Source organism: Lampris incognitus, chromosome 14, assembly GCF_029633865.1.
Source record: "Lampris incognitus isolate fLamInc1 chromosome 14, fLamInc1.hap2, whole genome shotgun sequence".
Classification (NCBI taxonomy): Eukaryota; Metazoa; Chordata; class Actinopteri; order Lampriformes; family Lampridae; genus Lampris; species Lampris incognitus.
The window spans coordinates 39,053,867-39,125,955 of NC_079224.1; the positions used below are offsets into that span (position 1 = coordinate 39,053,867).

Below are 72,089 nucleotides of genomic sequence, written 5' to 3' on the forward strand. Positions count from 1 at the left end.
GGGCCAACATTTGACTTGGAGGATTGCAAAGCGCCATCTTATTATCCCCCCCCCCCAGAAAGACCGAGTATGCATTTGTATGAAAAGTCGTGTAAATTAGAATCACACCATGCAGTGTGTCATTTTCCCGCGTAAAAAGCACGATTAGTATTGTGTGTCAGGGTTTATGCCACTGCTGTTGTTAGTTTTTGTGTCTCTGTGGCTGCCGTTATGAAGAGACAGCCAATACAGTCAACGGAGGACCGCTAATAGGCCGGTAGAGAGCCGCGAGCTTATGCTGAGGCAGCGTGGAGGTATTCCGTGTGGTTCGCGAGGGGGCCGACCGCGTCTCTCCCGTTTCCTGAATGGTTGCAGGGCTGCAGCCCAGATGGGTCCTGTTGGCATGGAAACACTTGGACACAGCATGGTGGCTAAACATCAGCTTGGTTGACTGCTCCATCCACGCAAGGACTGGCTCCAGAGCAGGCCGGTAATTACGCGCCAGCACACACACGCGCGCACACGCACACACGCGCGCGCACATATGCATACATGCACGCATGCACGCACACACACATAGTCATCCATGTCATGTCCATGCAAACACACACACACATATGCACGCACACGCAAACTTGCGTGCACAAACGCGCGCGCGCGCACACATTACCCCATCTGCTCCTAAAAAAAACCGTTTAAGCTTCTTTCTTTCTTTTTTTTTTCCTCCGGAAGATTCCAGCACATGAGGTCTCGCTCTTCATCCTCTCCCCCTTTTTCATGTGGCTTTGTTCCCCGCCTGTCTGGTGTCCTCACAGTAACAGCGCCTTCATCAGGACGGGTCCCCGCGGCAGATAATAAGCGCGCTCAGTAGGCCGGCCAGACCGCACGTTCCGAACAGCACGAAGACATTATGGCGCGAGACAAATCTCCCGGTTCCCGCCGAGCGCGCGGCGCTTCTCCAGCGACTTTGTTTTTGTTACCCATTAGGATGGCGTTATAGCTTCCTAGAAGTCAGCGCTGTGTAATTATTGTCCTGACCCTGTCTCCCGGGCATAATCGGTGTTCTCCATTGTTTGTGGGTGACTGCTCTGTTGCTGGAGAGTGATTGACATCATTTGTCTGTTTGGCGCGGCGCCTGACATTTCGAAAAGTCACTAAAAGTCGAGGCTGAGCCGAACCTTTGTGCGTCTGCAAGCTTGAGTGTGAGTGTATGCATAAATCTGAGTGTGAATTTATACTATATAATGTATATATATATATATATATATAGATAGATAGATAGATAGATAGATAGATAGATAGATAGATAGATAGATAGATAGATAGATAGATAGATAGATAGATAGATATAGTATAAATATGTGTGTGTTTCTTTTCGTTAACTGTGGGCTTTAATGTGAGTCCCTGTAGTGCCATTTTCACCTGCTGTGGCGGAATAATGTTCATAATTTGGGATATTTTGTCAGTATGCAGCATTGGCTTTGTTGCATTTGAGTGTGCAATGAATAGCAAACGTTTCTCAGTTTTTGCCCCCCCCCCCCCAAATTGTATCCAGCCAAATTACCCACCTCTTCCGAGCCGTCCCGGTCGCTGCTGCAGACTACCACCTACCTCCTCCTGGAGTCGCTTCTTTTCACCTGACAGTGAGGAGTTTCGCCAGGGGGACGTAGCGCGTGGGAGGAGCATTCCCCGCCAGTTCCCCCTCCTCCCCGAACAGGCGCCCCGACCGACCAGAGGAGGTGCTAGTGCAGCGACCAGGACACGTACCCACATCCGGCCGACAGTCATGGCCAATTGTGTCTGTAGGGACGCCCGACAGAGCCGGAGGTCACATGGGGATTCGAACCAGCGAGCCCCGTGTTGCGGAATAGACTGCTACGCCACCCGCACGCCCCAAACGTTTCACTGGTAATTGTTTGTGATTTTAGGGTGTTTTTGCATGTTCAGATAAGCCCTCTGGAGCGGATTCCTCCTGCCTTGTTAGCAAAACTGTCCGCCATGTGTTTGGTGCCTCTGGATCTCCCTCTGCGCCTCCTCCCCGTTGTCTGAGGGAACGGTTGTCGCAATAACTAGAAAGGCAGACGAATCCCCACCGCTGTCTCGTGTCGGTCGCTGTCTTTCTCGACATGCTGAGTGAACACAAATGAACCAATCAGCGTGTTCATGAAGGCGTCCGCTTGAACCATAAAAAGACCCGGAGAGCTGAGGGTGTCACCGAAGGGCCTTAAACACCCTGTTAGTGGTTTTATCCCTAAAATCACCACTGTGTGCGTGCGTGTGCGCGTGTTTGCGCGCGCGCATAAGTGCACGTATGTGGGCGAGCATTTTAGCAAACACTGCTATTTGCATATTTTGCCTCCTACTGTTTTGACAAGAGTGGTGCAAAATTTCGTGACGGTGCCCTGAAGCCAAGAAACCCACCCAAACCAGAGCGGGCGTGTGTACGCCATGGGATTGGAGGTGAGCCCAAGTGCGAGCAGATTTTCTACGCTAAACGCGGTTTAGACTCTGCCCTGTGCAGCACACCATGGCTTCGCTGACTTCCGACGTTCGTGTTTTGAGTTCACGTTCTTGCAGAACCATCTGAAAACGAGACTAGAATTAAAGAAAAACCGTCACACGTCAACCCAGAACCACCAGGTCATGTATATTCCTGTTTTACCACTATTTATTTTTTGTGGCTTTTTTTCTTGTTGTTGTTTCAAAAATAAACAAAGGACTTTATGGAAGATCCCCCCCCCCCATTTATTAAGTCAGTTTGTCGTGTTCTTTTGTTTTTTTTTATCACTGCTGTTATGTTTGACATCGGCAGTAACTGCCTGGGCTTACGGCCATACCATCCTGATAACGCCCGAAGCTAAGCAGGATTGAGCCTGGTTAGTACTTGGATGGGAGACCCCTTGGGAATTCCAGGTGCTGTGTGATGGTCTGGCGGCCTGTTTCTGCCCAATGACTGCTTGGATGGGCTCTGCCACCCTCATTACGATAAGCGGCTTGGAAAATGGGATGGATGGATGTTTCAAAATTTATATTTAAAAACGAAAGCTACTACTTACTATTGAGAGAAACTTTAAGTTGAACGCTCAAAACCGGAAATGACCTGCAGCAGGAGGGAAAAGCGGAGCGCGTCACAGTGGTTCGGTGTTAAGCACCGTCGCCTCACAGAGTTTGCATGTTCTCTCCATGTGTTTGAACGGGTTTCCGCGGGATACTGCAGTGCAACCCAAAGTCATCCATGTTAGGTGAATCTAAGACAGCGTGTGTCTGTGTGTGTGGGGTGTGGGGTGGGGGGCTGGGATGGACTGTGGACCCATCCCAGATGTTTCCTGTCATCCGCCAAATGCCTGCAGGGATAGGCTCCACCCTCCCACAACCCTGAATTGGACGAAGATAGATGGCGTTGGTATAGTGTAGTAGGGGTGGGAGGGAAAATCAAAGTGGCAGCAGTGAGCTGTGATGACTTTCAGATCACGGTATCTGTTTCCCCCGGACTGCGCTGCTGAAGCGCAGTGGATAGGCGCTGTGAGGGGCCCAGGTTTGTTGTATTGATTTCTGCGTCTGTGGATGTGTGAATGTTTGGATTCAAACACGGGGGAAGTACAGCCATGCTTTGAGCCTGTGTAACACACGATGGGGCTTAAAATAAATGCGTTTTGCTGCACATTTTCTCCGGATCACCCGGATCACCACAGTTTTCGCATTTTACTGTCGATAAGAGGAGATAGAGCCAAAGAAATATTGAATCGCAATATTTGTGATATTGTGATATTAGAAAGATCGCAATATGTATTGAATCGGCACTAATAGATTGTTGTAATATCAAACAGTGAGGTACTGAGTCCCAGCCCTGTTAGCATAGATAGAAAGATAGATAGACAGACAGACAGATAGATAGATAGATAGATAGACAGACAGATGGACAGACAGAGAGAGAGAGAGAGAGAGAGAGAGAGAGAGAGAGAGAGAGAGAGAGAGAGAGAGAGAGAGAGAGAGAGAGAGAGAGAGAGAGAGACAGACAGACAGACAGACAGACAGACAGACAGATAGATAGATAGATAGATAGATAGATAGATAGATAGATAGATAGATAGATAGATAGATAGATAGATAGATAGATAGATAGATAGATAGATAGATAGATAGATAGATAGACAAACAGATAGATAGAGAGAGAGAGAGAGAGAGAGAGAGAGAGAGAGAGAGAGAGAGAGAGAGAGAGAGAGAGAGAGAGAGAGAGAGAGAGAGAGAGAGAGGGATGGATGGATAGATAGATAGAGAGAAAGAGAGAGAGAGAGAGAGAGAGAGAGAGAGAGAGAGAGAGAGAGAGAGACAGACAGACAGACAGACAGACAGACAGACAGACAGACAGACAGATAGATAGATAGATAGATAGATAGATAGATAGATAGATAGATAGATAGATAGATAGATAGATAGATAGATAGATAGATAGATAGATAGATAGATAGGTTGGTAGGTTTTTATGACCAACTAACAGAAATGTATCATATTTAAAAGAACTATTGAATGCAGGAAAATGACTTTACCTTGAAACATCGTCCAAAGTGGGTAATTAAAAATCACTCTGAAATCTGTGTGTTTGGTCTTCCCCTCCTCTCCCGGAAACACATGCCGGGTTCATGGCTTAGTTCTAGAAACCGGTGAAAGTTAAAGTAATATCTGTTCTCTCTGGCTCCATTTCAAGTCCAAAACCAGGTCCTGCACCCATTAACCAGGGAGGGATGCATCATCCAGAGGCGTCTAAAGGTACCAAGAAACACACAGCGGCTCTGCAGCCTGGTGAATAAACAAAGAGTTTGGTGCTGTTGTTAATTTCATCAATAGTGTAAACTGGTGTAGGAGGTGGACTTGTGCTTTCGTGACCTCGGTCAGAATTCCTCTCCAACACTTTAAGAAACACAACAACCAAATATCCCCTCATTAAAACCTGCTACGGTGACACTGGTGTTGCTTGGTTTACTGTGGTGTGGAGTTGTCCAGTTATGTTTTCACAGATCTTTTACTGTAAATATATATATATATATATATATATATATATATATATATATATATATATATATATATATATATATATATATACCCTCTGTTGTCTACGTGTCAAAAAATGACCCCTAACAGTGTTTAGCAGCAGAGGAAAGACTCTAAATGATTTTTTTTTCAGCCTGAAATTGGATGACTTGTCCTAGAGTGACCCCAACATTAGAAATAGGGAAATTTGTTTTTGTTCCTATTTCCATGAAAGCTGTACACAACCAGGGTACTAAGATTGTCTTAGGATGACCCTAAGACAAGAAGCTTTCTGCCCATTTCTGCTACTTTCTTAGGCTATACAAGTGCTCTCTCTTGCTAAAAAGTTAATTTCTACACTTATGCAGCACCTTAAGCAATAATGATAATAACAATGATAATAATAACAAACCTCTGCTTTAGTAAAGAGAACTAGTATGACAGGTGTGTTGTAAGAAAAACGACTGATTAAATGCAGTCTTGCTGCACCGTGAAGAGGGAAAACCCAGATATTCGCCAAGTTTGTGACGGATCACAGGTTGTTTCCTCGTGCAAAATAGCTCTGGGGGTTTAAAATTAAACCAGGTTGCTTTAATTTAGGAGTTTAATGAAGGAGGGGGGGGGGGAGAAATGACCCTTAAGACAAGGGCCGTGTACAGAATGTGTGGCCAACACGAGGGCTCTGTATATAAAACTCGTCGGTTTGTGCAGGGCCGGCGGGTGAAGTGTGCAGGGCAGCATGTTGGGGTGTGCGGGGCAGCATGTTGGGGTGTGCGGGGCAGCATGTTGGGGTGCTCGGGATGCGGGGGATTGACAGTATCACCGTAAGCTCGTGGGCAAATTCTGATTAAATTCACAGACACCGGATCAACCTCCGAGGTTTATGTATGGAATCGGATTATGCTTATGGAGTACAGCACCCCTATCCTCGTCTTCAACCACCAGCCCCCCTCCCACCCACACCCGCCCACCCGCCCACCATCACCCTCTATTCTCCCTCTGAATGGGGGGCGCTGGAGCCGTCTGTCTGTCAGCGCTTGCCTCTTTGTTCAAACTGGTTTTGCGGCGCTACTGGCGAGAAGGGGGGGGGGACAGAGCACCTTGCGGCGTGCACGTATTCCGAATTAGCGGATCATCTGCACGCCGAATATGAAAGATTCATATCTGGCGAGGAGACTGCACTTGGAGACGGGTGAGAAGTGAGTCCCGGACGTGTCCGACGTTTATAGGCGCACACTTGCCGGTGCATTTTTTTTTCTTTTTTCTTTCTTTCTTTTTTTTTGTGTGTGCATCTGCAAAGTGCTGTTTCACCGTTTGCTGCTTTTGCCCGTCTGTCTGCCCGGGGAGCGTTTGGGGGAGCACCTGCTACCGAGGCTCCACGTTTCGCTTCCATTCCAGCGGACCGCAGCAGCCACGGGAAGCGTCTGGTCGGATCAGGGGGAAAGGGAGAAGGTACGTGCGATCTAAAGCCCCGTTCTGGATGTCGCTGCGCCGTCAACTCTGACCATGCCCCGTGAAATGTACCGTTTAGTCCGCGGGGTCGTACCACCAGCCATGCCTGCAGCCTATCCCTCCAGCATATAGCTGTCTATCTATCTATCTGTCTGTCTGTCTGTCTGTCTATCTATCTATCTATCTATCTATCTATCTATCTATCTATCTATCTATCTATCTATCTATCTATCTATCTATCTATCTATCTATCTATCTATCTATCTATCTATCTATCTATCTATCTATCTATCTATCGATATATAGATCTATCTATATATGTATATTGACTGCTGCTGCTGCTTGAAAGTGTGAAAGTGTGTATTGAACCCTGCAGGATCAAAAAAGTGAAGTGTCTTTCCAGTTGCCTGTTGTTGAAACCGTTTTTTCTTCTTCTTTTTTTTGGATTACACGTTTTTGTTCACTGCACTTTGATATATTTTCCTGCGGAGTCCCCCCCCCCGACCCCCCCCCCCGCGTTTCCAGCATCTCTAGCTTTCGGGACACACACACACACACACACACACACACACACACACACACACACATCCCACCCGTTTACATTGTTTTATTTACAATTTGCCAGTAGTGTATAGGGACATCCATAAATCATTATATTGCAGAGTGACTTGTTCAGTATGTCTTTCACACAACTTCATCTAAAGAGGTGCACACTTAGTATTTGAAGAACTTGCTAGGTGTCGTGGTGTGGTATGTTGTCAGTGCTTATATTTCCCCTCCCTTAGATTTCAGGTCACCCCCCCCTTTCTTTCTCTCTCTCTCTCTCTCTCTCTCTCTCTCTCTCTCTCTCTCTCTCTCTCTCTCTCTCTCTCTCTCTCTCTCTCTCTCTCTCTCTCTCTCTCTCTCTCTCTCTCTCTCTCTCTCTCTCTCTCTCTGCCTCTGCATACGAAAGAAGAAAAAGCCCATTCCTCCGACTAACATGATGGGGTGCAAGCCGATCAAAACGTCTTAGCAGGCGTTGTGAAATCCATCCTGTGAACTATAGGGCCTCTTTTTTTTTTGGTGGACAGACAGCACGTGTCATTGACCGACGAACACATCTTATACATCCGACTCCAAACCTCTTACCTGGGGCATGACAACAAAAGCTATTGCGTTGGGGATGGATGGACCAATGCCCACCAATCACCTTTCAGCCGTTTTCAATGTGCAATTCGATCACCATATTGATTGCTTGACTTCACATTGTGAAGCCCTTTTCAAATCACCAAGGCATCAGGAGACGTGTCTGGTACCGAGTGAGGAGGTGAAAATATCTCTTGAGAGTGCCTGCTGATGCAGTGGCGACCGTAAACAAACTCGCTGGCATGGGCAACTCAATTTGAGAGAGGAGAGCCGTTTGGGTCACCTTGACAAACGAGCTGTATTGTCTGTGTAGATGAGCGCCCCTGCAGCCCAATAAAGCCCCGGCCCCAGTCTATTCACCATCTCACTGTGGAGGGGTCTCAGACCTTTTGCTTTTTTATCCGTCTTGTTAGTGAGCCTACCACCAACTGTGCGTCAATGCTACAGAGCAGAAGTTAGTCAGGCGGGGTTAACTACACAACTTCACACAGCTCCAGCTAAGAAAAGCCACATGTGTGAGAATAGTGGGTGGCTGGCCTGGGGGCTGCAGAGATGAGAGAGTGGCAAGAGAGAATAGTTTCAGCGTGTATCAATATGTGCGCCCATGAGGGTGGATATGCATACAAAAATGTGTGTATGTGTGTGTACGCGAGCGTGTGCGTGTGCACGCCCACACTTGTGCAAATGTCACCGCGGTGTGTGCACATCTTGGCACGCAGCCAGCAACATGGATGACCACCCTCAGACTGCCAAAGAGATCATAAAGATGGAGTGGTGTGGTGATAGGAAGAGTCTGATCCTCTGTGTTGGTTTGGGTTGGGATTGGTTGGATGCATATGTGTGTGTGTGTGTGTGTGTGTGTGTGTGTGTGTGTGTGTGTGTGTGTGTACCCAGAGATGGGCAGTATTTCTTATTGCTTGTATTTGAAGTACATATTTCAATTACTTTTAGGTATTTTGTAATTGGATTTGACGGCGGAAAACCCCCCAAATGTAACTTGTAACAAGATACGTTAGAGTGGATAAATTTCATATTTTCAAAATATCCAAAACACTTCAGCCGTGATTCACAAAACACAAAAAAATCATGTTAATACATCTTAAAATGAAGAACGTAACACTTAGACACACTCACGCAGTGATTTTGTAAGCCCACGCTACTCTAAAGCATTTCCGGCATCAAGTTCGTCTGTTAAATTCGCCCCGCCCCTCCCCTCGAGCAAGCCCGCACATACTTCCGGCCTTAACCGGTCGACTGCCCGTCAAGGTAAACATTTTATCTGAACTGTAATAACGATATAAAATATATTTTACTTCTTATTATGTACACATGTGAGCGCCATATTTAAAGGCGAAAGATAAAAACAATCGTTATATTTGTGGCCCGGCGGCTAAAGAAGTAAGCGAGCCAGCAAGTAAGCTAGCAAGCGAGGTTCTTTAGCTCGCTAGCTAGCTGTGTTTGACTGGCAACGGCGGCAGTTTAGCTGTCTGTGGGAGGACAGTGGGAACAAACTTGTGTTGGTTAAGTGTAGCTTGCAAGTTAAGGGCAGAAAGTTTTGTTAGCAGCTGTGTTGAAGAGCAATGGCTCCGCTATTTGGGCGGTCTTGACGGTTTTAGGTGCCACTTGTTTTAGCTGCAGCGTGCTGGCTAACGGCTAACTAACGATGCGCGTGAGTGGGCGAGCGAGAACGGGGGAGCGCCGGCGTGGCCGCTATCAGGGCGGACAGACGTGTGCTGATCGGCGCAGAGCTGGGTGAGCAGTATAAACTGTGAATTTAGCTGTAAATGTACATTTTGCGATGAAAATAACTTATGCAGCTGTGCGTCGAGCAAAGTAGAGTTCCCGAATTTTTATGCAGATACATTTTGCTTATTGTAATGACACGAATGAGCTGCAGAAAAGATGGAGCAGAAAAGATGTATCTCGGAGCTTTACATACACTATTAACTACTACTACTACTACTACTACTTTCGGCTGCTCCCGTTAGGGGTCGCCACAGTGGATCATCTCATCTTCCTCTGTCACACCTGGCTGGTGTGACAGAGGAAGATGAGCATGTCCTCCCTCACCACATCCATAAACCTCCTCTTTGGCCTTCCTCTTTTCCTCTTCCCTGGCAGCTCCATATTCAGCATCCTTCTCCCAATATGACCAGCACCTCTCCTCCACACATGTCCATATCATCTCAACCTTGTTTCTCTTGCTTTGTCTCCAAACCGTCCAACCTGAGCTGGCCCTCTAATATACTCATTCATAATCTTGTCCTTCTTCGTCACTCCCAATGAAAATCTTAACATCTTCAACTCTGCCACCTCCAGCTCCGCCTCCTGTCTTTTTGTCAGTGCCACTGTCTCCAAACCATATAACATAGCTGGTCTCACTACCATCTTGTAAACCTTCGCTTTAACTCTTGCTGGTACCCTTCTGTCGCAAATCACTCCTGACACTCTTCTCCACCCACTTCACCCTGCCTGCACTCTCTTTTTCACCTCTCCTCCGCACTTACCGTCGCTTTGAACAGTTGACCCCAAGTATTTAAACGCATCCACCTTCCGTCACCTCTACAGTACTATTGTGTACATTATGAAAATCTGAATGTTCTGCCATTTTGTACAAATTCAGAGTGCCCAATCTTACATATGTATTTTCCTGTATTTTGAAAATACAAAATACATGTTTTATCATGATACATTTTCTGGCACCCGTATTTTGTATTTTATTTTGATACGTTTATTTGAGGGGGTATTTTGTAACAAGATAAATTTTGATGTATCTTTGCTCATCTCTGTGTGTAGCCATGTGTGGATGGATTGTTCTACTAGTTATGATTGCAGAATGTCAAGAAAAACCTCTGACCTGAGCTATCTCTGCACTCAGGTTGAATTTTGCTCACTAAAAGATATCTCTCCCATTAGTCAGCTCCTGGAAGACAGTCTGTCCAAACTGAAGATGGAAATTTGAGGAGTCTTATCAGAGGTGAAAGCCAAGAGTCTAAATTGAGAGATGAGTCTAGACAGATGAGATAGTTGAATTACTTTTGGGGGACTGTTCTGCCCCTGGACAGTTAGTATGCATGATTTTTTTTTCCCTCAGCAATTCAAGAATTTTAGGAAAATACATTTTTTGTAGAGGTATTATTTGCATGGCTGCTCCTCTGGTCAGGGTGCTCTTGTACTATGAAGGGTTGTTTTTTTTCCCCATTTCAAATGTCAGAAGCTAAGCAGTCAATGCATTGATAACAAACACTAAATGTGTTTCGCATTCAGGTTTATTTATCTGTCGTATTGAGTTTGTTATTATTATTGTCTGTAGCATGAATGTGTCCCCTGTTATATTACTTTTTAGGATTTAAGGTGTTCTTTTCCTCTTGCAAGATGTTTACAGCTTTGAGCTAAGAAAATGGTTCTGTGTATGGCTGAAAATTATCTCCAATAGTGGCTTAACGTAGTTTAGGTTTATCCAAAATAAGCTTCACCGCTGAGGTACCCACAGTCTTTTGCGCTTAAGACTGCTGTAGTTGTCTTGTCTTAGTAATGTTGCCTTTAATTCGCTTTAAAATAGCATTTACTGGCTCTACTTGTACACATGCAAGAGAGAGAGAGAGGGCTTTGCTGTTTTTCTTTTGAGTCCCATCTGTGACACAGAGACACAGTGCCTGACTGGCACACAGACCACTAGACTATGAAAAAAAGAAAAGGGGATTTAACAGTCTTTGAACTTGGTGATCCGTTTACAACAAAAAGGAGAGTGGGCTCAGCTCCACAATGCCCTCACATTAACACATTTGTGGAGCTAAATTTTCCCATGCGTTCAGCACTGGACAGCTCCCAGACTGAAGACGTCATTAGGATCCAACCTGCAAAACTTTTTTTTTTTTTATGAAGCCACCACCTTTATTAAAAATGTATAGCGTATTGACACCTCTTGGTGAGAGTCTCCGGTGGCCAAAACCCCAGTGGGGTTGGACAAACCGATCCATCAATCAAGTGGATTTCTTTCCCTGGGAGGGACTAAAGCTGCCCACTGGGCCAATCATCACGAGCGTAGATGAGACCACAGCTAAACAGCTCACCCGCACAAAGAGAAAGGTCCCTCTCTTTGTCTTTGGCCAGAAAAGAGCCTCTCCTCATTGGTATTGACTGGTGGAAGACAGATGTAGGGCACTACGGTTGCTTAAGAACGGGCTGTTTAGATGGGCTGCAGAATATATCTCACTTGGTTTAAACAGGACTCTGGGTGAAAGCAGTGTCAAAGTTGTCTGCTCAGTCCCCGTGTTTCTACAGCTTTTGCATTCATTAACAATAGTTATACCTTTGAGGAGATGGCTGTAATCTGTTTGTTGTTGTATTGCATTGTTAAAAATGTTGTTTTCCCTCTACCGCAGCGTTTGAAATAGCTCCACTTACTAGCAACTCTGTCATTACTGATCCCTGCCAGTGCATGATTGCTCCAGCGAGGGGAAATCTTTTGTCCCTCCGGACATTTGCATGGGCAATAAAAATTATGAAAGGGCAGAAGTCTTGTTTTTTTTTTTTATTATCTAGTTGATATTCCACTGACTGAGCGTTTCATTACACCCTGGAAAACTCGTGGGTGAAATTCCCCCGGCACGTCCTTGTCTTTATCTGTTATTCCATTTCGTTTCGCAGCTGTTTCTCCGACCACCTCTTCCGAGGGACCAGAATGATGTTTTGCTGTGGCTCATTTGTAATGATTTTCCCAATCCAAGACGCACACGGTGTGTGTAAGGTTGTGGTTATATCGAATACGCACCAATAAATGGCCCTGGCTCCTGCACCTGATCCTCAGCTTGGCCGTGTTACCAACAAATAAACCGTGAACCTTCGTCCTTTGACCCCCTGGTTTCTTTTGGATACAGCTGGAGTGCTAACCAAATACACAGCATGTCAACCGCCCTTAGCTATTTATACGTGACCCCTGAGGCTGATGCGTATCACCAGAGCCCTTTCTACTGCCTATACACATACGTAATTCATTTTAGCTTCATTTTCAATTCTTTAATCAGAGTTTTTGATAGAATTTTGTCACGATGCCTTGGTTTGAAATTCTTCTGAATTCCCTTGAAGTCCCCTTCAGTGCACTAAGTAAGTAAAACACATGTACTATCCTTTGGAAATATGCTCAGTAGTGTCCCATCACAGTCTTATTAACGCTCAACGTTTCCCTGAGCTGTATTTAATGGAATAAATGTCCCTTTGATAACATTACGTGGAGGGAAAATCAAGCTCGAATCTCTACATGTCTTCCAAGCCAAATATTTATTTGCACATCTGTTTTCAGTTGTTGAAAATGTGTGAGATTATGCCCGGAACAAATCTGCTTTTGGATTTAGGATAAATCCCCTTTTTAAGTGACATGCATCCTTTTATTGTGTTTCTATGAAGGATTTACAGGTTATACAACAAGCTGTATGACGCTGGTTTGACTTGAGCGCCACTGGAATGTGCAGAGAATGATTCCACCGTGACCACCATCTGGTGCAGCCCGGTCTCCCGTTTCCTCCACAAATCAGTTACAACGCTCACTTCTGACACTTAAACACACACATATAATTCGGATGAGCCGCTTCATGTGTTGATGAAATGCGCTCACATGGATTTGGCACTGCCATGTGGAAACACCCTTACAGGTGTTAACACACGCAAACACACACACAGATGGACATGTCATAACATCAGAAGAAGAGAGAGAAAGACGAGGTAGAGGAAGGAAGAGACAGAAGGTGAGCATAAAAGAGAGATCATTATTTCCTTTCTGCAGTCATCAGTCAGAGTTGTGTTGGGCACACGGCAGTGGGGTGGCTGCACAGGGGAGTGTGGAACAGATGTACTGTCCCTGTCTGTCTCTCTCAGGCGTCCCTACCTCAGCGGGGACATACACGGTAAACGTCACATCAGCCGGCTCAATTCTGTAACTTAATCCAGGCTGAATATGGGAAAAAATTAAGTCTGAGAAACAGCCACCCATTCACAATGAACGAAAAACCCAAGTCCCGACACAAAGCATCGCTTTCTTGTGATTAAGCAGACGCTGGTTCGAGATGACCCCCACCTCTGTGCCCGGTGAGATCAATGTAGTGTCATTTAAGACGGCGTGTGTAATGTGTACAGGGAAGGGAACAGCAGCTCATTAGTTTCTTCTCTCCGTGTGAAGTCCGGCCCAGTAGAATGGCATGAGTCATTACCTGCCGCGAGTGTGATTCCTCACCACACAGCCACACCAATCGCATCCTGGCGATGTACATGTGTGTATTTACTGTGCTTTTGTGCAGGATGATGCTTCTGTGTGTGTGTGTGTGTGTGTTGGGGTGAGTGGGAGTTTGTTTGCGTGGGCGGGGGTTGGGGCGAGTGGAGGTTCTGTGTATGTTTCTTCGCCTGACAGGGTATCGTGTGTGTGTGTCTGTGTGTGTGTGCGTGTGTGTGCAGAGAGGATAGAGTTAGAGAGGACACAATGACTCAAGGGAGCAAAAAGCAAATATCTGATTCAGCTCAACTGATTTCCTATTTGTTTTTGCTTTTTTTTTGCTTCTTTTTTTTTTTCTCTCAAGCAATTAATCTTATCCAGCCTGACCTCCCTTGTATTACACAAACAGTGCTACCACAGCAATATGCAACATGTTTTGTTTTCCCTGTGTCCCCAAAGTTTGTCTTGTTGATGTGTTAAAATTGCCCTTGCACAAATGTTTGGAAGTTAATAACTCAGCCGCAGAGCCATTCGGAAATTGAGCTGGGCATCAGTCATTGTTTCCCCGCACACTGAAGTAAGTGGTAATGTGGTGCAACCATGCCGATTCTGCAGAAAGCTTTCATCTTGGCGGCAGAGCATATTTCTTGTTTATGAAATGTACCTGCCTCTGTTCCTCTCCTTCCTCTCCTCTTTCACGCCGCTGTCTCTCCCCCCCCCCCCCATCCACCACTTACTCTGTCAGTCAGCTGAAGGCGTTGTTCTGCGCTCCATTCTTTAGAGGTGATTGATTTGCGAGACATGATTAAAGCAGAGGGAGAAAAAGGACTGATATTTTCTTGTCAGGTCCTAGTAGGAATAAACAACAACAACAAAAAAGCTGACAGTCTGGTGTTGTACTGTTAAAGTTGCTCTTCCTTGGTCCTGAAGTCGGATAACATACTATTATCTATGGTAGGTAGCTTTTCCCCCTTATGTTATTTCCTTGCCTTTTTTTTTTTTGGTGATGATGATGATGATGATAATGATGACGATGACTATTATTATTATTCTGCTTCTGGTGTGGGAAGATGGCGGTGCGAATTCACGTTTGCAGCGGCCTCACCCAGTACCGGCGTGGGAAGATGGCAGTGCAAATTCATGTTTGCGGCGGCCTCACCCAGTACCGTCCATGCAGTGTCTTTGTCCACGTCTGCGTCTGTTTTGCCTTTGTTTGATGGCTGGGAGAGCTGGCGCTGGATTGGCTGGGAGAGCTTGCTCTGCTGCATCCTTTGGGCCCAGGGACCATGGCCCTGCACGGAGCTGCGCCCGAGGACGCAACACTGTGGGTGGTCTGACAGGACACGGAAGCGGGGCAGGCTAAGCTAACTGCTAGCCCATGCAGACCGGCAGTTCTGATAACACCGAGGACGGTCTGGCGGCAGCCTCGCCTGGTGTTGACTGGTGTTTTTGGTGTCGTCGTGTGGAGTGCGGGGAGGTGTGTTGAGGGTGTCTGGCTGGGAGAGCTGGCATTGGATCAGCTGAGGGAGCCTGGTCTGCTGTGTCTGGTGGGCCCAAGGACCACAGCCCCTGCCCAGAGCTGTGCCTGAAGAGGAAACACCAAGGGCGGTCTGACAGGACACAGAAGCGGGGCAGGCTAAGCTAACTGCTAGCCCAAGCAGACCGGCAGTTCTGACAGTTGTCCTTGGACGGTGATTTTTTTTCATTTAGTTTATGTATATGTTTAGTATATGTGTTAGTTTGGATATATGTGTTAGTTTGGATATGTGTGTTCTTGTAGCTCTTGTGGTTTTTGGATATGTGTTTTCGTCTCTGTGTCGCACTGCTGTGGACTGGGGGAAATGATATTTCATTTCATTTCATTTCACGAAACATGAAATAAAATAACAAATAAAAGTGTTCCTGATTGCTGATTATTATTATTATTTTCCTACCGGCCGGGACTTTCTTTAGAGTTGCAGACTTTGACCAAACTTATTTCCATTACCTCCGGGTGCCTCGAGAGTTTTCCGTCGCTCGGTCGAGAATAATGATCTGTCCATAGCTGAGCAGGAGAGAGAGGGAACACTATTTAATTGGAGACGAAAACAAAAACAAACACTGAACATAAACAATTCACAAGGAACAGCACAGTCACTTTACTGTTTTCCAGCAGAATACTATATAAGGCCCTGTTGCCTGGGGAAAGATGAAATATTGAAAGAGACCAATTTCTTCTGGTTCAAATTGTTGATGTTTGTGTATAAGTTTTTGTATGTGTGTGTGTGTGTGTGTGTGTCTGCATCTGTCAGTGCGCATGTGTGTTTGAATGCAGTAGATGAGATTCAGCGAGTTACCTTGTGCAGAGGCCAGAGGGTGAACATGGTGCTGTATGATAATCATATCAATATGGGCCGGTGTGATAAATCACCATGAAGGCCGTCATCATTCTGATTAACTGGAGGAGTTAACCAGTCCTCTGCAAGCTGCAACTTGTTTTACGAGTACACAGCTGAGTGGACCAGGGAGCACAGACACTGTAATGCGGAGCTTTCAAAGCATTGTCACCGCAAAATGTGTCCATCTGGACATATTTAGCTTATTATTGAGTCTTTAGATAACGCCACACTGGGAGGCTGTAGTAGTTTTGTGTCTGAATTTCACCCATTCAGGGATGTTCTTTCAAAAAGTCACAACATCTCGAAATAGTGAAATAGGGCAGATAACCCTGCAAAAATAAAGATGGCGCGTCTTTATGTGAGAAAATGCTTCAAACGTGTTGATTTGCATTGCAACAGAGTGATGTTTACTTGCCCTGCTGGCAGATTTTCTTTTCCATTTGTTGTCAGAGAAAAAAGATTTTACGCCTCACTGCTATACCAGATGACTTGTGAAGATCTGCTTTGTACGCAGACATGATTTTCGAAGGATTTTCCTCCAACTGGGCTCAGCTTGCCCCGGTCACGATGATGGAGTGGCCAGTTGGTCCCTGGCTTCCACAGACTGACAGCCTGGTGCTGAGCCTTTCAGCGGGTCTGCCAGCCTGGTCTGTTTGCCTGCTTTGGGTCTCTGTCACTCCTCTCGTAGACTCTGAGAATGAGCCCTATTGAGACGACGACGTGGAAATCTGTACAATGGACATCCGCAATGAAGTCCACTGAAGCATTTTAGAGACTTCTGGATCTTTTCTTCTGGGGGACACAACTTTGCCTGTGCGAGTGAAGAAAGGAGGTTTAGAGGGAGGCGTTCACGACATCCTATGACTTGTCCTTGGCAATAAGCGTGGCTGGTTAGTATGTGTGTGGTGTGTCTGTATGGCCAATGTACTGTATGTTGTAAATCCCCTCCTGGTAAAAAAAGATTGAAAGGCTGGTGTCTATAGGCATCCAGTGTTGTATGGTGTCCATAGAGATGGTCCACCGGCTGTTGTGCTGTGTATTCGGCAGTGGCTGTGGGGCCCCTGCCAGTCCCATGCCCTCCGATACAAAGCTCTGACCTTCTCTCCTTACAACAGCACTGGGCAAACTTCTCCGTGTCACGACCCTCTCCAAGCCTTTAGAAATTCCCTGTCATCCACCTCGCGAGCTCAACCAGTGCTTCAGGTCTCCAACATGCACCCGGTCCAACTACTCGACCCCAATCTGTCACAGCCCATCACAGGATCCTAACCTATCTTTGGTGGAGAGAAGCCTCAAAGTGTGAGGCACAGCGGGGTTTCACCCGCACCTCAGTCCCCATGTGCAGGGGTCCTTAGACCACCATGGCCACCGTCCCATGAAATGGCAGAACAAATTGCTTCCTAATGACAGTTACGTTTGGCAGGCATCAGCCGCTTTACAATGCGCCACTATCCGAAAAGGAAAGTTCGCACCGTGTCTCGCGCACTCCAGTTTATAGAGTGTAATAGATATTTGTGAGCTGTCACAAATTCCCCGGCCATTTGAGAAAGTGGCCATTATTGGGCTTTCTTGGACTATAAAAAGGCTTGACTTGGTGCACTGGTGTTGCATAATCCAATCAGTGGGTATACGGGATGTCTTTAGCATGAGTCGCTGTTGCCTTGGTAAATGCAAAGAGGTTTAGTTATCCACTCCTCTGAGTAAACCTCTACTTTTAAATAACCGGATTCAAGAAACTCCAAACAAATGCGTGCAGTTCCAGACATTTTTACATGTTCTGCACCATCTCTCAGCCTTTTTGAGGCGCGCAGAGAGATGTCTTTGTTTACGATGAATAATTGAAAACCATTTTTTCCGTCCTCACTCCCCTCTCCGCTAACCTTTAAGGTGGTGCGGCACCAAACTGTGTGGTTGAAACAACATGCTACTGATGGCCACGTTGGACCGCTTCTCCTTCTCATTCTCCATTTCCTGGGCCTGGGCTCTGCAATAAAGCCCTGTCTCTTGTGTCGCTCCATTCAAGTTCTCTGGCAACCTCGGCACCTCATTTCTTATGTTAGTCAGGATTTCTGGTCGCTTCAGCAGCAAAACAGCTTTTTCACCCGGGACACGACTGATGCCGTGCACCAATCTGAATTGTTGGTATTATTTAACCATATAGTCAAAGGCCATTAGTTTGGGGTTATTAGACAAAGAAATATTGAGATATGACCCGTTTGTCTTCATTAGAGATTTTTCTGTGCCAGAGCTGGCTGAATGGTTAAGTCCCCTGACTAAGGAACCGTGTGAATAGCCCCTCCAGCCTTAGATTGAATCTCACCACAGCTTTCTCTCTTGTGTCTTGCACTTTCTGCTCCTCTGTTTTTCATTTTTTAAGAAAACATTTTCCATCTCTAAGTCAGACAAATTAGGTACACAGATATTTGCTGTTTTTGATATTGTGCTCATAGCATCATGACATGTGCAGTAACAGTATGTTAAATACACTCAGAGGCAAACACTTTGACAGGACTTACTTCACATGACATTTGAGTCATCTCATCTTTCCTTGATATACTTCCTTTTTTGGACCCCCCTCTTTCTCCCAATTGTATCCGGCCAATTACCCTATTTTCTGAGCCGTCCTGGTCGCTGCTCCACCCCCTCTGCCGATCCGGGGAGGGGAGTTTCACCAGAGGGACGTAGCACGTGGGAGGATCACGCTATTCCCCCCAGATCGCCCTCTTCCCCACAACCGGTGCCACGACCAACCAGAGGGGGTGTTAGTGCAGCGAACCGGACACATACCCACATCCGGCTTCCCACCCTCAGATGCGGCCAATTGTGTCTGTAGGGACACCCAACCAAGTCAGAGATACCACGGGGATTCGAACCGGCGATCCCCATGTTGATAGGCAATGGAATAGACCGCCACGCCACCCGGACGCCCCTTAATATACTTTCAAAATCCATTGAATTTGAAGGTCTTTGAGATGTCCTTGTGAAATCTGTGGGTGCTAACAATGTCTTGACCACCATCGGAGATGTACTGTAATGTAATGTAATGCACTGTAATGTAATGTAATGCACTGTAATGTAATGTAATCTACTGTAATGTAATGTAATGCACTGTAATGTAGTGTAATGTAATGCACTGTAATGTAATGTAAGGAAGTGTCTTGGACAACTCAAGAACAACGTCTCCTTCTTTATTGGAAGTACAAGGAGTGTTTAAAGATGTTCCTGGCATGGCATAGAAAGGCTCAACATGTTTAGCTGATTTCTGCTTTAGTCTGACTTCCCATACACATATACTGTATACACAGACAAATGGACAAACTAATATGTACACTAACACAAAAACCAATATGTGTGTGTGTTTTTTTAAATACATACACAGGGACGATAACATTTCAGGTATGCTTTCAATATGGTTTGCCTTGGTTTTCGCTGAGAGCTGGGGAGATATAGAGAATAGTTTTATACAACACAATACAGACAGCTACGGTTAGACACAGACACCAGTATTTTATATAATACATGCCAATTTTTCACCATGTGTGTGTGTCACTCTTTCTTCTGCTCTCTCTCGCTCTCTGTCTCTCACTCTCTGTCTCTCGCTCTCCTGCGCCCTCTTTTTACAGATTCAAAATGGTGTCTACTCTGGGTGACCCTGGACGGCACGTCCTCTTGGCCCTGATGGTGTTGCTGTACTTTGGTTTGGGTGAGTGCTTTGAATCCCTCCTACGCTCACACAAGATAAAAGAAGGTCCTTTTGCACCCTGCAGACGTCTACCCGCTTCCATCCGGGTGCTGCAAAGAGTCAGAGACAACTTCTGAGAAAGAACAACACAGGCATATAACACCCCAAACAATGAGTTTTGCAGAGGAAGAGAAAGGCGGGGACAGAGGGAGGAAGGAAAGAAGGAGGCTAGGCCAGAGGATAGAATGACAGTTAATAATATGAATAACTTTACTACTTGTTTTTAGCTTTTATTTTACCTGGAGAAAAGAAACACAGAGGACATATTGTTTTACCTCCACTGATAGGTTGTAAGCTTGAAGTGTTGTGAGCGTGAAGTGACATGCTGGGGATGTGTGCAGACATTCTCTGTGGGATTATACTGGAGCCTCTCCAAGCCCATTTAGGCAAGTTTGGTTGACCATCTGTTCAATTACAACTACGCATAAATTCAACAATTACAGAAAAAAAAGACAAGCCATCTCTAAACCGCAGGTCTCTGACAGATCGTGCCGGGTTTTTGTGAAACCCCACACAGCGGCACGCTCAGACTGGCAGCGGTGAAAGATGGATGTCTTTCTTGAGTTTCCCTCACCGTGATTGACACTTGGAATGGCAAGGTTGTCAGTGTTGTGCTCATTCCTGCCAACACACGCCCACCTCCACTTCACTCCCTTTCATTACAATTTTTCAGTGTGGTGGAAAGGGACCAAACAAACAAAATGATAAACTTCGAAAGTTGGATGTACTTGCCGGTGCCGTCTGAGAATGCGTAAAGCTCTTTATAGCTGATAAATCATGTTTTTAGTCTTATTTACATACCACGAATAGTAATTTATTTACCTTTCCCTTGCACTGACTGTGTAATCCAAACACGTTGGACACTTAAGCAGGAACAACGAGAGAGGGCGCCTGTTAATGACAAAGGGTCCTCTATGTCACATCCAGCCGTCTGTTCCTCCTCTAGGTTGTTTTTTCCCTCCTCTTTTGTTTCACCCGTCACCGCCACGCTCTAGGGTGCGACCGCCGTTCGGGAACCCTCAATCTTTACCTCTCAATCTCTCAATCTTTACTCCCTCACTCACTTAGACATAGCCCCTCTGCCTCTGTCTCTCTCCTTTCTTTATATTTGTGATTAGCTCTGATTTGGAGCGGTGGCGGCAGCAGGATGGGGGGTGTGTGCTAGGAAAACAGCAATGGCATTCTTCAGCACAGAGGGATGCTCTCAGGGGTTCTCTGTTTTTGAAAACATTCAATCTAAATGCAGATGGGGATGTATTTTGGGGATTCAGTTCCACAATGCAGCTTAAATACATTATCACAATAAAGGCTAAAGCTGCTGCATATTATTATTCTATAAAGGGGATGTGTTTCTGTTATAAAGAGGAAATTTAGATCACTTTCCCCCAAGCTTGATGTGTGATATGTTAGGATACGATGTGACAGGTACACATGACGTGAGCAGGATTGTGGTTAGATTTTTTTTTTTTACAGATAATCCCATTGCCATGGGGACACTCGGCCTGTACATCACGGCAACTGGACAGAGTGAATTACTGATATGTCTCTGTCACCGTGAACCTAGCACTTTACATCATGACACTGTCCTCATATGACATGACAACATATTAGTGTAAGAAGAGGGTGGACACAAGGAGAGGAAAAGAGAGAGAGAGAACCAGAGAGAGAGAGAGAGGGGGATGCTGTTAGAGGCAAAGATTAATTTATGCTGACAGGGAAAGGGAAAAAGCGAGGAAACAGATGTGGACACAAAAGACAGAGGAAGACCAGGTGTCTCTATGCAGATGGGAGTGGAATTTTAATATATGCAAGAAATTGAAACAGACCTCTGCACTGAATTCAGTGTGCCATTGTGTAGTCACTTTTGTGTGTGTGTGTGTGTGTGTGTGTGTGTTTGTGTGTGTGTGTGTGTTGAAGTAAGTTTCTTTTTTTGTGGTTTCTTGTGCAGAACCATAAGTGTTAAATTACTAATGAGTCTCAGAGGTCTTGTTAGCAGACATTTGGGTTGAGAAGCTGCAGCCTACACCATTTGGGTGTGTCCCCTATTGCTCGCCACCAATTAAGTCATTTACCATAATCACCGAGCAGACCGGAAAATAACAATTTATCCGCTGTATCCCTTCTCAGAGTACGTGTATAAATTTCCTGAATGTTGTCTACAGTAGAAATAGAGTGCTCTGTACTGCATTCTTTGACTCTCTTAGTGGAGAGATCCAAACCTTGAGCAAAGATTTCCCCTGCAGTTTTTAACTTATTTTCTGGTGTTGTTTTTTCTTCAGGTACAGCCTCCTCCATGGTGAACATGCGTAGAATAACATATCCAACAGTACAAGGAACTCTGGCTGGCAGAGCCCTCCTCCCATGTGTCTTCACCATCCAAGCCAGCTCCTCCAGCCAACCTCCTCACATCTTGTGGACATACCTCAGGCCACCAGCAGGGAGACAGGGGGGGCCTCTGGAGCAGACAGTGCTCTCTGCTCAAGGTAGATGAAAAAGACTGATTTGGTTGTCGTAATTTGTATTTTACATGTATTTGTACCAAGAAGCAAGAAGGTCCTTGGTTCGAGCCTAAGGGTAGTCCAACCTTAGGGGTCATCCCGGGTCGTCCTCTGTATGGAGTTTGCATGTTCTCCCCATGTCTGCGTGGGTTTCCTCCGGGTGCTCCAGTTTCCTAACACAGTCCAAAGGTCAGGTGAATTGGCCATACTAAATTGTCCCTAGGTGTGTGTGTGTGTGTGTGTGTGTGTGTGTGTGTGTGTGTGTGTGTGTGTGTGTGTGTGTGTGTGTGTGTCGGCCCTGTGATGGACTGGCGGCCTGTCCAGGGTGTCTCCCTGCCTGCCGCCCAATGACTGCTGAGATAGGCTTCAGCATCCTGGCAACCCTGAGCAGGACAAGCGGTTTGGATGAGTGTATGGATGAACAAAATGAATGACAACATAGGTGAGGTAAACTCCCACAGTAGGTTATCGACAAAGATCACCTCGAATTCTTCAGCAAATTCTACGCTTATAATTGCATGCATACAAAAACACACACACACACACACACACACACACACACACACACACACAGAGGAAATGTAATACATGTCAATAATGTCCAAGCAAACAAAATGGAGTCATGTCATGTGAGTTGAATTACAATCAGTCTCTTTTAAAAGCCTTTTTAAAGGCGAGCAGGAGAGGGAGGGTTTTCCAGCAGGTATAAATGGTAAATTCCAGAGCTTGGCACCTCTATATCTAAAAGAAAACCAACCTCTATTCGTACGGTACAAAGCAAAGGTGGAGCTCATTCAACTGTTTGGTAGAGTACTTATGAAACTAAGAACTTGTATTGAGCCAAACACCCCCGGAGGCCTGCATCCTGGAATCAAATTCTGAATATCAGAGTTCACAATTGCAAAACGGTAACATCATAAACTGATTAAAAGATTGAGCCTCAAGAACAGGGGTGTGATTGATTCACTGAATCCAGAGAGGGTAGCTATTCTAGCAAACCTTTTTTTTTTTGCAGCAGCAGAAATGGCCTTTTTATTTATGTTTTATTATATTAGGTGGCACAGTGTGATACCGCGCAGTGGTTAGCACGATTGCCTCACAGCAAAAACGTCCTGGGTTTGAACTCAGGGTTGTCCAACCTTGGGGGTCATCCCAGGTCGTCCTCTGTGTGGATTTTGCATGTTCTCCCCATGTCTGCGTGGGTTTCCTCCCACAGTCCAAAGACATGTAGGTCAGGTGAATCGGCCGTACTAAATTGTCCCTAGGTGTGAATGTGTCGGCTCTGTGATGGACTGGCGGCCTGTCCAGGGTGTCTTCCCGCCTGCCGCCCAGTGACTGCTGGGATAGGCTCCAGCATCCCGCAACCCTGATTGGGATAAGCAGCTTGGATAATGGATGGATGGATATTATATTAGGTATATTAATGCGAATTGAGACGCATTATATGTACAGCTTCACAAATTCTTCATGTTGTGTGTTGGTCAAACAGCATCACGTCCATTTTCCAAATTATTTGGCCCATTTACAAAATCGGCAAGATGTTGACAGCCTGGGTTTTTGTACCGAGGAAACCTCTCTTTGCCAAAGGTGACGTGATTAAGGTGAATAAAGCTTTCAACGGCCGCGTCAGGCTCCTGGGATACGCCGTCAACCCCCTCAATGCCACCATGGAGATCCACAGTCTCCGTGCCAATGACTCGGGCACCTACCACTGTCAGGTCGCCATGGGAAACAGCTACGAGAGAGACGCCGTGCCCCTGGTGGTTTCTGGTGAGTACTGCAGCTCCCGCGAGAACGTTTTTATTTTATTTTAATTTTAATTTTCCACCAGAGCCACGCCCCTGGAATTTTCCCTGGAGTGAGCTTGTTGAAAAGAGCCAATTATTCCACAAATACAAAGAGCGCTCAATGACACACATGGTTTCTCATGTTCCGGGCTCATTTCACAAATATAAAAATGGATAAAGGCAGTGTAATGATAGGGGCCACTCTTGCCTTTTCATGGATTTCCCTTTTTTTAAATTTCCTTTTATCGCCGTCATTGGTCTTCACTGTTAAAGCAGGCAATCTCCAGCTTTCGTAATCTTATCCATCATCATTTATTTCATTAGTCATCAATAAGACTTAGTCACCATGTCAATATCATAATTATTAGTCCCCTTAGAAGCACTTTTTCAGCTTTCTCGGTTAATTTTTGTTTTTTCCCGGACTAATTGTGCATAACTCTTCAAATACTGTGTTTGGAAAGCGCACTAATGACATTTTCTTGGTGCAGTGATCCACAAAATTTCAACTAAAACTCACAGAGCGATTAATTGATTTGTGAATGGTCATAGTAAACTTGCCCTTTTAATTGTATATTACACATGTATTGATTTTGGACTGGATTTATGAATAAAGTGAATGCCTTTTTATGAAAATTATAAAATTCATTAGATGCATACAGGATTGGGTAATAATTCAATATTATCTTTTATTGTCTTTCAGTAATACTGCATCGACATGATACTTGGATATACACACAATTTGTGTTGTGTGTCATGGTTTGACACAGCAAATTAATTAACAATTGCTATAATCTGTTGCCTAACATTTCTCAAAAAATTAGGTCTTAAAAATTTGAGGGAAAATTATTTGAAATCTAGTTTTGGTTTGATATTATAGTGAGCATTGCTAAACAGTTTCAGTGTGATGAACCTCAGTTGGAGTCTTATTGTGATTTATATGTGTGTATTATATATATATATATATAGTATATGTATATATACTGTAAAATTCCCAATGATTCAATGATTTGTGTGATAATGAGATTTTCCATATGAAACAACACGAGTTTCACAATTTTACGATTCCATTGTTTTAACTGTCTGTCCAGGTGTGGTGTTTCACTACCAGAACCCCATTGCCCGCTATGCCCTTACGTTTGCTGATTCCCAGCGGGTTTGCCAGGAGAACTCGGCTGAAATAGCCACTGCAGCGCAGCTGTGGGCTGCTTTTCATGATGGCTTGGCTAGCTGTGCAGCCGGCTGGCTGGCAGACCAGACTGTCCGGTGAGGAGACTTTAAAAAGGAGCAGGAGATGTTCAATGATTTGGTCCCATTTTTCAAATCCTCACATGGTCTCATAAAATTGCTGAAGAATGGCTTTGATTTGAATAATTGATTCAGATACTTTCATAACCTACAACTAATGTAATGTTTGTGCATTTCTTGTCCTGTGTGCATTTTAGTAGAGAGTAGAGTAAAACTCTAATGTCCCCAAGGGGCAATTTGCTTTACAGACAGTAGTCCTACACAAATACATACAATACATCATACACAACACAGCACAAGCGCCATATCTCCCACACTGTCACCATGAATCGTTTTAGGCCGTTCTTTTAGTAATGAGGAAGATAAACAGTCATACATAACAGTCATGGCATCTATCTCCACAGCTATTCTGTCCAGTCGCCAGAGCTTGGTTGTTATGGACACAAGGAGTACTTAGCTGGAGTGAGGAATTATGGGAAGAGAGACCCAAATGAGCTGTTTGATGTTTACTGTTTTGCAAAAGAACTTGACGGTATGCACTCTCTCTCTCTCTCTCTCTCTCTCTCTCTCTCTCTCTCTCTCTCTCTCTCTCTCTCTCTCTCTCTCTCTCTCTCTCTCTCTCTCTCTCTCTCTCTCTCTCTCTCTCTCTCTCTCTCTCTCTCTCTCTCTCTCTCTCTCTCTCTCTCTCTCTCTCTCTCTCTCTCTCTCTCTCTCTCTCTCTCTCTCTCTCTCTCTCTCTCTCTCTCTCTCTCTCTCTCTCTCTCTCTCTCTCTCTCTCTCTCTCTCTCTCTCTCTCTCTCTCTCTCTCTCTCTCTCTCTCTCTCTCTCTCTCTCTCTCTCTCTCTCTCTCTCTCTCTCTCTCACACACACACTACCTTACAAAAGCATTCCAGTGAGCAATTTTCAATATGCTTGCAAAACTACACTACCGTTCAAAAGTTTGGGATCACCCAAACAATTTTGTGTTTTCCATGAAAAGTCACACTTATTCACCACCATATGTTGTGAAATGAATAGAAAATAGAGTCAAGACATTGACAAGGTTAGAAATAATGATTTGTATTTGAAATAAGATTTTTTTTACATCAAACTTTGCTTTCGTCAAAGAATCCTCCATTTGCAGCAATTACAGCATTGCAGACCTTTGGCATTATAGCTGTTAATTTGTTGAGGTAATCTGGAGAAATTGCACCCCACGCTTCCAGAAGCAGCTCCCACAAGTTGGATTGGTTGGATGGGCACTTCTTTGAGCAGATTGAGTTTCTGGAGCATCACATTTGTGGGGTCAATTAAATGCTCAAAATGGCCAGAAAAAGAGAACTTTCATCTGAAACTCGACAGTCTATTCTTGTTCTTAGAAATGAAGGCTATTCCATGCGAGAAATTGCTAAGAAATTGAAGATTTCCTACACCGGTGTGTACTACTCCCTTCAGAGGACAGCACAAACAGGCTCTAACCAGAGTAGAAAAAGAAGTGGGAGGCCGCGTTGCACAACTGAGCAAGAAGATAAGTACATTAGAGTCTCTAGTTTGAGAAACAGACGCCTCACAGGTCCCCAACTGGCATCTTCATTAAATAGTACCTGTTAGAGCCTGTTTGTGCTGTCCTCTGAAGGGAGTAGTACACACCGGTGTAGGAAATCTTCAATTTCTTAGCAATTTCTCGCATGGAATAGCCTTCATTTCTAAGAACAAGAATAGACTGTCGAGTTTCAGATGAAAGTTCTCTTTTTCTGGCCATTTTGAGCGTTTAATTGACCCCACAAATGTGATGCTCCAGAAACTCAATCTGCTCAAAGAAGTGCCCATCCAACCAATCCAACTTGTGGGAGCTGCTTCTGGAAGCGTGGGGTGCAATTTCTCCAGATTACCTCAACAAATTAACAGCTAGAATGCCAAAGGTCTGCAATGCTGTAATTGCTGCAAATGGAGGATTCTTTGACGAAAGCAAAGTTTGATGTAAAAAAAATCTTATTTCAAATACAAATCATTATTTCTAACCTTGTCAATGTCTTGACTCTATTTTCTATTCATTTCACAACATATGGTGGTGAATAAGTGTGACTTTTCATGGAAAACACAAAATTGTTTGGGTGATCCCAAACTTTTGAACGGTAGTGTATGTAATGCTTATCATACTGTACTCATCTAAAAAAGATGCCTACGTTCATTGTATGGCATGCTGAAATGCCTCCTACCACAGAGACAAAATTGCTTTATTGTTTGGCAGGCATCACAAAAGACCACACATACCTTGTCACACACCATGTGCTTCTTGACAACTTCTGTTCAACTAAAGCTTTCTGTCAGACTCTGTGTCATCTGAAAACCCTGTTGCCTCCGATCCTCTGTTGCTACTCTAAAACCGTAACCCATGCATAGAGCTGTACTGCTCTATCCGTTTCTTCACCATGTCATCTGCTGCCAACAAGCACAAATTCAACCATATCATACACACCTCCTCCATAATCATCATCCTTCACACCCTCAACATTTCAGACATCAACACTAAAGCCCTTACATGCAAAGCACTTATTATAGCAAAATGACCCCTCAATCCATTCTTCACTTGACTCTAATCTGGTCATACATAGGTAATGATCCATAGTCTGGAAAATAGCCTGGTTTTGCGGGAGTTTCGTCCTCTCTGCCACAGCAGCTTTTAAATGTGATACCCTGAAAGTCTTTGTCTATATCTGTATACTTGTGTAGCCAGTGTCCCACTGAATGTCATGTATGTATGTTTGTAGAATGCAGTTGTATGTGTACTCAAGTGTGTACTCTAGTGTATACCTCACACATGTGTATACATGTACAAGTGTAACTTGACATAAAGGCTGTTGCAACAAATTTCCTCAAGAAGGACACTAATATCTGTCTCTGTCTCTACCTACCTACCTACCTACCTACCTACCTATGTATCTAAACATTAAAACCACCTGCCTAATATTGTGTAGGTGCCCCTTGTGCTGCCAAAACAGCTCTGACAAATTGAGGCATGGACTCCACAAGACCTCTGAAAGTGTCCTCTGGTATCTGGCACCAAGATGTTAGCAGCAGATCCCTCAAGTCCTGTAAGTTGTGAGGTGGGACCTCTATAGATCGGACTTGTTTTGCCAGCACATCCCACAGATGCTCGATCAGGTTGAGATCTGGGGAATTTGGAGGCCAAGGCAACACCTTGAACTCTTTCTCGTGTTCCTCAAACCATTCCTGAACAATTTTTGCAGTGTGGCAGGGCATATTGTACTGCTGAAAGAGGCCACTGCCATCAGGGAATACCGTTGCCATGAAGGGATGTACTTGGTCTGTAACAATGTTTAGGTAGGTGGTACGTGTCAAAGTAACATCCACATGAATGCCAGGACCCAAGGTTTCCCAGTAGAACATTGCCCAGAGCATCACACTGCCTCCGCCGGCTTGCCTTCTTCCCATAGTGCGTCCTGGTGTCAGCTCTTCCCGAGAGAAATGACGCACATGCACCTGACCGTCCACGCTATGTAAAAGTAAACGTGATTCATCTGACCAGGCCACCTTCTTCCATTGCTCCATGGTCCAGTTCTGCCGCACATGTGCCCATTGTTGGCGCTTTCAGTGGTGGACAGGAGTCAGCATAGGCATTCTGACCGGTCTGCGGCTACGCAGCCCCATACACAGCAAGCTGACATGGCCTCTGTGTTCTGATATCTGTTTATCATAGCCAGCGTTAACTATTTCAGCAATTTGAGCTACACTAGCTCATCTGTGGGATTGGACCTGGCAGGCTAGTCTTCACTTCCCACATGCATCAATGAACCCATGGCGCACATGACCCTGTTGCCGGTTCACCGGTTGTGAACCGAGTACTTTCCTTGGACCATTTTAGGAAGGTACTGACCACTGCAAACTGGCAGCACCCCTTGGAGATGTTCTGACTCAGTCTTCTAGCCATCACAATTTGGCCCCTGTCAAAGTCGCTCAGATCTTATGCTTGCCCATTTCTCCTTCTTCCAACACATCAACTTCAAGGACTGACTGTTCACTTGCTGCCTAATATATCCCACCCCTTGACAGGGGCCATTGTAACAAGATAATCAATGTTATTCAATTACCTGTCAGTGGTTTTAATGTTTTGGCTGATTGGTGTATCTCTGTCTGTCCTGTCCTGTCCTGTCCTGTCCTGTCCTGTCCTGCCCTGCCCTGCCCTGCCCTGTCCTGTCCTGTCCTGTCCTGTCCTGTCCTGTCCTGTCCTGTCCTGTCCTGTCCTGTCCTGTCTATCTAAACTTAAATCTCCTTCCTGCAGGTGAGGTGTTCCACTCCTCAGTTCCAGGGAGGCTATCGTTGTCTTCAGCCTCAGATCGCTGTGTGTCTCTGGGTGGACAACTGGCAACGGTGGGGCAGCTTTACCTTGCCTGGAGGGCTGGCCTGGAGAGTTGTACCCCGGGCTGGCTCTCCGATGGCAGCGTTCGCTACCCTGTTACATGGCCACGGCAGGACTGTGGAGGGGACCGACCAGGAGTCCACACCGTCACATCCAACAGCACCACTGACAACAGCACAGCGCTCTACGATGCTTACTGCTACAGAGGTATGGTACAGTGGGAGCAGCTAATATGCTTTCTTTCCTTCAAAGCTGCTTCGCTCACATGAAATGAAATTTTTTGAATATTGCCAAAGCATGTATTCAACAATAAAATCATAGATGCAATAATAACATAGTAGAAGTAGTCACATAACATAAAATCGTTGGTTGTGTTTGAATGTCCTTTTTGTTCGTACAAAGGAGGGTGCAGGATTACAGAGCCGGATGTCAACAGATGTTATTGTTCGACACATTTAGAGTCTCAAACATGCATAATTCTGCCGGCTCGATCTTAATAGTGATATAATGACACAATGATGGTGTCATAACTACAGTTAGAAGGTGTAGACGAAAGAGATGACCGTAACCTGATACAACTACCACTCCATTTTGAAGGGAAGAGACATAACTGACCACTAGAAATGCAGAAGCCATGACAATAAATGCTGATGCAGTAGCTATGACAACACTGTTCTGACTTTGTCAGGCAAACTATTTCATTGTAATAGAGCTGAAAAAAAAACATTGGTTTGGCAGATTCCTTGAGGGAAAAAGAGGGTGTTAAAGAAAAGTGGATGGGCAGGAACTCTTGAAGTTAATACAGGTAGTCCCTGGTTACGAACGCCTGTACTTACGAACGCCCGTACTTACGAACCGACCTCCATAAAGCCTATTATTTTAAAAAATCGAGTTACACACAATGGTTCTTACTAACGAACGGACGGACTACTTTGCACGGTGCTCAGAACACTGCACGTTTTAGGCGGTTCATCGGCCCGAGGGATAACAACGCCACACCGTCATAGCCATTGTAAGTCAGAATGCGTAAACATTGTTGTGTGCGTTGTGTTTTGACTTAAAATTTTCGTGTATTTACCCTCGTAATCATGGCTTCCGAGTGTAACTTTGATGCAAGTGATGGTGACACGTCGAAGAAAAGGAAAACGATCATGACTGAAACGAAAGTGGAAATAATAAAGCATTCAGAGAGAGGTGTAACGCTCTTATCGCTTTTTCACTTACCTGGTGAGGCGGGGGAAATTAGCCCTGAGCGGGCTCTTCGTTTCTGGCATCAAATGGCCGGCGTACGCCGGTCGCGACCCGCTCCGGGGACAGTGGCAGGTGGGGAGTTTGAAATGTAAGAAATGTTTCTTTAATGTTTTTTATATCCATACACACATTCTCTACTACTACTACTACTACTACTTTCGGCTGCTCCTGTTAGGGGTCGCCACCGCGGATCATCCGTTTCCATTTCTTCCCGTCTTCTGCATCTTCCTCTGTCACACCAGCCACCTGCTATGCACACATCCTCTCTCTCAATTATAAATACTGTACTGTATTTACATTTATTATTGTTACTGCATTATTATATTCATGATTTTTGGGTAAAATATATACTAAGACAAACATTTGCCTAATTGATGCTAGATGTGAACTGTATGTAACTGTTCTGACTTACATATAAATTCCCTTTACAAACAGACCCAAAAAACGGAATTTGTTCGTAATCCGGGGACTGCCTGTATTCTGGACTCAACACTGCAGTGATTAAATGCTTAGCTTTTAATTCAGTCTTGTGTATCCTACCTCCTATATGTTTAATTTTTAAAATTTGACTGTTGCATGTGTTTACAAGCGGTAAAATATAAGAAGCATTTATGATACGCCAGGGAAATCTTTTCCACCAATGCCATTACAACGTTTAATCCATGTAACCTGTCTTCAAGGTCATGTGAAAAAGACAAGCTCTATCTCTAAGATCTACACTTCCTTATGGAAACCCTGGAGCTACCTGGTGGGCTCAAGTGACCCAGACTCCCCAGATCCAAACGGTCTTGGAAACACCACAGAGCCAAATGCCACCACAAGAGGTTTTATATTTATCAACATTTTTTCAGATCTGAAGCAACGTCAGGTACCTGAAAAACCAACTGACAGACTGACTGACCAATTGACCGACCAATCAGTCAAGTCTGTCAAGTCAGTCGAGTCAACCAACCAACCAACAAAACCATCCAATCAATTAATCAATTCATTGATTGACACAGACACATTAAATGCACGTGTAAAATGGATGGATACATATATACATACACAACATTGCTCACACAAATTCTTACTGTCTTTGCATTTCCTGGTAGCATCATCAGATGGCGCTGACCGTTTACCCTCCAACTGGACAGGATTGGTTGACCTAGAGGAGGAGTCCAGTGCCGATGCATGTAAGACAGGTTTGGTCATTATCTTTAATGCAAGTACAGTGGTGCCTTTAAAGGGATAGTTTGTGTTTATTGACATATGCTACTCACTGGTAGTGTCATTGATGCATGGACGTTACCTTGATCGTTGACTCCCCTAGTCAGAGATCTGGCGGCTAGTCCCAGCAATCAGGCACGAAACTGAACAGCAGCAAACGGGGACAGTAAATCAAAACAATTCAAGTCTAATCCGTCCTTTGGATGAGACGTTAAACCGAGGTCCTGACTCGCTGTGGTCATTAAAGATCCCATGGCACTCATCACAAGGAGTAGGGGGTCCCACGGTGTCCTGGCAAAATTCCCAACCTGGCTCTCTCCATCTGGCCACCTAATCATCCCCCCATGTAATTGGCTCAATGATCCCTCCCTCTCCACCTCAAGCTGATGTGTGGTGAGCGTTCTGGCGCAAAATGGCTGCCGTGCATCACCCAGGTGGTTGCTACACATTGGTGGTGGTTGAAGTGAGTTACCCCCTTCGATGTGAAGTGCTTTGGGTGTCTAGAAAAGCGCTATATAAATGCAATTATTATTATTATTATGTAATGTAAAAAAACAAAAACAAACAGACAAAAAAGTTAACCTTCCACAGCACAATTTTCATATTTCTGTTGTTCAATTCTTGTCTCCGGCCACTATCTCCGAACTATTTTTTGTTGTTGAATTAGTTGTGGCTTGTAGTACATTCTCTTCAAAACAGCTAACAAGGTGTGATATGTGTCACAAACAGGATGCAGTATGTAGTAATACGTTGATGTAATTCAACTGCAGAAGGTAGTTCCAGAGTGTACAGAGTGGTCTGAGAGGAGAATTGAGCATTGGAAATACACCTAAGATTTTGTAGTGTTTTGTGAATACTTAATATTTTTTGCATGCTTTATTACGGCTTAAAATGTTTTCATTAGCTGTCCCTGTTTGTTGCTGTTTATCTTTTACCCAATCACTGGGACCACAAGACAGATCTCATCTCTGATTTGTCAACTGAGGTGATGTCCATGCATCATTAGCACTGCTACACTATGTCAGTAGATCCAAACTCTCCCTTTAAACAGCAGTGATCAGTGATAGATCGGTAATCTTCATCCCATGATATATATCCTCAGCCTCAGACCCCTGGTCCTCTGACTTCTTCGAATCGTATGTGACCATCCAGCTAAACCCAGGGGAGAGCTCCGTGGACTGGACGGAGCCTTTAGAGCCGGGTCCAGACTCTGGAGAGTTTCTCAGAGCCCCGGTCTCTGTCACTGCCAACCCACATCCCACTCCTACAGAGAAGAAGGTTGGTCTGGTTTAGCTCTTTTAGCATTAGAGCTACTATGAAGACATTTGGGATTTTTGTTAACTTTGTGCACCGCTGTTGAGAAAAGCAGCAGTGTTTCGTGGAAGAACAACTTTAATTTCATGTAAGCGTTGCCTCTTGTCGCACAGATCTACTTTCAGCCTATGGTTGCTCATGCATTTGTTCTGAAGAGAGGAGTAAGAGATGCAGTGATATTTTGGAAAAGCAGGTGTTTACAAGATATGCAGCAATGAGGTGATGAAACTGTAATTGTGGCTATGTATCCTGTCTGTGTGCGTTTCATCAAATTCTGTAGAGAATCCAACCCAGAGACAAGCATTTGATTCCAGCAATATCTAATCTTCCCACTGATGGTCTCGTTTGGTTATGTCGGTCACACAGAGGCATCAGCATTACATTGAGACTGATAGATAATCAGTGAAAAATTCCTCAGAGCAGATTTTAGTTTTGAGTGCTTGAGCTGTATTATTAAATCAGTTCATTTTCAATGATCCACCCTTCTTTTATTCATATACTCATCCATCTAACATTTCATCCATCTGTCCATCCATCCGTTTATCCATCCAACCCTCCGTGTATCCATCCATCCGTCCATTATTTCAGGTGATCTCAAAGATCATAAAGTCCATATGGAAGCCATGGAACTACCTAGCAGGTGCTGGTGATGAGGAAGTCACCCCAACTACAAGTGGTCCAGAGGTGGAAAGAGCGAGACCAGCCATGGGGAGCCAAACAAATGCCCCATCACTTCCCTCCAACACAACGACTCCAGGTTGAGTGGATGTGACTCTACTATTCTACCTGCCTAAACTTCATGAGTCAATACGGAATTAATGTTATTTCATTAAATTAATTAAAGTTATCTGTTGCAGCGCTGAATAATGGGATGGGGTGGGGGTTTAAGGCTGATTAAATTGAATATTAAAAAGTAGTACAAATGGATTGTACTATATAGCTATTATTGTAACAGAGAGAATGGGTTTTATAGCAGTCACTGGCAAAGATGGCTGAGGCAGTAGTAGGATGTTACCAGCCTCATAACCACAGCTCTTGATTAAAAATAATCTAATTTAGGGTGTGTTAGTCTGTGCGTGCCTGTGTGTGTGTATGTGTGTGTTTGTCCTTTGCATAGATGTGTTTGCAAGCAAATCTATGTGTTTCTGCTGACAGAATAGCACGCTCAGGTCATAATTCAATAAAGCTTGGCATTTTCAGCTTCATTAATATAAATATATTCTTTGGTCATATTCATTCCTGAGGCATAAATGTTTAACCGTAGAGAGGAGGAGGGGGATGGCTGTTCTTCAGCGTGTTGTCTGCATTATTAAAACCTTTTTTTTTTCTTCAGTAAATAGTTTTCTTTATAGTGTCAGTACAGAACTATGTTTTCTAGTGTCATGTGGGTGAGAAGAGAGCTGTAGTAAGACGGAACAAAACAGCTGACAAAGAGCTTAGACGAAGAGCTTTGATGTGTTTGCTTTGCCTGGTGAAAACGCAGGAAGAATTCCTAATATCTCTGCTTTGTTTCCCGCTCTCCGCTCCACATACAGCCACTCTCCCTCGTTTGTCATTAATTCTGCTCTCATCTTTCTTTTCTAAACTACGTTTGCTTTGTTCTGCACTTTGCAGCTTTGCTATCCTGGGGTAAAATGTGGCTCAGTGGTCTGGCCAAGGATATTTCCACAACAGTCAGTAAAGAATCACCAAGCCATCCATTAGCTGTCTCCCAACTTTCTGCCAACCTCCCTCTGACTATGGAGAAGAATGATAGTGGGTTAGATTCAAAGACGCAACAGCCTACAACGTTTAGCCCTGCGACAGAAACCACCCCATCTACCAGAAGGGGAACCTGGGTCCGTGTTGGGCCCTCTCAAGCGGAGACCACCACCAAACCAGGTGACAAGAAGGAGGAGATGGCGACGTCCAAAGCCAGCGGTCGAGGAGGAAGAGGAAGGGGGAAAAAGAGGGGAGAGGAGAGGATGAGAGGAGAGAAGGGCAAAGGAGATGAGGAGGGGAGTGGAGGAGAGCTTGCCGGTGTGGAGGCAAAAGGGGAAATACAATTCACCCGTCGCCTGGTTGGAACCAGCAAACCCAGAGAAAGATCCAGAGAAAGATCTAGAGAGAGGAGTCACAGGAGAGGGCAGTCCACAACCACGACCAGTCCAGCCACTACTGCCGCTAGTGTTTCCCAGTCCATAGCTATGTCCACTGCCGCAGTATCAGAAAGCACAGACTCATCTGCTGCACCATCTCCTTCATCATCACCCTCCTCATCCTCAACACCATCACTGTCACCATCACCTTCACCATCCTCACCGCCATCGCCTTCACCATTCACACACGCATCATCATCACCTTCACTAATATCGTCCTCATCCTCCTCACCATATTCATTTCCCACCCAGTCTCATTCATCATCATCATCATCATCCTACTCCTCCATGCCTCCTTCCTCTCCCTCTTTGTCTCCATCCCAATTTCTGCTCCAGACCGATTCTTCCTCATCATCCTTATTGGGATTTCCATCCTCATCTCCATCCCTGTCTTCATCTCAGGAAGAAGCAGTAGAACTGGGAGCTCCTGCTCATCCTCCTCAATCACATGACCAAGGCGGCCCCTGGAACCCCCTTTCATCTCCCCGCTGGGAGCCGGTGGAGCAAGCAGTCATGCGGGGTGCTAAGGAAAAGGCAACGGGGCCTTTGAATTATCCTTCATCACCCAGCGGATCACCAGAGGAGGAAGAGCCTGCCTGGTCTCACTCCCTGGGCTCAGGGTCTCCCTTATCTGGCAGCATGGAGGAAGAAGGCGGCAGAGGAGGACTCAATCTCAGCACCATCACTCTGGGACCAGCAGGTGAGCCGTTTCTTCATTTTGCCTTGAAATTCTTTCACCTCTGTGCGTCCCATATGTGTTTTGCTCTTTCAGCCTGTCAGTATATTGTTAATGGTTTGATTTCCCTTTATTTGTGTGTCTATAAGTCTTTCTATTGTTCATTTCAAGTAAGCGTTGACTTACAGCTTCACTATGCATATTTTAATAAATTATATTAGGTGGCACAGTGCTGCAGTGGTCACGGTCGCCTCACAGCAAAAAGGTCCTAGGTTTGAACCCCGGGGTTGTCCAACCTTGGGGGTCATCCCAGGTCATCCTCTGTGTGGAGTTTGCATGTTCTCCCCGTGTCTGCGTGGGTTTCCTCCGGGTGTTTTGGTTTCCTCCCACAGTCCAAAGACATGTAGGTCAGGTGAATCGGCCGTGCTAAATTGTCTCTAGGTGTGATTGTGTCTGCCCTGTGATAGACTGGCGGCCTGTCCAGGGTGTCTCCCCACCTGCCGCCCAATGACTGCTGGGATAGGCTCCAGCATCCCGTGACCCTAAATAGGAGAAGTGGCTTGGATAATGGATGGATGGATGGAAGAGTTTGCGGATATCTACAGCTTAAAAAAACATCTAAAGTTTAAAAATATGGCAGGCTGGTCTTGGTACTCTGTGATGTTAGCGTAGAAGGATAAACACAGCTGCAGCTAATAACATTAATAATGTTCTATTGGATGTAGGTGGGGCGGCACGGTGGCGCAGTGGTTAGCACGGTCACCTCACAGTACGAAGGTCCTGGGTTCAAGCCCTGGGGGTAGTCCAACCTTGGTGGATCATTCTTGGTCGTCCTCTGTGTGGAGTTTTCATGTTCTCCCTGTGTCTGCGTGGGTTTCCTCTGGGGGCTCCAGTTTCCTCCCACAGTCCAAAGACATGTAGGTCAGGTGAATTGGCCGTACTAAATTGTCCCTAGGTATGAATGGGTGTGTGTGTGTGCATGTGCGTGTGCGTATGTGTGCACGCCCTGTGATGGCCTGGCGGCCTGTCCAGGGTGTCTCCCCGCCTGCCGTCCAATGACTGCTGGAATAGGCTCCAGCATCCCCGCAACCCTGAGAGCAGGATAAGCGGTTCAGATGATGGATGGATGGATGTAAGTGTGTCCAAGAATCAGCATGTATTGTTGACAATTGTTAATGCTGGCTCTTTCTGTCTGTCTGTCAAGGCTGATAGGTGTGCTGTAAACCTTAATCAAACAGACCCATTATTAATGTTATTAGCTGCGGCTGTGTTTATCCTGCTATGCTAACATCACAGAGTACCAAGACCAGCCTGACATGTTTTTAAACTTTACATGGTTTTTTTAACCTGTAAATATCAGCAGTTCAAAAGTTTTGCTGTGAGAGACTCAAGTCGTTTTGGTGACCAGCCTTTTTGCAGTCTTGTAGTCTTCTCGCATATCACAAATACTATGTCTGGTCTCTTTGTATTGTCAAAGAGGGCCTTTACACACTAAAGGAGGGCAAGTGCTAATGTATCTCAAGTGATTTAGGTAGTTTAATACATGGCGCTATATGCAAAAAATGACGTTTCGGTGTCAAGCCTGTATTATTATATGCCACTGCAGCCTCACAATATATAATGAAAGCAACAAGAAAAAACTGCCCACAGCAAACAAGCGGCGATTGTATTATGACTGTAGCATAAAATCTCTCCTCTCCTGGCCTTGCCACCGGCAATTGTACCAACAAAAAAAAAAAAGGCAGTTTGTGCTGGAATCTGGTGTATGCTTTTTTGTTGAGATACTGCCTCCCTGTATTTCCACAAGGAGAAATTCATGCCCCTGTGCACAATCACTTGATTGCCTTTTCAGAAGATCATGGCTGGCTATCTAGATTACTGAGTATTTTTCACCTGATAATAAGAGCGCATGCAGAAAACATCTTATCGCCTTGCAGTCTTAGGCCCAATGGGCATGGTGTTATCACAAATTTCTAAGGTGATTTTATTGCTTCCCCCTGTAAACAGCTTCTGTGTGTAGAATGGATGGATTAGATGTTCCCCCTCAGATGGAGGCGCGTGAGGAGTATGTGTAGAAGGCAAAACAGCCGTATGAACTGCTTGAAGATAGAGTCAAGGACAAGCCACTGGGAGGCTGTCGTATGAGGGCTGATTGATTGACAGAATAAGCCTGGAGCATGTAGGCAGAAGATCTTGTGCTTTACTTGCCAGCACAGCAAACACAAACAGACACGTAGTGACAGCGCAGATATCCTTGCCAAACAAACAGAGGGAGCGGATAACAGGGCTTACAAGACCTAGATCTCAATAATAATTGAGATTAAGCTTTCATATCTCTCTCTCTCTCTCTCTCTCTCTCTCTCTCTCTCTCTCTCTCTCTCTCTCTCTCTCTCTCTCTCTCTCTCTCTCTCTCTCTGTCTTCCTCTCTCACACAAACTCATTTTCTCTGCCCCCACCCCACTCATTGTGAAAGTGTTTCACAATGCCGCTTGGTGTTTGCTCTCCTTACTGGATCATAGAGCACTTCATCAGGCTGCTCAATCAATGAGAAGCCAGAGAAGAGGAGCCATATGCCTGCTTCACCGCTCTCAGGCACCCTCCACCACATTACTCACTGTTTACATCATCCTCACATGCACACTTTCACACCCAAATGAGGTAAACGTGCGCACAACCCCACACACACACACACACACTCATATACATCTATTAGGTGGCTATAGGTATAGTATACATTTAGTTTCTTGTACATATAATTCTCCTTTTTTTGCTGTTCATGTGCTCTCGCCTCAGAAATCTAAATATCAGCAGCAAGGCTTGCAATGCTGGATCACGCTACACTCCCTTGGAATTCATATTTCCAAAGTAAACTAGCTTCCAGTGTGTCTCTGCTGGCGACGTGTAGCATTGTCAAACCATGTTTATCATGAAGGCCTTAATCACAGTCTCAGCGGGCTTTACATTCACACAGGGAAAAACAGGTAGTTACAGTAAATGCTCTATCCTTAGAACTGCAATTTCAGACAAAGATAATCTTAAAAAAACACTTCTCAGGAGAAGAAATTTGAGAAACTTCAGGAAGAGTATCAGAGGTAGGACCTTTTTCAGGATGGAGAGACGTGCAATGGCTGCCAAGTGAGGAGGTCATGCAGTATATGGGTTGTAACCAAATATTTTGTTGAGTCCCAGCATCGCTGTGTGCTGAGCAATTTTCTCTTACCGTCCTCTGTCCGTAAGGGGGTGGGGGTTGCCAGCTTATTGTCATCATCCGCTGTGGTGCTGTCACATGCTGTGCAGAGCGGGGAACGGTCCACTCTGTCAGCTCATCTGCAGCCTATTGATTTTTCTGCAGCACTCACTCTAATGACCGACAGGGCTGATCAGGTTTCTCTTTCCAACACACACTAACCTGAAACACAGGCACCAATGTGTAAAACACGCCTGCACGCACGGCCCCACATGTGGACACACACAGTCGACTTTTATCTCTTGTTCAGAACAGCGGATATCTGTCAAGGCGTGACATGACCTTGACTGATACGATGCCAGTGTGCATCGGCCTAAACTGATGCACATCCAATGAAATTCACTCCGACTTGAGCCAAACACAATCTAAAAGCAGGAAATAAGTCCACAATATGACTTGACATTCCAGAGATGAGGTTTGGGATGAAACCGACCATTGCCTTGCTGTCCTCGCTACAGGAAACTTCGCATTGTTAACCTCGCAATAAAAAAACCTGCGATATTGCTTACCCTTCTTTTTCTGGATTTTTTTTGTTTGTTTATGTTTTTTTGCTGCCCAATATAGCTGATGATGTTGATGACATTTCTGAGGATGTGAATTTGAGCTGTTTGCTGCTGTTTGGGGGGGATCATCATCATCATCAGGGCTTATCATAGCTAGTGTTGATTCTGTGTCAATGTACTGTGTAAATATATTGTAAATGCGCACGCACACACACACACATACACACACACAAACAACACTCTCCTACTGAAACCCAGTCCTGGTCCTTGGTGTCAGTGAGAGCTGGCAGAACAAAGACTCCACCATCCCGGCTCTGTGGCCAGCCTGAGCGAGTGGTGGTTTTCAAAGACCTTAAGTTGCCGTAATGAGCAGCTCAAGGGAGAAGCACATGCTATTCCATCCATTGATATGGAAATTGTAATTGTGGAAGGAGACCACACACACGCACATATTTAGCAGGCGAATGCCACAGTCCAGGCGCTAGGCGGGGGGTCTGCTCATTTCTGTTAAGGACAGCTAACGTCTGAAGTTCTCTCACTGCCCACTTGCAATCTGCGGAGGGAGCCAGGGCTTGCTTTCCATATGGTAACCATGACAACCGTGGATGGTGACGTCGGGCCGCTCTGTTTTCTGATCCTTTTGAAATGAGATGTTGTGCAGAATGGGTATCCGTGTTTTGGAAGGGTTTTTGTTTTGGCTGTGGCCTCGACGAGAATTGAAATAATGTTGGGCTGATTTTTTCAGTCTTAATACATCATCACCCGAAACCACAAGCACTTCTCTCGGAGGCCAGGAGCACAACGGTAATTTGCACCGAAGCTATTAAAACTTTATAGAGCCACCTCTGAAATAAGAGTTTCTAATACTCTGCTTTTCCTCTCGATTGTAGATGTTGTGACGCCTATATTTTGTTTCGCCGTTTCACCCGAGAAGAAATCAGTCAGAGGAAGAAAACCCAACACTGTGCATGGTACCCCAGATTAACCCTACACCACCACACTGGAATCCACGATTTCTAACCCCTTTCTCTCGCTCTTCATTAGTGGAGGGTGAACCCTGCGTGACTAACCCGTGTCTGCATGGAGGGAAGTGTCTTCCTCAGGGAAATGGCTACAGCTGCTACTGCCCACAAGGATACACTGGGGAGAACTGTGAGATCGGTGAGTGTGGTTTAACACACACACACACACACACACACACACACACACACACACACACACACACACACACACACTTACACACTCAGGAATGTCCTTCCCTGTGCACAGACATAAATCAGCATGCACTCACATACACACACACACAAACACACAAACGCACATAAACATACACACACACAAACGCACATAAATATGCACACACACACTCATGCTCACATTGCACACCACACATACACACACCCGTACAGGCCCACATTAACAAAGTGGCCATTATGTCAGCGTGCACATGTCAACTCAAGGCTTTTGTTTGGGCTGTTGGCAGGTCAAAGGCCAAGCTCTCCATCACCATGAAGCTGAACCCACAGAGGTTATAGGGAGGATAGGGTCAAAGGTTAGATATTTAGGTTAGGCGGTTACAGCAAGCAACATTGTTGTCCCTCAAGGTCAAACTCTTGTCCTCGTCAGAGCCCCATAGATTTCACTGGCCTAGGTTGTTTTACAAAATGAATTAGCTGGCTAATGCAACAGCGGATGGCGGAGGCGTTGATCAGCTTAGCAGGCATTCATTTCTGCTCAAGGCTGTTTGAGTGAAGGCACTGATAGCGGTCAGAATCAGGCAGTGCGGCGCCTTGTCGCAGCGTTGTGTGGAGGTGTGGGCGTGTCATTACATGGCCCATTTGTGGTGTGATCGCCGGCCCATTGTCGGTTTGATCACCGGCCTACGTGATTGGACACTGCAGCGTGATGTAGGGTTGCATTCCGGCAAAAGTTTAATCCGGTTCAACTTTTTTGCCGGATGCCGCTGCATTTTCTTGCGGAGCCCCCTACGGCACACACTGCCGCAGCCTAAACGCACTGATGTCGTTCTGAATGAATGGGAGGACTTGCCTTTTTCACACGTTGCCTGATTCTGTCTGACTGTGCCCGTAGTTTCCCCTCATAGATATGATGTTGATACGGGAGGGACGAGTTCAGGACAGACAGACAGCCTTGCCAAACCAAATTAACCCATGATGTCGAGCATTAACAGTCTTTCCCGTTGGGAATAGTCTGCATGGAACAATTTCTCTCCCACTTCCGTCTTTGTCTTTATTTCTCTCTCTTGTGCTCTCGCTCACTCACTCACTCACTCTCTCTCTCTCTCTCTCTCTCTCTCTCTCTCTCTCTCTCTCTCTCTCTCTCTCTCTCTCTCTCTCTCTCTCTCTCTCTCTCTTTCTCTCTCTCTCTCTCTCTCTCTCTCTCTCTCTCTCTCTCTCTCTCTCAATCCTTTTCTTTCTATCTTTCCATCTCAATTTTGATGTCCGCCTTGGTATTGAAAGGTCAGAGTTTGTTTTTTTTTGGGGGGGGGGTTTCCCATCAGAATGTGTACAATCTAGGTTACAAAACTGACAAATTTTCTAGGTCGTCCCCTCTTGGCATTACAACAGCATCGAAAGAGATAGATAGAGACAGATAGGAATATGGTCTGAAAGACAATCAGACTGAAAGATTGACAGACCGAAGCAACAGAAAGAGCAGTGGACATTGGGCATGCTGCTATTGTATTGATCAACCCCCTTAAGAGCAGCTTCTCCTCTTGCATGATGGAGGAGAAGGTTATCATCGATGTTCATTGAATATAGCGCTTAAGTGCTTTTTTGGTTGGGAGAAAGAAACAGTTTTGTGGTGAAAGTCGAACAGGAGTCTGGGAGTTGAGGGCAGGAGGGTAATTTGAGGTCATACCATGTTGAGATAATCACCTTAGGGAACATTTCAGATGTGCGCTAGATATCCAAGAATATCCCGAGTGTTATTAACATTTTATGATAACAATGATAATTCTATAAAATTATCTCAATATTATTATCATTATCGTGAATGCCGCAGGATATTGAATACTGATATATGATAAGAAATCACATGTTTTATTGTGATAAAACTTAATATTATCTCACTCTTAATTGAAATCGAACCCTGAGGAGAGCCAGGGTGACGACATACCGGAACAGTCTTTTTAGCAGTTATTTTCAAAGGTCAGTCCAGTTGAGGGAAAATATAGGTCAGCCTACCCAACCTCTGTCTCTATTGGCTAAATGGACGAGTGTGCATTTTTGGGTGCATTATTTACTACCTAAATGTATGAAGACCCTCTCGGTGCTCACCCATGAATACTGAATCCGGTATCATGTGTCAAGTGCATTTCCTGTCTTGACCTAAATAAGGCAAAGATTATGGCTCTTGAGGAACCTGCTGCGTTGACCAGACATGGCAAAATTTACGTTGCGGTCTAAAAATGCCATACTGGCTTGAACAGCAGGCCAAAGCCTACGATGTCTTGCTTTATCTGATAATTTTTAGCTTTAAGTCACTTACTTTCATCAGTACTGATCACTCAGTACTGATCAGATCATTTGAAACAATGCAGTCAGCACCAACAGGTAATTTTGGAAGTAACCGAAGCAGTTTTCTGTGAATTTCTTAGTTTACAAAAGGATCTCAGAGATATCCTTGATATCCTTTCGTAAACTGGTACTGAATAAAACCCAGCAGTCCAAAAGGATTATGATTACACTCAATCCACTTACAACAACAACATGCAGATTGATGCAAGGTCGCACACATTGTTGGACATACACACAGAAACATCTCATTGTAAACCAGATTTCTCTTCTATAATATCCTTTGTATGAAGGGAGCAAGGTGAAGCATTCGCCACACATCTTTTACCTGCAATGAGAAAAATAAAAACGTTACAGAGTCGAGCAAGTGAAAAAGGGAAATGCATCCAACATAAATCTTGTCAACCTCCAGCTGCAGCGCCTTCGTAGCGAAAGACACAATAAGACCTGAAAGGCTTTTGTGGTAGCCACCCGGGGAGAGAAGGAGGACAAACAGAGGAAACAAAAGTGATTAGTGCCTCGCCACTCATTACATCCAGTTATATTATTGTCCTTTTATTGTTGAGAGGAAGAGTGTTGGTGTCTAGCACAGCCAACAGACAAAACGTTTCACTGTTTAAATGTACAACGAGGGCTGACAAACAACGGCCTTTATGTTTATTCTTGGCTGAGATTTGCAGTCGCTGACATGTATTTCCTTTTGAAATGCTCTCACTGCTCTCACGTGCTCTTCATCGTATATGTGATGAGTTTGGCAACGTGATGGTTTCCCCTGTCTCTTCACAGACGTAGATGACTGCCAGTCGGATCCGTGTGAAAATGGAGGCACTTGCATCGACAAGATCGACTCCTTCGTCTGCCTTTGTCTGCCCAGCTATGGAGGAGACGTGTGCGAGAAAGGTCAGAGGGTTACAACGGGTGAACTACTATGCATGTGGCGCTTAGGGAAATGAGAGCAGGTTACTTCTAGTTTGGTTATCATGAAATGTTCAGCTACGTGAACGCAGCTTCTGTCGTGAAAATATTGAGATTCTTTGTCATCAGATACCGGCAAGGATAGGCCCGACGCACAAAAATTCTCCCGATCATTGTGCAATGTCTGTTATCTGTGTTATCTGTCAGCAACAGACTCGTGCAGCCAAATATCACAAGGTGGCAACTCTCGTTTGCCATCAGTGTATGTATCTGTGTCTGCCACAGGGCTCAGGGGTGACATGTAGACTGAAACGCCTGCATACATATAAAACAAAGCAACACAGCATTACCACATGAATGAGTACACAGTCACACAATGAAATACACACAGGAACACACACACGCACACACACAAGTTCATGCATGCATAAAGTTTAATTTTTCTTTTCCTCTTTTTGTGCACGACTGCACACATGCACATCCCTGCACCCACATAAACGCGCACACACAGGCAGGCACACACATATTTCTCACCTCACTAACTCCAGCCACCTCCGGCTCTTGATCCCCCCCCCTCCCCATGTGAATGGGCACAAATAGTAATGAGGATTAATGAATATCCAACCTTTGGAGATTTCAATGAATCCACGGCTCTTGGAGTTACTAATGAATACTAATAGTGCAGGGAGAGGGCCACATGTGCTTCACACTGAAAAGAATCCCGCATAATTAGAGTTCTTGTGTTTTTAGTTTCTCAGGGTGCCAAAGACTTACATTTTTATCGTCATGCATCTGGTGAGATAGAATTCGGTATGAAAAGTGTAATAAGTAGGTATACTGTCCGTCCCCCTCAGCCTCCCATCTTTATCCCACTATATGCACTTCAGCTTGGTCCTCTACCACATTCTGTTTTTTCAATAAATTGTTCTCAGCATTTCTTCTAATTTCCATTATTCCTCTTCATTTCTCCCTTCCATCCATTGTTGTAGACATTGAAGATTGCGAGCACGGCTGGAGGAAGTTCCATGGCCACTGCTACAGGTAGGGAAGATGTACAGGGGAAAGGATGGAAATTAATGGAGATACAACTGCTGAGCCTGTTACCACTGATGTCTTGTCTATCTGGATTACTTCGTTCTCGAGCTTCAAATTGCCTTGGACTGGCTTTTTGCAAGTCTGGCCATTCAAAATTGCATATTATATATGTAAAATCAACAACAGCATTGATGGTTTCCGGGGAAAAAACGCTTTATATATAAAACTTTGTTTAAAAAAAACACTCTACGGTAGGGAAAATTATCAATAAATAAGGAGCAAAATAATCCAGTGAGTCAAGTAAATTCTTTATGAGACAAGCCTGTTTCATGCCATAAGCGATCATCAGCTGTCAATAAAGCTACTTGGGGAAGGACATACCATTTATATGTCCTTTATTATATATACTATATATATATATACACACACACACACACTATGGACAAAAGTATTAGGACATCTGGCCATTACACCTACAGGAGCTTTTATGACATCCCATTCTAAATCCATAGGCATTAATATGGAGTTGGTCCCCCCATTGCAGTTATAACAACTTCCACTCATCTGGGAAGGCTTTCCACAAGATTTTGGAGTGTGTCTGGGGGAATTTTTGCCCATTCATCCAGAAGAGCATTTGTTAGGTCAGGCACTGATGTTGTATGAGAGGACCTGGCTCGCAATCTCCGTTCTAGTTCATCCCAAAGGTGTTCGATGGGGTTGAGGTCAGGGCTCTGTGCGGGCCAGTCAAGTTCTTCCACACCAAACTCACCCAACCATGTCTTAATGGACCTTGCTTTGTGCACTGGGGCACAGTCATGCTGGAACAGAAAAGGGCCCTCCCCAAACTGTTCCCACAAAGTTGGATGCATAGAATTGTCCTAAATGTCTTGGTATGCTGAAGCATCAAGATTTCCCTTTAATGGAACTAAGGGGCCGAGCCCAACCCCTGAACAACAACCCCACACCATTATCCCTCCTCCACCAAACTTTACAGCTGGCACAATGCAGTCAGGCAGGTAACGTTCTCCTGGCATCCGCCAAACCCAGACTCGTCCATCAGACTGCCAGACAGAGAAGTGTGATTCGTCACTCCACAGAACACGTTTCCACTGCTCCAGAGTCTAGTGGCAGCGTGCTTTACACCACTCCATCCGATGCTTGGCATTGTGCTTGGTGATGTAAGGCTTGCATGCAGCTGCTCGGCCATGGAAACCCATTCCATGAAGCTCCCGGTGCACCGTTTCTGTGCTGATGTCAATACCAGAGGAGGTTTGGAACTCTGCAGTTACTGAGTCAACAGAGCGTTGGTGACTTTTACGTACTATGCGCCTCAGCACTCGTTGACCCTGCTGTGTGACTTTACGTGGTCTGCCACTTCATGGCTGAGTTGCTGTTGTTCCTAAACGCTTCCACTTTTCAATGATACCACTTACATTTGACTGTGGAATATCTAGAAGGGGAGGAAATGTCATGAACTGACCTATTGCAAAGGTGGCATCCTATGACAGTACCAAGCTTGAATTAACTGAACTCTTCAGAACGACCCGTTCTTTCACAAATGTTTGTAAATGCAGACTGCATGGCTAGCTGTTTGATTTTATACACCTGTGGCAATGGGTCTGAATGAAACCCCTGAATTCAGTGATTAAGAGGTGTGTCCCAATACTTTTGTCCATATAGTGTCTCTCTCCCTCTCACCTTTTTACGGGTGCTGTGTGTCTTCCTCAAGTTCCGGTCCTGTATCAGAGGCCTGGGAGTTTGAGGGTTCTGTACAGTATCTTAGCTGTACCTAGGACTGCTCTCTTCTGGACAGAGACCTCAGATGTTGTTCCTGGAATCTGATGGAGCCACTCTCCCAGTTTGGGGGTCACAGCCCCTAGTGCTCCTATTCCCATGGGGACTACTGTGGATTTCACCTTCCACATCCGATCCCTCTCTGTCTCTCTCGCTCTCTCTGTCTCTCTCTCACTCTCTCTCTCTCTCTCTCTCTCTCTCTCTCTCTCTCTCTCTCTCTCTCTCTCTCTCTCTCTCTCTCTCTCTCTCTCTCTCTCTCTCTCTCTCTCTCTCATATATCTTTTTCACCCATCAATCTTATTTTGTACTTATTTTGTACTCACAGGTACTTCAGCCACAGACACACTTGGGAGGATGCAGAGAAAGACTGCAGGGAGCACAGCGCCCACCTGAGTAGTGTCACCTCTGTCAATGAACAGGAATTCATCAATGGTGTGTGTGTGTGTGTGTGTGTGTGTGTGTGTGTGTGAGAGAGAGAGAGAGAGAGAATTTGTGTGTATGTGTGTGGTTGTGCATGCACAATGCACATAGTACTTGCCAGTATATATCTGTGTGTAGTGGAGGTTTTACAAACACAGCTAGATAATAAATAAGTCTTACCAGATCATGTCCCTGTTGGTGTTTGTTTTTCAGGTCTGGGTCATGACAACGCCTGGATAGGTCTGAATGACCGCACAGTAGAGGAAGACTTCCAGTGGACTGATGGCATTGATCTGGTTAGACTCACCACTGTCTTCATGTTCCTCAGCTGCATAATTACACCTGTTCATTAGAAATCTGTTTTTCTAACAAACATGTTGTTATGCTTCAAACAATGTTTGCATGATGCTCGATATTCAAACTTTGATTTAAAAAAAATTTTTTTTTTAATTTTTACATTATTCTATGTTCTGGTTAACGCCTAGAACACCCATTCAACCTGTTCAAAATTTAAAATACATAGAGGTTAATCTGAAAAGGAAAGTGTATGTCTTACAGCCTGAAAAAAAATAAAGATTTTGTCCAACAGCAGTGACAAATGTAACATAACAGCTGGGATCTGTTGTTGTCGGGCAGGTGTATGAAAACTGGAGGGAGAGTCAGCCCGACAATTTCTTTGCGGGTGGAGAAGACTGTGTAGTAACCATTACCCATGAGGACGGCAAGTGGAACGATGTGCCCTGCAACTACAACCTGCCCTACATCTGCAAGAAAGGCACTGGTAATAACAGCACACTCCACCATACGCCTGCCGTTATTCAGTCACTTCACAATAACAAGTAAAGCTATGTACCTGTGACCACTCCAGTGCAATGGAAAAACTGGAAGAGGCAACAATAATGTGGCCGCTGTGTCCTCGTGCTGTACTTCATTGTAATAAACTATCCAGTCTTGTGTAGTCCTATTGAGAGGTAGTTTTTACCTGACATAGATGAGTGCAGCTGCACACTTGATGTCATCATGTGGCAAAGCTACACGATCCACAGGAGTCTTATGAAAAGGGAAATCTTGTTTTTTATGCAGCCAGATTTTGTTTATTTGCCATCATTTACTCGCTGAACACCCAGCATCTGCTGTAAGTCTTTCTCTCTATGGTCTTCGTCGAGAGTAACGCTGAATTCCCTCACCAAGTCAGTCAATCATCCACCAGGCAGATTTCAATAGCTGTTTTTTTTTTGTTATATATATATATATATATATATATATATATATATATATTGCAGTTTTGCCCCTGACGGCTCATAGTGGCAGATGGTTTAAAAAAAAAAAGATTAAAAAGGACAAACCAAGTGAAGAAAGTGGCCCAACTGTTGGTTATTGTCAGTCCCTGTCTTGTTCGTAAATGTGAACTTGAATTCCAGCGGTCCATTTTCACAAATATTCATCATACCCACCGCGCCCTCCGAAATGTAGAAAGAGGACTAAATTAACGTTTGAGTTAAGACATCGGGATATTTGGAAGAGGGAGGTGGACATTGAAAATAGAAATCAGTGCAGTGTTTAGGGTTTTTTTTCTTTCTTTTTTTTTTCTTCTTCTTCTGGCAACAATCCCCTGTCTCTGTAGTTTGGCTGTGGTCCCTACCTACTGCACAGCCCCATTACCTCTCACTGGCCATGATGCTACAGCACTTCTCACCACTGGGACTTATTTGCAAGGCTGCCATCTAGAGATATCACAAAGAACTGCAACACTGAGCCCAGACATCATTAACTGTTGATGTTTTCTCTGCTCGATGGTGTTTTAAGCCCCCAACGTACTCTTCAAGGCAGCGCTGCATGGAAGGCACTCCCCGCCCACTACAGTTTCAGCCAATCACAGCACTGGCGCTAACCCTAACCCTAACCTTAACCAGTGCTGTGATTGGCTGAAACTGTAGTGGGCGGGGAGTGCCTTCCATGCAGTGCTGCCTGGAAGAGTACGTTGGGGGCTTAAAACACCATCGAAGGTTTTCTCTCTCTTTTTTTTTTTTTCGCTTGTTCAAATAAGTTGTGACAGTGTGCCGGCAGTTTCTGGCAGTATTTTTTAAAAGTGTTACAGCTGCAATAGTGGAAGAAAGTGACTGTTTTTTATTCACTGTATTTCAATTAAATTTGGGATCAGGGAATAGAACAATAGGGGTGGACAATACGGTAAATGGACTGCATTTTATATAGCACCTTTTCTAGCCTACCGACCGCTGAAAGCACTTTACAATGTACGTATGCCTCAAAATTCACCCATTCACACACTCATTCATACACTGATGGCGGGGGCTGCCATGCAAGGCACCAACCTGCTCATCAGGAGCGATTCAGTGTCTTGCTCAAGGACACTTCGGCACGCTCTCTGGAGGAGCCGGGGATTGAACCAGGAACCTTCTGACCCACTTGTGAGCCATGCTGCACTGCCACACCGGAGAATACGATAGAGCTTCCTGCATCTTGTTCTCGTGTGAACTTGGAGAAGAAATGGCTCATGTCACACAATTCTCATTTTCATCGCTCAGATGGATCCTGCATGCCTCTTTGGGAATGGGGCTGGAAGTATCAAAGAAAGCAGTTTTGGGGCTTGACCCGCTCTGATCTGTGCAAGGCATGCAAGTCCTAAATAACAGAACATTGGGAAGGGTTTCTAGACCCAGCCTCCTCCTGAGGGACTGTCTCGTCATAGATGTGGACCTCTGGGTCTTTAGAAAGAGCCCTTCGGTAGCTGACTGAGCAGCCCTCTTTAGGATCCACTCTGCTCACCCCACCTGGGGGAGGGGCTAGAAAATGTGCCCTAAGAACAGCCTGCCTCAAACCTCCTGACTGGATTACCATGTCCAGAGGGATCACCACATGCGGTCAGAAACATGAACTTTGGAGCCTGGAATGTGTGCACACTGATGGATAGTACAACCAGTGACAGAATTTAATCATGTCATATTTTGTTCCAGATATCCTCCATTTAGGACTCCTTTTTTTTTTGGCTGTACATTTTGTTGGAATTCCATTACTGTCTAAACTGTACATGGGGAGACAAACTAATACCTATGACAGGGGTGCCCAACTCCAGGCCTCGAGGGCCGCAGTGTCTGCAGGTATTTTTTGCAACCATGCACTACACCACCTGATTTAACCAATTCCTTTCCCTCCTTGGTCCAAGAGGTGAGCTAATTAGTTAAATCAGGTGGTGTAGTGCATGGTTGGAACAAATACCTGCAGACACTGCGGCCCTCGAGGCTTGGAGTTGGGCACCCCTGACCTATGATAATCCTCAGGATGTGGTGTGAGTCTGTGATGGCCAGTGCTCTCATGTTTGCTGTATGTGTTGCGGCAGCAGGTTGAAGGTAGCAGATGCAAACAGGCTCAATAAACTGATCCGCAAGGCCGGTGACGTTGTGGGGGTGGAGCTGGATTCTCTGGCGGCAGTTTCTGAGAGGAGGACCCTGTTGAAATTATGTGCCATCATGGACAATGTCTCCCACCCACTCCATGACGTGCTGGTTGGGCACAGGAGTACTTTTAGTAATAGACTCATTCTGCCGAAAAGCACCACAGAGCGCCACAGGGGGTCATTCCTGCCTGTGGCCATCAAACTTTACAACTCTTCCCTCAGACTCAGACTGTCAGACACTCGGGAGTTCATGGTCATTGGACTGGCCCTGTCCGGTTTTGTTTGTGCTGCTTGTTGTATGCTGCGGTAGTGCAGTATATAGATTGGGTGTTATGTGCACCATGGTTGTTATATTTTGTTCTTATTTCGTCTTTTATTTCCATTTGTTTCTGTTTTTCTTGTTTCTATTTGTTTCTATTTTCTTATCTTGTATCTTGTTAGTTTATAGTTATTAGAGCGTGAGTGTCTGTAATAGAACCCAATTTCCCCTCGGGGATGAATAAAGTATTCTGATTCAGATTCTGATAATCAGAAATACTTTATTCATCCCCGAGGGGAAATTGGGTAAGAATTGGATGTGACTATAAGAATAGTCAGCCATTTTCTAAACTGGCAACATTTGTAGATAATTAAATTATAGTCTAAAATAAAGCATTGCTCTGCATGTTCAGAACTCCTGGAGTTCCCTCAAGGACTCCTGTTGAGAAACTTTAATGAATGCAATAACCGCTACATGATCTGAAAAGCGCACAGGGTGTTTTTCTTTTGTGTCATGTAAACTTCTGATGCTAATATTTGGAGAATCTGTGGGGAAAAAATGTTTAGATTAATTACTCTGTATAACCCTAACACAGCACACACATTAACAAAGCCTCATCTCCTTTGGCAGTGTTGTGTGGGACCCCGCCCGCAGTGGAGAATGCCCACTTGGTTGGCCGGCGAAAGTCCCATTATGATATCCATGCGGTGGTACGCTACCAGTGCTCTGACGGCTTCTACCAGCGCCACATCCCTACAGCACGCTGCAGGGCCGATGGAAGTTGGGAGCGTCCCAAGATCATCTGCACAAAATGTAAGTGGCCAGCCAACAGCACATTGTCTCCTAAAATCAGCTAGAAACGTCTGTGTTCAATGCATAGCATAGCTGTTCTATGTACTTTATATACCCCTATGGTCTGTCTGTCTGTCTGTAGAGATAGATGTCTAGAGACACAAAGATAAAAGATGATAGATTGCAGATAGATGTACATTATACATTCCTACTGTACATCTATCTATCTATCTATCTATCTATCTAGCTATCTATCTATTTATCTATTTAGCTCTGTCTCTGTCTGTCTGTGGAAAGAGATAGCTGTCTATAGATATTTCAATAGACATTTCTAGAGACAAATAGATATCTAGAGATAGGTGTTTGTTAAAGCTGAACTATATGGTAATGTCTATAAAGATAGACAGATAGATAGAGATAGACAGATAGGTGTATATAGAGATAGACAGATAGATGTCTATAGAGATAGACAGATAAGTGTATATAGAGATAGACAGATAGAAATATATGGAGATAGACAGATTGATAGCTGACATGTATAACATGAATCCATATGAAGCCATTGTTGTTATGTTGCTTTCCTCACAGCCCGACGATCCCACCGATACAGACGCCACCACCATCAGCACAGAGACCGCCGCAACCATCGGCGACACGGAGGAGAGGGGCACAGGGCCAGAGACGACACACACAGTCACTACTGAACCAAATAACACATGCCAGGGTGCCAGTTACAGCTCATTTAAAAAAAAGACAATAGTTCTTTCAACTTTTCACCTGTATCACTTTAGGTTTATTCTTATTCTGTGTAATATGGTTTTAACACTCTAACACATATCTCCGTAACCCTTGAGTTGGGTTCTAGCGTTTTGGGGCTTTGGTCACCCTTGCCTAGTTCTCCCCCGGGTCCATCTGAACACTAACTATTTTGTCTCAGTAACATGGTTTGTTATATTCCAGTAAGATCCTCATCTCGTCTGTGAATAACCCCATCCATCCGAGATGCTGACACCTGCGTGTTTGCGTGTGTGAGCGTGTGCATGTAAACGAGAAAATTACTTGAGTTACCGTTTTTAAAAGTTTGCTTGTGCTACATTGAAAGTTAGGTTAGGTTTCTGTTCTACAAAGCACAGATGTAATCGATACGATTATAGCGATCAGTCCCGAATGACCCCGCAACTTTTTTTGTACGTGTACTGTCACTTACTTTTTGCATAGAACACCTAAATAGCTGGTCTGTTTTATTATACATATGCCTTTTTCTAATATTTGCCATGTTTTTGTGTAATGTTACTATTTATTATCAACTATTTGCTAGCCACTTTGCTTCGAAATTCCTTTTCTCCCGTATTCCTCAGAGAGCCGGTGTGTTTTTTGTATTTTGGTGCACAGTCCCTCCAGTCACAGTAACAAAATTAATCCTTTGATTGCCTCTAATCTGTTCTGTAAATATTGTGCTGTCTGTTATTGGCTAATCCTTGACTAATAGCTGAACTTTGGCCAATCAGATTGTTCCTCCTCAGCTAACGAGTAGGCTTCACTGACCCAGATAGTGCTCACAGGGACCACGCCGCACTCCCCCCCCCCCCCCCGGATAAGGTCCTTGGCTGTATCTGAATACTTCCGAGCGTCACACGGCTGTATTCATGATGGGTAAGATGCCACAGTTGTTGCCCTTGGGCCCTTTCATAGCCGATTAGCCTTTCCACTTTTTTTGGTGTTCCTATGACTTTTTGTCCTGCTGTTGTGTTGCGTTCTTAATAAAGTGGAGAAAAACAAGTTGAACGGCAGCATTTCCAGTTGTTGTGAATTTGAGATGGGGGGGGGGCACCATTTTGGTTTTTGGACTTGTAGAACTCCCATTTACAAGTCCGGTGCACCATGTCTTCATGAAAAATGAATCCTCCTTCTTGACAGAAATCATCCAAAGACCCGCGTGATCTCAGGATCATTGATGTGCCGGTTCCTGATGCGACAGCTCACTTCTCATCCAGGGTTCACCTCTTATCAGATTACAGAGCCAGGAAGTACACAGTTTACTAGGCCAGTGTACAGAGGGCAAGGTGACATCACCAGCAGGCGACTACTGTGTTGACATCTGGAGGGCCAAAATCAATTCAGTTTTAAATCAGCTGACGGAGTTTTTTTCAGGGTAAAACAACAAAAAACGGGGAGCTCGCTGTTTAAGTTCAGTCCATGAGTACAGTCAATGGAAGAGGGAGGAAAGGGTTGGGTGTAAATTATTTATTCATTCACATTACAAAGAAGAAGCTACTAAGCAACCCCACCACAAACCCAGACGTCAACTGATTCATACAATATTTATTTTCATAAAAACGCCGTTATTTCTATTCAGTGTCGCATAAAGTCACAGCATACATGTGGGTCAGAACAAATTTCAACATGTAGTACAACCAAAAAAGTTATTACGACGTAAAGCATTTGTGGCATTCCCGTTGATCTTAAGCGCCCCCCCCCCCCCCCCCCATTGTGTTTGGGGAACCAACAACCACCCTCTCTGAAATGCATTCAGCTTTACAAACACTCAACATATGCTCGAGGTTAGTTTGAATAACTTATAACGCCAAGATATTCAGCAAAGTGAAACTTGTCGACCCAATACGAAGAACTTTCATTGATCCTGTGGCTAAAAAAATTGTTTTTTAAAGTTGTGGGTGAAGCAGAGACTTCTGGGCTGCTGGGTATTGTACTCGTAGACAGAGTTCAGTAACCATAATAACTGTGTGAGGACGACCCGTACGTCTAGGAAGAGATGGTGACTCGGTGTCTGTGTGATTCACCTGACAGGTTTGCTGGTGGGCGCTCAGTCCTCACCTCCACAAACAGCCTTTATCAAGGTCCAGTAGTCCACGCAGGGAGTGCCGAGTGTGGTGAAAGCGAGTTTGAAGCTGCCTCTTGAGTGGCGTTCCCCGTTAAGAAAGACTTAAAGTAAATGTCCTTTTGGTTTCGCTTGATGTGTATGCTGCTTTAACACAGTTTTTGTTCCAAACCTCAACCTTATCACAGCAACCGATAACCCAGAGGAAATCCCTAGCCGGCACCCGGACTAGTTCTTCTTCTTCTCGTCGTTGGTCGGGCCCTTAGCAACAGTCTTCATGAAATAAGCAGGGTTAATGTGGCACCTCAGGGCCAGCAGAGCGGGAACGGCCATGTACAGGGCGTTCAGGGTGGTGACCAGCAACCAGGTGTCTGTCGGGACCCGGTACGTGAAAGGGGTCCGGGAGTGCAGAGACGCTCCAATGTGGCACCACTGAGTCTGGAGTGGAGACAGTGGAGTCAGTTAAGCACATCTGCATTCAAATCAATCAAATCAAAATCATTTATTTGTACAGCCCAATATCACAAATTACAAATTCGCCTCAGTGGGCTCAACAGCAACACAACATCCTGTCCTTAGACCCTCTCATCAGATAAGGAACAACTCCCTAAAAAACCCCTTTAACAGGGAGAAAAAATAGGAAGAAACCCCATTCACTCATTTGGCAGACGCCGTTTTTCAAAGCGACTTACAAGAGTTTGAAAACAGCAAACAACGCTCGCATTTATCGACCGGCACGTCATGGCCGAGAGTGCGTGTCGAGTCGGGGGTGTTAAGTGTAGGTGTGCCTTAGATCATTAAGAGGCAGAGAAGAGGAAAATCAAAGTACAAAGTAGAGTAATAACGGCACAAAAACGGGCAAATTATCTTAACGAGGGTGTAAAAATGTCACGGCCAGGTAGATAAAGGCTCAGCAGTACACACCAATGACGGTGTTACGTCAGAGCACGATAGCAAAAGCTGGCGTCAATCAGGGCCGGATTAAATGGATAAACTACACTAGGCAGAGCATTTTTCTTGAGCCCCACCCCACCCCCAAAACAAGCACATTTTGATACTTTGTAAACAAACAATATTACTTTTAACTGCCACATGGTTAATTAGTTAGGTATATATTATTATCTATTTATAGTTTAAAATATTTTTAATTTAGACCAAAAGTTGATGTTTTTATCTGTCTGTCTGGGCCCCCCTGTGGCAATTAGACCCTAGGCAGCTGCCTAGTTTGCCTATGCCTAGATCCGGCCCTGGCGTCAATTCACCAGACACCATTTAAGGATCAAGGTAGTCCTTAAAAGAAGAAAGGAAGTGAGGCCTCAGAACTTTCCTCTTCAATTATAAAAGTGAGATTTGATGTACTCTGCTGTTCTTTATTTAAAACGGATAATTATAAGTGTTACTATTGCTACCTGAGCCATGGCCCCAGCGAAGAAGATGGTCCAGTCCAGCATCCAGCTGCATCCCGGTGTCCTCAGACCATAGATGAGGACAACCAGCAGTGGCAGAGCGTAGAACAAATACACCAGCATCTACAGCAACACATTGGGAGGTTGGTTATTATTGATAGATTATATTTTTCAAATGGCCATTGGGTTCCATTTATGTCCATCTGTGTGTGTTGTGTGTGAGCTCATATTTAGTATTTAGTCACCATCACTCTGGGAAAGCCGACAGGGTCTTTGAGATAGGGCTCATACTGGTAAATGTAGGTAAAGCAGGTATCTAGAGGACAGTCCAGCATCACCTTAGATGGAAGGAGGTATAGCAGGAGAATGAAGGGACCAAGTGTTGGTGTCAAGTCATCATGTAAGGTATTGTTAAATTCATTCGGATGTGGTCACACTGCACTGATACGAAGACTTCCATGTGTTATTACTCACGAAGCCTCTGAAAACAGAGAAGGCCATGGTCCCCACCAAAGCGAGGGACAGGAGCAGGTCGATGGGCCTCGCCAGTAAACCTTTCCTTTGCTCTGCGGCAATCTGGTCAACACATATATATACTTTCTATTAGCATAGACATAAGCCAGTATTGGTGTTTTATTCATTTGATCATACAAAGCAAATTCCCATTTTAACATACAAGCAAAAACTCAATCAAGCTATTCTGTATTATTCTCTTACATTCTCTACCCTCCCCCCATTCTCTTTTTTTCCTATATTTTCATTGGTGCCTTTCACCTTGTCTGCTGTAATGATGGGCATTTCCCTGGGCCTGCTGAAGAGCTGGGAGGCTGCCCAGAAAGGCACCAAAAGGAAAGGCGTGTTCCTCCAAAAAGCGGGGCGAATGTTCGATCCATATTTACCTGGAGAAATGAGAGGGTATATTTATGGCCACAAATCTAACGTAGCACTGATGATCCTGTAAAATACCACGTAGGTTCTTATATGCAGCCCTCACCGACAACCACCCCGGGGATGAAAACGAGCTGATGGGCGATGGAGGACCCTGCCCACAGCAGACCCAGACTACGATATGGTTTCCTACAAACAGAAAATAAAAATGTCCCATTAGCAGCCTGACTGGGACAACAACAGCTGGAAATGAAAAGACAGTACTTGGCTTGCATAGAAAATAGTGGAACCATAGTATACCTGTTGAACATGCGGTGGATCATAGTGAGGAAGAGGCCAAAGTGAACCACGCCTTCCCAGTACCCCATCATCACAGCGTAGGCAGTGCTCAGATGAGGCTCACCCTGAAAAAGACAGCATTGTACAACCAAGCTTAACGTTTAGATGAATCTCTGAAACAAACGTTTGGCTAATCCAAAGGTCACATGGCAGGAGCTGCTCTTAAGGGTCACTTATCGCCGTGAGGTCAAGGTCAGAGACCAAGTCCACGAGGCGAGTCTGAGTCGAGTCCGCTGTATTATACCACCATAGTAACATCAAAATTTCCCTACACAGTAATATTTTAGGATTTTCTTTTACTCCGCCATGGAAAGGAATGTTTCAGATCCAAATTTTCCAATGTTTCAGAGACATAAATCAATAAAAAAAAGGAACAACTTAGATTAGACTGCACTTTATTGACCTCAGAAGTTTGATAGTCATTAAAATAAAAAAGTAAATTAAAGTCTTGTACTTAACCGGTCTTGAAAAACTATCACAAGTCGGCACTGTGAGACCAATTCAAGTACTGTGAAGTCCAAAATGAGACCAAAGACCTTCAAAATACGGACTCGAGACCGGGTCCATATCGAATACTACAACCCTATTCACCTAAACATGGAACGACAGAAGAGTGACAGGTTCATTTGAGGAAAGGGCAACATCCACTTACCATCTTCAGGTAGAAGGCCATGAAGCCTGAGATGAACCCATCCTGCTCTAAAGCGTTGGTAAGACCTACCACACAGGTGAAGGAGAACTCTGCAAACACTGGGGGGGCACACAGAAACACGACAACTCAACAAATTCAACTTGATCTTTTCTCTTATATGGCATCTTCATCACCAGGATGACTGTTAACACGCTCAAGCTGAGGGTGGGTGTCAGTTCCTACCATAGAACAAGGGGTCGACGCTCTTCTTGTGCCTCACAGTGAGAAGAAGCAGGAGAAGTACAGACCCCAAGACCACCATCCCCATTCCCAGAATAGGCAGAGGCCTAAGAAGTACAATAAGAGAATATATAAAAAAATCCAACACATGACTTGATACACATATGCAGGTCTACAGAGAGGACACGTTAGAAAAGCCTAGTCATTTCAGACCACACCACAACCTTCAATGGACAAGAGAAGAGAAGTGGAGTGTGAAGTCAGTTAGGAAGTTGGGACAATCTCTACAACCTCCCACCTCGTCCATTTTGACATGAAAATTGGTTTTCACTCAATTTTCTGGTTATTAAAGGGCCCCACTTTTGGTGCCACTCTCCTCCTGTCTTTCTCCGTGTTGGTTTAGTTGCCAGGTTAACGGAGGACCATCCCACTGCTTCGGGCCTGCTAACCAACCCGTCTGCAGTATTGGGACCTCAGCAGCAAACCATTTACCACATGCCGTAAAAGCGAGACAACTTACTCCTGAAGGGCCGGGACGTTGTTCATGGCGTAGAGGACTCCGGGGGCCGTGAGAGAAAGCAGGAAAACGCTTACTTCAATCGGCGGCTTCATCTTTGACGATAATTAAAAGTCGGGCCGAGTTGAAGGGGGGGGGGGAGAAAAAACCCAAAACTATATCTTCTCGATCCTCTCAGTGGCAAAAAGAAACCATGTTAGAGCCCAGTGGCCTTGTCCCCGCCGCTGCGGAGGAGACGTGGTCGTCTGTTCCCGCAGAACCCGTGAGCGGCGTCTCTCCTTCCACCCGGCGCATCGGACGCATCGACGCGCCTATCAGGTGCGTTTCAAAGGTCACCCGCTCTGAACACGTGTTATTCGGGTCACTGAAGGGCGTGTTGTGTACGTCGCGTGTCATATGTAGGTGGACCCCCCCTCCTCCCCCTCCCCCTCCTCCATATGCAACACACATGTGTCCTCTACGGGGGTATTTAGTTCATTGCAAACCGTTAACTGTGATGAAAATAAAGAGAACATTTTGACCCCAATGTTGCGGCGAGAGTTGCGCTGCCATAATTTGTATCCCCCCCCCAAATAACGTGCACTGTCGCGGACAGCCGCGGTATCGCGGGAACGCGACCGGCCCTCGCTACGTACAGCGCTTCCACTTCACGCGGCGTCGATTGTTTACTATTTTTAGATTATCAGCGTGGTTTTACAAATAAAGCAGCACACCGGAAAGCACAAGCACTTTCCCAACTCCAACACGCCTGCTTGCAGCGCTATAATACTTTGTCAAATCGTTTCGGTGATCTAAACATATTGTTGTTTTTTGTGTGTGTGTGTATGGGGGGGTATGCTTCCCTTCCTTTAGCGCTCCCGCGACGACGCAGGAATCGTATTATTTCGGGGATACAACATTTTGCACAACAAAGCGCCGGAAAACTACATGGCGAAGCAGTTCAACATCCCGTTTGTTAGCTTGCGGAGAACGCCCCCTCGTGGTAAGTCTGATATCTGACAGGGCTGGTGTTAATTCGATTGTCCATAGTGTCTTAGCCGCGGACTTTCCAACACTGGACATAAAATTGTACGTATAATAACCATTTTGTGATTGTTTTCTATAGCACGCCATTTTGTTTTTCTGTATATTGTCATTGTATGGATGGAAAAAATAATAAGCCGGGCTTTATTGTTGCAGGATTGCTTTGGCAACATCACAAGTGAACTGCACTTTTCTGAGAGATGTCTTGATGCATGCTCAATAATCCAGGTAAGAAAATCAAAAAAAGGTTGAATCAGTTCACCTGGACACAACGTGTATTGACAGATACGTTTCATCACCCATCTAAGTGACCTCTTCAGTCTCAGCGGACTGCAGGTATCCCCCACCCTTACAGTGGCATGACGACTGAAACCAACCATCAGTTTCATATGCAAATATGGGATTGACCATTAACTATAGAGTTTCAATGGCCACGTGTATTATTGACAGATGATTTGGGAATGTTTGCGATCACAGCATTTATAAGGGGTGGGGGTGGGGGGGGGGATACCTGCGGTCAGCTGAGACCGAAGAGGTCACTTAAATTAGTGATGAAACGTCAAAAAATGTTGTATCCAGATGGACTGACCCAACCTTCTTTGACTTTCCTGAGATGTTTGGGTTTGTCCAAATACCAAAGAACCATCTGTCCCCCCTCGTTGTAAGATTAAGATTTCTTAAAGCTTGATTAGATACCGGATTTTGAGAACGAACATAAAGGATAGATTAGATTAGTTTTTCAGACAGGGTAGCTCAAAGGTAAACGGTTCAACCAAAAAAACTAAAGAAGATTTTAAAGAGGGGGGGGGGATTAAAAGGGACTCATCATGAAAATCGGGGTCAGCCATTGCCTAAGCCGTCCCCTATCAATAATATATTTCTCGGTTATACTGTAGTGCATTAGATGTCCATTCTGACTTGGAGCTATAGATGGTGTCCTGGGGATGGGGCGTGTTTATAAAGTACATCTAATGCAACTTCATCTTCTGTGGTATAGAAAAGCTGAAGAGGATTACACACACACACACACACACACACACACACACACACACACACACACACACACACACACACACACACACACACACACACAGGGAGAGAGAGATATAGCGATAGAGAGAGAGAGAGAGGGAGAGAGTGGGGGAGAGTGAGGGGGAGAGGCTTAACACATGGGCTAGAGAGAGAGAGAGAGAGAGTAGGCACACGCAGAAAAGTGATTAAATCAGGCAAACACACACCTTTCACCCACGCTCCACATAGTGGCATATATATATCTAAGAGTGAGGAGGCCACCTGCTCTGCCACCATGCTGCACCCCTTAATGATCGGTATTGTGACCTTCAACACCTCTATGACTGTAATCTATTGGACCTTCCTCCTGACTGATGTCTACTACAAGTGGCTTGCAGAGTCAGAAGAGAACCCCAAGAAGGACGCAGTCAGCCCAGCCTGAGGGAGTCGGGGCGTTCTGAAACTCCGTGTCTGGATGCCTGCGTGGGAATCCACTTAGAGCTAGTTGGCAAGGGCAGAGCAGCTTGTAGCACGTTGGAGTCTGATTTTGTTCCCCTGGTCTGCTTTTAATTTCACCCCGGTGCATTTTTTTTTTGGATCCTTCTTTTCAAATTCCACCCCCCACCCCCCGAACCGAAGACTGCAAGCAAATGAGAAAGGAGTCATTCTTACAGGTAACAAATGTGGTTTTCCATTCGCTTTACTCGTCTAATGCGTTTGAATTGCTGGTGATAGCTGATTAGCAGCGGCTCTATCTGAGTTTTTACACATTTCATTACATTTGCCCAGTTCTGCGTGGCTGGTTAAGCCTGCCGTGGTAGGCAATTAGTACACGAACTGATGATGACGAGCCCCACCGTGCTCCCTGCCGCGTGCTGACTCAGTGTAATGGCTCTGCGGATGATTGACACATGTGTCACCCAGATCTCATCGCGGATTACAAGAGGACACCAGGCGCCCGTGAAAACACCACAGCTCTCTTACTCCCGTGCCGGCCTCGTTCAGACAACCACTTAAGAGATCACACGTTGTGTTTCCCTTTTTTTTACCTCACCCGTGTCTCTCCTCCCCCTCTTTTCTCCCACCACACTCCACTCCAGTACCACGAGAACTTATTTTCGCTTAGCGTCATCTGTTTTGTTTTTTCCTTCAGTGTAGGATTTGTACATCCCTCTCGCCCCTCCAAAGAACATGTCACACGTTTTCTACTGGGGTTTACATCCAGTCTCTTGGTTCATCCTCATCTTCAACGTGGCCATCACCCTTGTTGAATGGCAGTGGCTGATCTCCGAACTTCTCCGAGCAGACAAAGTCAGCGAGAAGAAAGACGCCCCGGTCTAGCAGGGCGGCAGCCTGCGCCTGGCGGCTGCGCAAGGGCAAAGAAACAAACCCGTGTTGTGCTTGAAAATCTTTATTCGTTAGTCTAACGGCGATGGTGATCTTGGCACCTTCAGCCTCTAGTTTGGTACAGAGGAACGACGACAGGGGTGCGTTGCATCTCTATTTCTCTGCCGTTTCGGTGACCCCCCCCCCTAACCCTTTGCTATGTTTGTGTTTTATTTTCTCTTTCTTTCTTCCTTTTTCCAGACCTGTCGGCTTGCTGTATTTGCAACATTGGGGGTAATTTCTCGCACTAGACAAACATTTTAGTAGGAGAGAAGCACTGCGTCCTCTTTAGAAGGTAAGAGACCCTTTCCTCCACATCTACAATTGGGTTTTTTTTTTTTAATGTTCGCGCTCTGTTCGAGTGGAAGTTGAAATGCCCATATCCGGTCAGCTGTTACAAGACACGCGCTCTTTCCACCGGTACGGTTTGGGCACCCACGGGAACGTGGCTTTGCTGCAAATCCCTGTTCTAGTGCTGCGCGATTTGGTGGAAAAAGTCATACTGCTGTTATTGTGGACAATATTGCGATATGATTAACAAATTTATACATATACCAATGTAACCGGTTATATTCTTGCCTGGTGCGGGATTCGGACGAGGTGTACTGCACCACAAGGCGACATCGCTAACCGCTCGGCTAAAAGGTCAGCTCCGTTAGCTAGGGGCTAACGGGTCTTATTAGTAGTTTACACCAATATACACATTTGCCGTGTTGCCGCCGTTTTGCATGTTTTACGCATTACCTCTGTCTGCCCGATGTCGCTGAGCTTTAGTCAAAAATATCGCCTTTAAACAAAGTTCAAGTTTTTGTTTTTTGGGTTTGTTTGTTTGTTTTGTTTGCCAGCAATTCATCAGCGTTAACCCGCTCATCGTCATCGGTATCCATTTTTTCCTTCTTTCTGGGCTGCGCACAGCACACCGGAAGTCATGTGACCGTCGCCTGCACACGCGTCACTGCCTAATCAGAGACCGATTGGTCGGCTCTTAATTACGGGCGTAGATATGCAGACTGCACACAAACAGACGTTCACGTTTTATTATTTCATTTAAACCGCAGCCCTTTCGCGGTTATGTAATTGCGCAGGCTGATACCGCGATTAGCTTAGCCGCGCAGCGCTAGTTTACACTCTGAAATGATCCGCAGTTTGCCATTTTATACGTGCAGCACTTGACTATATAAAAGGTGTTGGGATGGCCTGAAAAACGGTTACCAGTCAAAACCCACGAGAGACTGAGGGGGGATAATTCACCTATGAGACACACAGAGAGACTACTCACGGAGGAACATAAGCCTCTTTGGCGTATTACTGTCAACGTCTCCCCTCTCATATCTCTAATCCGTGCAGATGGAAAGCTGATATCTACCCCTGTGACTCAATCCTGTTAATTCTGCCTGTCCTATATTCACCACCCCCCCCCCTCTCTCTCTCTCTCTCTCTCTCTCTCTCTCTCTCTCTCTCTCTCTCTCTCTCTCTCTCTCTCTCTCTCTCTCTCTCTCTCTCTCTCTCTCTCTCTCTCTCTGTTACGCCGCTTGAAATTAGACCGAAAACCCTCATCAAAAAGACCTGACTAAAGGAGACGGGGATTACGGTCTAGACAAAAGCTTAGAAGAATTTGGCACACTTGGGGTACAAACTGTTTTATGGACTAAATCTCTGAGGGAGTGCAACAGAGGAGCCTCGCTCCTCAGAGACGAGCCCCCTCTCTCTAATTCCCCGGCAGCCTTTGACATTTCCAAACTTCTGCCATCTGTCCATCCTGCCCCTCTTTCCACCATGTGAGAAAAAAAACATTTAAATGTTGTTTAATCATGCTTATAAGTAATTCTCTATCGTTTTCTCTGATATGCCCCTCTTGTTCAAGTGTTCACAATACCTTTAAAGGAGCTTTGGAGCCGGATGAACTACTACGAAAGAAAACCACCACTAAGAACCCACTAGTACTACTCCTGCTACTACTACTACTACTAGTAGTAGTACTACTGCTGAGAAAATAGATCTACCAATAGCCATCACTATTGGAGGGACAAGCCTAAAATCAAGTCAAACGTTTGCACAGACTGATCTACTGCCACGTAGAGAGAATAGGTGCATGACATGTCTCCGTCCCTCGAAACCATGGACCTGCAACCGGTGTCATTCCTGCCCACCTCAGGAGGAGAGCTGATACGAAACCTCACCCAGCCCCTTTTTGAACACCGACAGCTTCTCCAGATCTCCAAAGGGAGGGAGGAGGAGGAGGAGGCCTATTTTGTGGACTATATCCCCCCCGCGAGGGATGCCATAACTCTGCCGCGCAATGTAGTTTACGTCCTGGTCGGCGTGATACTGGTTATAGTGGCCACATACGCCATTGTGGGACATCTGATCAAGGATCTGATGCATGACCTGGCAGGTACCCTGGACTGGTGTTGTGCAACCCCAGACCTGTCCTGCCCCCTCATAGTCCCCTCCTACCCACCATATTCTCCATAGTGGCATCTTTGTGCGACCTTGTGATTAAACCAAGCCCTGGGTGGGCAGTCTCATATCTCCTTTTCCATGAATACCCATTGCCTCCTAAAAGGCAGTCGTCTCGATGCATTTGTTCCTTCATTGCCTATCCTCTTCTGGTGCCGAACTCATTCCCAAAAGAGCTTTTCCCTCATCACCCACAGTATCCATATGAAATTTCGGTGAATACCATCAACAGTACAATTCTGATATTCCAAAGTTACAAAGTGAGACCTTATTTTGCATCTCAGTGTTATTTTCTGACAGAGAAAACAACAGCTTTTTTTTCATGGTGTTTCATTTTCTTCTTTTCGCTCCTGCACTCTGTTTTCACAGATTGGATTCTTGGCCCCAAACCAGTGGACGATGACACCGAGGAAGGGAGAGCAGAAATGACAGAGGAGCAACAGGCGGGCATGTACAGCGGTCTGGCGGCGATAGAAGGATGCAAGATGGAAGAGGAGGAAAGAGAGGGGCTGCTGCCCGGGATCCGTAAGGGGGTAGGAAGCTGTCACTCGCCTACCCCTCCACTACGCAGCGCCATCACTACATGCTCCAGAGAGAAGAGGATGTCTACTCATAGCGTGACCTTTGCTTGCCCGCTGACCCCTTACGTCACCTCCCTCTGAGCTCCTCTGGGTCACATGTCCCCTGGTCTGACCTTTGAACCCTGGTGTTGTCTAGCGGTAGTTAGTTAGACTCTACTTTGATGTCACCCACCTCAGTTTAACTGCAAAAGTACCTTTGCTTGTTGTAGAGACGCTTAAGCTATAAAGGCATTTATACATACACACACACACACACACACCTGACCAAATTTTGCATTCCATGGTTTTGAATATTGACTAAATGAAGTAAAATCAAAGACACTTGTCTTTCCTTGAAAGTTATTGTTACGCCTGCAGGAACCACTATGTATAATTTTGTCAGGTGCATTGAAAAGTTTCATTAATGTCACTTTTACTGTAATTCCAAATAAATTTTAAAAAATCAAAATCTGAGAGTCTTTCCTTCATTTTGTTCATAAGTTTGAAGCACAGAACATTTATTTTAGCAAGGAGCATGCCGAGATGCTTATCTAATGAGTCTGACCAAAAGTGAATGCATACAAAAATGTTTTCTAGCAGATATTTGTCCTTTTTTCTTTCCACCCGAACACCTCGCAGGCAAACCACGCCGTAGCATAAGGCCATGTGAGAGAAAGACGAAACCGAAGGGGATAAACGTGAAGGTGAAAGTTACCCTCACAAATGAAAACTTTAAAACACGAGACCTTTAAACTGATGACAGAAATTCATTTTGCAAAGCCACATTAGCAACAGCAGTTTTCACAGCTGTAAGTAACCGTCACTTTCTACTGTGGACCACGTGTCATCTATTTCACCCCTCTCTGCCTTTCCAGCAGCACACTTCTAAACAGAATCACAGAAATAAGGTCTTGTTACTAAAGTGGTCAACTCACCTGGGAGAGGTCATCCGCTCTGATGAGCTAGCATGAAAGCTAGTGTGCACTAGTACACAAGCTAGTATGCAAGATAGTGTGCAAGATAGTATGCACTAGTATGCAAGCTAGTAGGCAGCCAGGCCTTGCTGCATACTAGCTTGCATACTAGCTCGCATACTAGTGCATACTAGCTAGCATACTAGCTTGCATACTTGTGCATATAGTGCACACTAGTGCATACTAGCTTGTCCCACTCCCAGAAAACCAGACTGACAGAGAGGAAAACAGAGATTCATTCAACAATTAGAGGAAACGATGCAACAATGGGAGATTGGTTTTGGATTTGTAACTTTTATCTATTCTTGTTTCATGCATCACTTGTGTGTGGCTACTACACACAACTCTTCTGATAGGTTAGTAGGATGAGACTGGATTAGAGCAATCTGAATCTTTAGTGAAATGCCTCTAGTAAAATTTGCTTTATAAAGAAATGGCCAAAAAGAAAAAGAAAATCAGAAAATGTGAGGGTGTCCGGGTGGCCTGGTGGTCTATTCTGTTGCCTATCAACACGGGGGTCGCCGGTTCGAATCCCCGTGTTACCTCCGGCTTGGTCGGACGTCCCTACAGACACCAGATGTGGGTATGTGTCCTGGTCGCTGCACTAGCGCCTCCTCTGGTCGGTTGGGGCGTCTGTTAGGGGGAGAGGGGGGAACTGGGGGGGGGGAATAGCGTGATCCTCCCACCCGCTACATCCCCCTGGTGAAACTTCTCACTGTCAGGTGAAAAGAAGCGGCTGGCGACTCCACATGTATCGGAGGAGGCAGGTGGTAGTCTGCAGCCTTCCCCGGCTTGGCAGAGGGGGTGGAGCAGCGAGTGGGGTAATTGGCCAAATCCAAATGAGGAGATAAAGGCGGGAAACCTGAAAATTTGGTCATTCTTACTATTATAAGATATTCAGTGTGACAATCACAGCATCGTCCAAGTGACTGCACTTGTTTTAGGAATTTCTGGTCAGCTTGCACCCGTCTGTCTGTTTCAGCCAGCGGGCAATGCTGATTCTAGCTGAGCTTTACACAGATTGTACAATTACTAACTCTGACGTTTATAAATGAGTGCAAAAGTGCATCCACCCTTTTTCTACGTTGTGAACTGTTGTATGAAACTATATAAGCTCTCTGCAAAATATCAGTCAAGCCCTTACTAAAGCTTGGAGTGGAAATTTGCATATATTTTTTGGCTCTTACACATCTGCAAATGTTGATTTATAGGTTACAAGTTGGAAGGCAAAAGTTTCAGAACATATGCGGACACATTATGGAGATGATGTGACCCATACTCACTAATCTGAAACTAAGCTTAGCGTGTATTTCCAGTGCAGCAACCCCAAGATAGTCAGTTAACCTAATTCAGTCCTCGGCCCGCCTCCCGGGAGGCCGGCGACACCGGGCCTCTAAACTAAAGTCCGGTTCGAAGTAGGGCGCGTAAACTGCAGCACCAAAGGACTCTCCGACCTCCTGCCATCCATCAGGACAGTATGTATGGACAAGACAGGAGAATGACTCCCACAGGTGCCGCTCAATTCCACCACCCAGGTCGAGGTTGGAGGTTCAAGGTCGGCCAGTTTCCTTGTCAAACATTAATCCATCCATCCATCCATTATCCAGACCGCTTATCTTGCTCTCAGGGTCGCGGGGATGCTGGAGCCTATCCCAGCAGTCACTGGGCGGTAGGCGGGGAGACACCCTGAACAGTCCGCCAGTCCATCACAGGGCCCACACACACACACATACACACACATTCACACCTAGGGACAATTTAGTACGGACCTACATGTCTTTGGACTGTGGGAGGAAACTGGAGCACCCGGAGGAAACCGACGCAGACACGGGGAGAACGTGCAAACTCCACACAGAAAGCAACTGGGGCGGTCTGGGGTTCGAACCCAGGACCTTCTTGATGTGAGGCAACAGTGCTGACCACTGGGCCACCGTGCCGCCCAGCGGCTTTATATAAAAGAGATGGATTCAAATAATAGGGAGCAATTAGGTCTGGAAAATTTTGCCCTTTTCTACCAAATAATAAAATATGATCATATGGAGCTCAGGTTCTGTTTACAATTTTGGCCTGGATGCAGAGTTTACATCCATCCATCCATTATCTGAACCGCTTATCCTGCTCTCAGGGTCACGGGGATGCCGAAGCCTAAATATATACTACATATATCAGCACTTTCCCATTACATAAGTTGTGTTGCTGTGACATTTTCTGTAAGGTAAACACACATCGGTTTCCCTCCTCTGACATCAGCTTAACAACAGGGGTGTTGTTGTTGTTGTGTCTTTGTGCCCATGTCCTCTTGTAGTAATCCTTGTGTTAAACCTACCTATCCCTAATACCAGCGTGGTGGTGTTAAGTATTACTGAGGTTACATCAGGGCCAATGACCTCTTGTAAATGCCAAGGATTATTTCAGATGTAGACAAGTGATCTGAGTGAAAAGGTAGTGTTTATCTTCAGTAATTCAATTCAATTCAATTCAATTTACTGTCAGTAAAAACAACGTGTAGGCACCTGCTAAAAACAAAATAAGGGTTGTGGCTTCAGCAAACAGTGCAAAACAGACATAGACAAACATAGTATAGTATAAGATATATACACTTGAAGACTAAAAGCTTAAGTAAAAAAAACAACACATTTTTTTAATAACATTATAATGGCAGGCAAGTTGTCTGTTCATGTATATATATATAGATATATATATATATATAGATATATAATTTTTTTATTTTTTTATTTTTTTCCCAGCTGTACTTGTGGTTTGGCTCTTTACAAGTTGTAGAGTAACTCAGCAGCTCCTGTTTGTATCTAACTGGGCTAGAAAAAGATGAAAGCCCCTAAGTAATATTTTTGACAAGTATGTCGGCCCTGTGATGACCTGGCGGCCTGTCCAGGGTGTCTCCCTTCCCACTGCCCAATGACTGCTGGAATAGGCTCCAGCATCACCGTAACCCTGACAGCAGGATAAGCCGTTTGGTCATGGATGGATGGCTATATATATATATATATATATATATGTGTGTGTGTGTGTGTGTGCGTGTGTGTGTATGTATGTATGTATACATGTGTGTGTGTGTATGTGTGTATATATATATATATATATATATATATATATATATATATATATACACACACACACACACACATATAAATATAGTGGGTTTTTTTTCTTCTCAGCTGAAATATCTTGTACACATCAGCTGAAGTGGGCACCAGTGTGTGAGACTATATGCACTATGTGCCGTATAGGTAATTATTCTTCTCCTCTTTGATAAACCCGGCTCACAGTCTCATCCTTCTGACCTTGAGTTGCTCAAGCTGCTGCTAATCTGCTCTCCATTAGCATACCTCCACAGACACGTTCAATAGACGGTCAGCATGCACATCGAAACAAAATAAAAACTACATCAGTGGTGGAGATAAAGCTGTGCTGGGGATAAAGTGATGTAGCATATTTCTACTATAGTGTTGGGTAGCAAAGCCGATTCTGGAGTTGCTGTGCCTCACCGGATCAATGGATCGTCATCTGCCTCCTTGCTGTATGTACGCTGCTATCAGTGTAGTAGTAGTTAAACTCTGTGTGTTACTGTATGATGGGTGTTCCTTATCCTGTTGTCTTTAAGACTTTGCAACAGACACAAATTAAATTATATCAGGGTCTATCCAATGTTGTAAACTGTAAATTGCTTGTTTTAGGAGATGCATGTCCTAACATATCTCTGTTCATTCAACGTTGCATCGGCACAGAGATGCCCTGCAGAGCCCCTGTCTGTCCGACAGCAGGACTGTGACGAGTCCCACAGAGTCATGGATGTGTCGGAGGAGGAGAACGGCTTGAACGCTCGCTTCAAAGAGGAGGATGGGACTATTTTCTTCGAGACATATGTCCCCCCTGCCCGGGATGCCATCCACCTACCAACCCACGTCTTCTACCTGCTCATAGCTGCCTTCATTGTGCTCTCAGTTCTCTATGCCATTACGGGTCATCTCATCAAAGACCTCATCCATGATATAGCAGGTACTACAGGATCCCCGGCCCGGCCATATCATCACCTAGTGTAGCCATATCTTTGCACTTTCTATAGCCATTGACTTGTGCTGGCATTATATCTATTGTTATGTGATAAAACCAGCTCAAATTAATTCATTATTCCTGTTATCTGACAATTGTAAAGGCACAATTATGCATTTCACACTCTCCAAATAAACACAAGAAATACACTACAAATAAGATACGCTACCCTGCTATTATCCAGCACCTTCCAAAATGTCCCTCTCCTCTTCCCCCGTTCTCCAGACTGGCTTTTGGGGGAGCAGCCCGAGGAAGTGATGGTGAACTTGTTTGAGGCCAAAGACAAGTTCATGGTGGACTGGTGTCCGGAGACCTCCCCAGAACTGGAAGCGATGGCCCGTGCCGAGCAGATCAAGGTCCAAGAGGACAACGACATGGCCCCCGTCATCTGGACCATCTCTGAGGGCCTTGAACAACGGCCGGCCAGGGCAGGACCCCATGTAATGTTTGGGAAGTAGACTTAGACCTGTGGACATTTTAAAATCAGACAATCAAGACGTGACAATAACAGAGACTCGTTACTGCAGAGATGTATGGGGTGGCTGGATGAACACTGCGGGGATTGTCTCAGAAGTGAAGACAATGTCAGTTATGAAACGTGCATTTATGTGCAAGGCTGTAGATGTGACGTAACGCGGTAAAATGCCTGGTGTACAGTGGTGTTATGGGGCCATCTAGTGTCACTTGCTGGTAATTACAGCTTCTACCTGCAATATCTACCAGCACGCGCACGCGCGCACACGCAGTTCAACAGAATAAAATAATAATGAAGTTAATTGTTTTTCCTTTTCATCAGCGACAAGAAGAGATGTAGGTAATTATTCTACTGAACGTGCCTCCAACGCAGTAGCTCTATAACATACTTCATCTAAAGTGTCACGCATCAAAGTCAAGTGAGTACTTATATGATTGAACAGCAAGGGAGATGATGACGTGGTCATTTTTACAGGAGGGCATGTTTTCAATTTAATCATACAATAGAAATCCCTTATGGGATAACAGCAATTCTCCACCGATGTACTGCAGCCACAGTCATTTGTTTTAATGCATAGCGCCATTCATATAGCCTCATGATGTCATTGAAAAATTACATTCAGGTGAGGTCCAAAAACCAACGCTGCTAGAGTGAATATGCAAAAAAGAAGACAACAGACTTTGGGCTTGTCTTGGGAAAAAGAAGTGTCCATGATTACGAAACAAATAATGAAAAGACTCACAATTGCTAATGGAAATGACTACATAGCTGATAGTAGTGAGCAAGTTATCATGAAGACAGAGTCCATCCACACAATCTGAACAAGAGCATACAGGCAAGAAAGGTTGCCAAAATGCCAGAAATATTTCAGAAAAGGAACTATGTGGAAACAAATCCAAATCTGACTTTTCAGTGGTTGTACTTTGAATGCCACTGGACAGCCTTGGTCCTAAGCAAGTTTGA

At 45.0% G+C, this 72,089-nt stretch overlaps 2 protein-coding genes and 1 pseudogene across 2 annotated transcripts; 2 read left to right on the top strand and 1 right to left on the bottom strand.

Annotated features, from left to right (window-relative positions):
• Positions 1-2,802: 2,802 nt before the first annotated feature.
• LOC130124584 (5S ribosomal RNA) lies at positions 2,803-2,904 on the top strand (annotated as a pseudogene).
• Positions 2,905-9,247: 6,343 nt separating this feature from the next.
• LOC130124441 (neurocan core protein-like) lies at positions 9,248-53,010 on the top strand. The gene is made up of 20 exons (XM_056293894.1): positions 9,248-9,336; positions 19,791-19,870; positions 22,153-22,392; positions 23,995-24,177; positions 25,283-25,457; positions 25,844-25,971; positions 29,722-30,006; positions 31,731-31,874; positions 32,145-32,225; positions 33,362-33,537; positions 34,162-34,330; positions 35,188-36,411; positions 41,182-41,298; positions 44,463-44,576; positions 45,581-45,632; positions 47,746-47,852; positions 48,054-48,136; positions 48,477-48,621; positions 52,145-52,327; positions 52,895-53,010. The coding sequence occupies exons 1-20, from the start codon at positions 9,248-9,250 to the stop codon at positions 53,008-53,010; spliced, it is 3,891 nt and encodes a 1,296-aa protein (XP_056149869.1).
• A 1,531-nt stretch (positions 53,011-54,541) lies between these two features.
• tm6sf2a (transmembrane 6 superfamily member 2a) lies at positions 54,542-59,459 on the bottom strand. The gene is made up of 10 exons (XM_056293393.1): positions 59,170-59,459; positions 58,653-58,756; positions 58,431-58,528; positions 57,740-57,843; positions 57,546-57,628; positions 57,326-57,450; positions 57,026-57,127; positions 56,797-56,889; positions 56,555-56,674; positions 54,542-55,583 (listed from the first exon to the last, which is right to left on the bottom strand). The coding sequence occupies exons 1-10, from the start codon at positions 59,259-59,261 to the stop codon at positions 55,374-55,376; spliced, it is 1,131 nt and encodes a 376-aa protein (XP_056149368.1). The 5' UTR covers positions 59,262-59,459; the 3' UTR covers positions 54,542-55,373.
• Between the last annotated feature and the right edge of the window lie 12,630 nt (positions 59,460-72,089).

Coding starts and splice junctions, on each gene's coding strand:
- LOC130124441 (XM_056293894.1), top strand. CDS start 9,248: ATGCGCGTGAGTGGGCGAGCGAGAACGGGGGAGCGCCGGCGTGGCCGC. Junction 36,412..41,181: donor CATCACTCTGGGACCAGCAG/GTGAGCCGTTTC, acceptor GCTCTTCATTAG/TGGAGGGTGAACCCTGCGTG. Junction 48,137..48,476: donor GGACTGATGGCATTGATCTG/GTTAGACTCACC, acceptor GTTGTCGGGCAG/GTGTATGAAAACTGGAGGGA.
- tm6sf2a (XM_056293393.1), bottom strand. CDS start 59,261: ATGAAGCCGCCGATTGAAGTAAGCGTTTTCCTGCTTTCTCTCACGGCC. Junction 57,629..57,739: donor ATCCACCGCATGTTCAACAG/GTATACTATGGT, acceptor TTCTGTTTGTAG/GAAACCATATCGTAGTCTGG. Junction 56,890..57,025: donor TCTCTGTTTTCAGAGGCTTC/GTGAGTAATAAC, acceptor CTTCCATCTAAG/GTGATGCTGGACTGTCCTCT.